Raw genomic sequence first — 61,997 nt, 5'->3', positions numbered from 1 at the left:
AAAACCAAACAACACATAGATACCAATCAAAAAATATAAAAGCCTGGGGAGGTGTCTCAGTTCCCCCATGCCTGGCGATATAGATGGGTCTTGAGTAATTTACGAAAGACAAGGAGGGTGGGAGCAGTACTGATCTCCGGGGGGAGTTGATTCCAGAGGGCCGGGGCCACAACAGAGAAGGCTCTTCCCCTGGGGCCCGCCAAACGACATTGTAGTATCTGATGCTATGCATGCCACACCTCATGCAGGTGTTAAGTAAATCATGTGTGATTATTGAGTGTAACTCCACATGAACATGATTTAGGACTTCTTACGAGCTTCCCCATTTATTTTCCTTTTTAGAAGCATGTGACTGGGACATTAAAATTGTCAAAAGTATGCACTGACAGCCAAGTACACACAGAACAATCATGAGATTGGAGGATTGCAAGTGCCACAACTTTGAGAACTGGTTGTAAGTCTCATTCAGAGCTTTTGTAACTTCAAATGGTTGCTGAACCAGTGAGTGATGACTATTTGTATGACTTTTGCAACACTAATATGCTGCAATGATACAGAGGCAGATTCATGTCTTGTTCTTATTTTTCATGCCTTTGAAAAGAATAATAACTTTGAAGTAGCAAGTTAATTTCTAGAGTGCTATTTCCAAACAAATATTTTGGACCTGTTCCAGCATTGGAAAATTAATGGTAACATTAACCTTCTTCAATTAGCATAATTGACAGAAAAGAATGCTATGTTACAAGTTATATGACAATCACCTTGTCAGCTGTCAGTTTTTATGGATAATGGTTTAAGAAAAATATTCTCTTACAATTGCTAATTGTATCTTTAAAACAGATGAGTAATGTTGCATATAACTGTAATTGTTGTACTGTGTACTAAAACTGTCATATACTGTATTTGGATTTTAAAAAAATCTTTATGACTTTTATATTGTTTAATATGCTGAGGCTGTGAGTTAATTTTATCATGGATGTTTTACTGTGTTGTAAGTGCTAAGGAGGAAGAGGAAAAAGAAATAATAATAATAATAATAATAATAATAATAATAATAATAATAATAATGAAAAGACCTGGCCATGGCTTACAAGTGGAACACTCAAAAAGGAGACAGAAGGACTAATACTGGCGGCACAAGAACAGGCCATTAGAACAAATGCTGTCAAAGCTAGAATTGAAAAATCAACAGACGATCCAAAGTGCAGACTCTGTAAAGAAACTGATGAAACAATTGATCACATACTCAGCTGCTGCAAAAAGATCGCACAGACTGACTACAAGCATAGACATGATGCTGTGGCACAGATGATCCACTGGAACTTGTGCCGGAACTACCATTTCCCAGTGGCAAAGAACTGGTGGGATCATAAGCCCGAAAAAGTGGTCGAAAATGAGCAAGCAAAACTACTGTGGGACTTCCGACTTCGGACTGACGGAATTCTGAAGCATAACACACCAGACATCCTGATTGTGGAGAAAAAGAAAGTATGGATCATCGACATTGCAATCCCAGGGGACAGCAGAATCGAGGAGAAGCAGCTAGAGAAATTAATGAAATACGAAGATCTAAAAATCGAGCTGCAACGACTCTGGCATAAGCCAGTGAAAGTGGTCCCAGTGGTACTTGGCATGCCAAAGAATCTCAGCGGACATTTGAAAACCATCGGAATTGACAAAATCTCCATCTGTCAATTGCAAAAGGCCGCTTTACTGGAATCAGCATACATAATTCGCCGCTACATCACGCAGTCCTAGGTGCTTGGGAAGCACCCGACTGGTGATGAAATATGAAATCCAGCATAGTTATCTCGTTTGCTGTGTTGTATTGACATAATAATAATAATAATAATAATAATAATAATAATAATAATAATAATAATAATAATAATCTGACTGGTCTATACTCATTTGTTGCCAACAACAAACTGCAAAGAGGTGAAATTGAAGAGGCAAAACTTACACTATAATGAAAGATCAAGTAAAAGGGGCAGCACCAGGCAATTATAGGCCAATTACCTACTACCCAGAACTTTCAAACTGATAACGGGTATAGCAGCTGGTTCAGTCCAACAGCATTTAGTTGAAAACAAGCCCTTTCCAGCAGAAAGGAGACTGACTATAAAGCAGAAGAGCAAAAGATCAACCCCTAACTGGCAAGTTGATTCTGGAAAACTGCAAGAAAAGGAAGACCAACTTGAATGTAGTGTAAACTGATTACAAACCGGTCACATCCAGTTTGAACATCTCGCTGACTGTGCAATTTATTATTATCTCTTGTATTCATTAAACATGAAACTCAATCAAGTGAACATTTTAAAAAGTGTCACAAATACCATTGACTGGTGGTAATGGTTGAAATTCGTACTGCCCCCATACTTCCATGTGTGAAAGCAAAAAAGCAGTGAAAATTGGCCAAATCTCGCTCGTATCAGGACACAAGCTTATGTGAGATTTGGGCAATTTTTGCCTATTTTTTTCTTCCGTGCATGCATGGAAGCAAAAAAAAAAAAAAGACGAAAATTGGCAGTATCTCACCGATTGCATTCGTGCATGGCTGCCGACCTACCGGAGCCGTGCACCTGTGCACAGCCGACATACCAGAACCATGCAAATAGGCGCACCAGGTGCTGCCCACCACTTTGACAAACTCAATAAATCTTCTGCCGCACGAATCCCAGTGACTGGTGAGGTCTCACGGAGTTGGTCTCCTTAGGGTCCCGTTGGCCAAACAGTGCCGGCTGGCGGGACCTAGGGGAAGAGCGTTCTCTGTGGGGGGGGGGCGGTCCTCTGGAATCAGCTCCCCTCAAGGATATGTACTACCCCCACTCTCCTCGTCTTCCGAAAGAATTTAAAAACTCATCTTTGCCACCAGGTCTGGGGCCAATGAAATGTTTAGTGCGATTGTTGAATGAATTGTAATGATAGTTTTTAATTAGAATTTTAAAGATTGTTTTCAATGTACTATTAACTGGATTGTTATTATTGGTTCTCTGTTTTTTGTACATGCTGTGAGCCGCCCCAAGTCCTCATAGACGGGTGGCATACAAATCCAATTAAATCTTAAATTCCTATGTAGAACTATATCAACAGTTCCTTAGACAGTTTAAGCTTACTGAGTTGGTGCAGAAAGAACATTCATTGTGCTTTTTGGATGATGCTTTTGAGGTTAGGGGTCCATTTTAGATCTTGCAATATGGTCGAACCTAGAAATGTGAAGGTTTCCACTATTGATACTGTGTTGTTTAGTATTGTAAGAGGTGGCCGTATAGGCAGGTTTCTCCTAAAGTCTACCACAATTTTTATGGTTTTAGTGTATTCAGTTCCAGATTGTTCCAGTCGCACCACAAAATTAGTTGTTCAACCTCATGTTTGTATGCAGATTCATCATTGTATTGAATGAGGTGGATCGCTGTTATGTCATCTGTGTACTTTATTAGTTTAACGGGTGGATTGTTAGAGATGCAGTCATTGGTATATAGAGAGAAGTGGAGAGAGCACACAGCCTAATTGTACAGGTATTTGATGTGATTCTGCTTAGCTTCACCTTCTAAACTTATTAAAGCTGTAGGTTTTTAAAATTGTATTAGATTTGTTTTGTACGCTTTGTTTTTATATTTATTCTGTGAGCCGGCCCGAGTTTTTGGAGACAGGCGACATACAAATATTATTATTATTATTATTATTATTATTATTATTATTATTATTATTACTACTACTACTACTACTACTATTATTATTATTATTATTATTAAATATAATTAGACTATCAAAATATGTTGTTAAAAAGCACTGGCCAGAAACAGGTGTTTATATTTTTACACAGTGTATATCATGTATATCCTGTATGGTATTTTCATTAAAAAATATGGCACTGTAATATTAAAGGTTTAGATCAGCGGTTCCCAACCTTTTTTTGGCCATGCCCCACCTAAGCATCTCTAAAACCCTGATGCCCCCCCCTCCGTGACATATAATCCTTACTATTCAAAAAGTGAACATTTACTCATGCAGAGGAAGCCTAAAAGGCCATTAACTTGGTTTAAACAAGGTTCCAATTGCTCCCCTCAAAAATCAAATTGCCCCCCTGTGGGGCATTGGGAATTAGGGGTTTAGATGGTTTATTTTAAACTTTAATTCTATGGTTCTAGATATTTTTTAAAGTAGAAAAACATTTCATAAGGAGAGTCTGTATGCCATAAATAAGACGTATAGGTCTGATGATTTCCAATAACCAATCATACATTGCCTCTTGGTGGCCAGTATAAATGAAAACACCATACAGGATATACAGGATATACACTGTGTAAAAATATAAACACCAACAGGCTATCGTCCAGCAGTCTTATTTGAAGTAATTAATGTTCTGTTCAACACTAAGATTCAACACTAAGATTTCTTGCCAAGCCATTCTGCTTAATTTGAACTGCATTTTGCAAAAATCATTCAGATTCAACAGAATCTTGATTCCTCATGAGCAGGCAATTCAGTGGTTACTGAGTTCTCTTGTTACATTCCTGGTACTCCATCTGGCTTTGAACTCTGAGGAAGCATGACGCATGGAGACATGATCCAAACATTTAAATAGGTTAAAGGATTAAATAAAGTTCAGGAGGGAAGTGTTTTTAAGTGAACACAAGAACAAGGGGGTTATCTGAGGTTAGTTGGGGGGAGATCAGAAGCAACCCTTTGTTAACTAATAAACTAATAAACTTTATTTTTTTTTAAAAAAGGAAGCAACAGGAGAAAATGGTATTTGACTGAAAGAGTAGTAGATGCTTGGGACAAACTTCCAGCAGACGTGGTTGGTAAATCCACAGTAACTGAATTTAAACATGCCTGGGATAAACATATATCCATCCTAAGATAAAATACAAGAATTAGTATAAGGGCAGATTAGATGAACCATGAGGTTTTTTTCTGCTGTCAATCTTCTATGTTACTATAAAGGAGACAGGGTGCTCTCTAGATTATCAACTGCCAGTAACAGGCTTGTTCCATGCCTATCCTGGCTCAGACTGGTAATGTGGATCTGGGACAATGTCAACATCTCTTTAGGTGAGAGATTTTTTCCTGCAATAATATATCACCTCCTGGTGAATGCCCATTCCCCGACACATGGGTTGCATGTAATTATCATCTGATCTCCAACATTTCCATTTTGGGAAAAGTTATTGAGAATATATGCTGCAACGTCGTGCCTGCCGGCGACTACTTCAGCTTCAACCACAACAACACAAGAGCACACAACAGATTTAAACTTAATATTAACCGCTCCAAACTTGACTGTAAAAAATATGACTTCAGTAACCGAATTGTCGAAGCATGGAACTCATTACCGGACTCCATAGTGTCATCCCCAAACCCCCAATACTTTATCTATGGTTGACCTATCCAGATTCCTAAGAGGTCAGTAAGGGGCGAGTACAAGTGCACTAGAGTGCCTTCCGCCCTTGTCCTATTGCTCTCCTATATCTCCTATACCTTTCTTCTATTCCTATATCTCTTCTTCTATTATTTCATTGATATGTTCTATTACTATATCTTCTTTACTATTATTTCTTAAATATATTTTACTATGAGTATCTCCTCTATAACATTCATCATGTATTTTACTATGTGTATATAGATATATACCCACTAAAACCCTCATTGTGTATTGGACAAAATAAATAAATAAAATAAATAATAAAAGGCAGTCATGGGTCATCTGTAGAGCACCCTAGATGAAGTAGATCAGGGGTGTCAAACTGGATTTCTTCAAGGGCTGGATCAGCATTGTAGTCCTCCGCAATCCCCCCCCCAAGTCATGTTTTGGCCAGCAGCATGCTGCAAGAGGCTGTCCAGGCCAAAAATGGGGCATTGGCGGCTTATGTGCAACCTCCCTGGCCTGTTTTGGCCAGCAGAGGCACTGTGTACCAGATTTAAGAACCTTGCGAGTGGGGATCCGATCCACCGGCCTTGAGTTTGACACCCCTGAAGGAGATTATCTGAACCCTTTTCGGTCAGAGTTCATGCCTTGATAGGGGATGGAGATGACATCAACCATAACATAACATATTAACAGAGTATTAACAGAAGGAACCTTGCAGTCATCTAGTCCAAAACCCTGCCCAAGCGGGAGACCCTACACCTGCCTCTACCTAGGATAGAACTCACAACCGCCTGATTGTGAGGCAAGAGCTCCACCTCTAGGCCGCAGCAGCTGGGTAACATTCTCAGTGATTATTTCTATCAAGATCTGGAGGAGGAGAATGCACTTTTCTTGATCTTTTTAGTTATTTTGGAGGCCTTTAATAGAAAGTGAAAGATTTGTATGATCTGAAGAGAAACGACTGTATAATGTGCATTGTGCCCTTTAAGAAATGTATTCAATGTTGAAATTCTGCTCAAAGAGTGAAGCATCCCCTCTTGCATTAAAGTCTACATAAGCTCAAATCAGAAGTATAAACTTGCTCAAAAGAGTTTATAAGACTCTGTATTTCAGACTAAATAAATTAACCCAATTCTCAGCGAGCAGCTGAAATTTATAATTTCCTGAATATCGGTTTTCATAACAGGAGGAGAGGAATAAGCACCAGGAAAAATCTGAAGCAGTTTAAGATTGAAGTCTTGGTCCATGAACAAAGCAGTAGGGCTGTTCATGTCACTTATTCATTCACATTAAGTAATTATTATGACTGCCTGGTCATTTTACAAAATGAGTTAGCACTGAAGTGGGAAGGAGAGAACACAGAAAGTGAGGATGATTCAACATCTCCTGTCGTATTAAAACCTTGTATTAAAAATCAGGATAAGAAAGTCCTTCTCTATCGACTGCCTGATTAGAGGCTAAGCAATGTATGGTAACAGCAGATACTGTTTATTTAATTTATAAGGAATTGAATGTAACTAATAATAAACTAGACTCTATGTCTACTACAGCCATGCAAAAGTAACCGCACAATGACTAAGAAACATCAAGCATGGTCCCACAAACAATTCAAGAGACCTTGAATTATACTTTCTCCACCATCCCAAATGACTTCTTCGTTTGTAATAATAGGCTAAATGCTGATAAATGGGATACTGATAGAAAAATAATCCTTTCCCTCAGCTTGTTTTATATTTCTCTCTCAGGTGAACTTGAAAACCATGGATTGAGTGCAGTTTTTCTTACGTGTTATTTATTTATAGCCGATCTTTATTATTTTTACAAATAACTCAAGGCAGCAAATGTATCTAACACAACTTCCTCCTCCTTTTCCCCCCCACAACCACCAGAGATAGTTACTGGCCCAAGGTCAATAAGCTGGCTTTCACTTAATGCAAGCACAATTCTATGCTACTTAAAATGAGAAATTATTTAGTTTTATTTCATTTTTTCCCCCCAATCAAATTCTCAGACATACTAATAACACCTCAGCTGAGTTTTTACAAATCCGGGCAGGTGGCCAATTGTGATCTTGCAAAGCAAAACTTGGATAAGAGTTGACCTTTCTGCCTGGGAATGATGTCCTTGGAGCGGTTTTTGTGAATGACTTAACCCTTCACTGTCTTCAGTTTTAATGGAAGAAATGGTATTGTGGATTCTTCCGCCTTTCTGTCTGAGAATAATAAGAATGATCTTTGTGCTGACAGACTGAAGAGATATTTAGCTCAGATTAGAAAGCTGTTTCTTTCTTTTTTGTTGTTGTTGTTGTATTTTTGTTGTATTTAGTGGGAAGAAGCCTCTGTGAGGCCTCTCTAGGAATCTCCTGGGAGGAAACACGGCCAGAAAAGGCCGGGAGAAGCCTCCATGGGGCCTCTCTAGGAATCTCCTGGGAGGAAACAGAGTCTCCACCCTCCCTGTGGTTTCCCCAATCACACACATTATTTGCTTTTACATTGATACCTATGGGAAAAATTGCTTATGTTTATTTTTCTTAAATCCTGAACAGCTCAAACTATTAATTGTTGGGACTGTTTTGAAATTTGGCTTAGTGACCCAATAGTGCAGCATCCCAATTTACCTTTGCTATGATTTGTTATTTTAATGCCACAATAGGACCAACTTTATTACAACTATTTGATGCTCCATGTTCTTCATATTATGGAGAGATCTCACATAAGTAAAAAAATAATAATACTGGCATTATCATTGTGGGTTGGAGACTATATTTATTGACATTAACATTTGATTTAAACATTGTGGGGGCAATATGCCGGCTCTGTTAAAAAGTGCTATTGCTAACATGTTGTAAGCCGCTTTGAGTCTAAGGAGAAGGGCAGCATAAAAATTGAATAACTAAATATTAAAATATTAAATAGCTATACTTCTGGTGAGTCTCTAGGGGAGTGCACTTTCTAGGGATCCTGAGGAGTTTTACCCTGGATTATATGTTAATATAAACGTAAGAAGATTTACAAAGAAAATGACCATCTCCAAATACTGGATCTTGTTACTCTGCTTGATATCAAGCAACAAGGCTCCAAGCCCTTTTCTACCAATGCAGTTGTTATCAGGTTAAAATGGACGAACAAGCTATCCACTGTTGTATCCCAGTTCTAAATTGTTGTGTATTGACAGTTGACATGGTTTCACCCAAGTCCAGCGTTTGAGCAGGAAGAATGCTCAAAGGCTATTCGTTAAAGCGTCTAACATCTCCCTATCAAAGGGCTGGTTATCAGACAGGGTTGTTGAGAGTTGTTGAGAGTTGCCTAATAAACAGTATTCAAGAAATCAGTTTCCAGAATTATTATTCCCATGACTTAACAGTGTGTGTGTGTGGGGGGGGGGGGTGCTTGGGATTTGTTATGTGTGTTGGGCCTGGTCTTTGGGTGCTATGTACATTTCATTGTATGGCCATACTGTGTATATATTTAATGACAAAGTTGTTGTTGTTGTTGCTGCTGCTGTTGTTATTATTAGACTGTTGCAATTAGTATTTACTATATTAATATTAGTATTAGTATTTATAGACTTGGGTAATTAATATTATATCCAGATTATATCCAGCCTACAGTTATACCCTCTATGCATTGACCAATTAGGACAAGGATCCCCAACCCTCCCATGCCAGAAACCAGGCCACGTAAACTAGCAAAACCCCATTCATGGGATGCAGACAGCACATGAAACCACGTCTCCTCCAGTCTGTGAAAAAACCTCTCTCAATGGAACCAGTCCCTGATGCCCAAAAGGTTGGGAGCCACTGAATTAGGATATCTAAACCATAGTTCAATAAAGAATGTCTAGATACAGTAATACAAATCTAAAAGAGGACACTTTCCACCAATGAATTCTACTCCTATGAGAGAGTTCAGCTAATACTTCACTTAACACAAAAGAAGGTAAACGTAGTAATTCAATCTTCTACAGATATTTTCAAAGGGTGTCTTCACCTTACTCAGAATTTGTATCTTAAACATTCTAGTATTAGAGGGCATTACCGGTAATTATTATATCACAAAAATATTTTTTCCTGGTATTTTTAGTTATTTTATGGTTACATTGCCCTGTTTTTACATTTAATTTGTTTATACTGTACTGTGAAAATGTAGATAGTTATAATCATTTTTTTTCTGCCAATGCTAGTTTGCTTGCGGCAGGTTTTAATAAGCTGTAAACAATTTTTAAAAACAGCATTCAAAATTTACCCAAACTTTCAGCATCCAGTCTTAATCATCAAATAAGGCAGATTATTTGAAATTTTAGAACAGTGGGAGAAATTGGTAGTAAATGCAAAAAAGATTTATCACCAGATGGCTTATAGAAAGTTGCAAACAAACACAGCAGTTGCATACTGCTGACATATTCAATGGGTCTTACTTATTCTAAATTTTATTTAAGACTATAGCCTTAATAAGCTAATATTCTACTTCCTTAGCATGTCAAATTCAAATTCAAATCTTTATTGTCACTGCACAACGTATGTACAATGAGATTGGTTGAGCTCCCTCAGTGCATCCCTCCAACACAATACAACTCACAGTGAAGGCAGAAAATCCCTAACCCAATAAATCATATTAACAAAAACCTAGTCCTATTGCACAAGTGTGAACATGTTACATGTTGCACCAGCCCTGCAACATAAGAAATACTGTATTACTGTGTTTTGTGAGCCATCTGGCACAGCCAGAAAAGTAGAGTATGAACAAAATAAATATTAAAAAAGGTTTGCAAAGTGTTATGAAATACCAAATGTTGACAAATTATAAAAATGATACATAGCATTTAACCTGTTTAAAGTGATACTTTTTCTGTAGTTATATATGTTTTTCTTATCTCTCTATTTAATAAGGTCATTATCAAGGTGATTATTATTATTTTTATAAACAAATAACAATTCACTGTTTCAACATTTTCAGTGATGGATGAAAACAGTGATTATCACACATTTCTTCAGTACAAAAACACATACATTAACTCATATTTTTGTCATTATGCTAGAGTCTAGAGAGTTTAACTGAATTGTGAATAAAATTGTGCTCCTTTTTGAAATGTGTTAACTTCACGGGAAGAAGCAAGATAATGCTAACATCTAATTAGGTCTTTGTGGATTGTTCAATGAGATAAAACACTGTCATGAGCTCATGCCTCTTTTTCATTCCTTTCGTGGATTCCTTGGTGCTCTCTGAGCTTGGTTGTTTCATCAATGCTCTCATGATGTTACTTAGTTTGATAATAAAATGATTGAAATAAAATAACCAAGCTCAGAGAGCACGAAGGACCCTATAGTTAATCCTGAGCTACTAATACACTCTGTTGTGGTTGGCTTTGGCCCAGCTCCTGCCCCAGGGAATGGGGAGGTGGATGCAGGGGAAAATTCAACATGTCACAGGCCTGTGTTATTGCCGACAGAATCAGTTCAGAGTTTAGTTTCCTCGGACGAAGAAGAAGGTGGGAGTGACTCGGCAGAGGAGGGCTTGGCACACAGCCCAGGCAGTCAATCTCCCTTATCTTTCGTTGATTCAGATGATGACATTTTGGACCCATGCAAGCGCAGAATTATGCGTAGAAGAGACCAAGTAAGAACATATTACAGGAAATAAGGGAGGCCACCTGTGTTTGGGTGGGGCTCCAGTAATTAGGGCTGCTGCTATAAATAGCAGCCTGTGGGTTTGGCCATTGTGGAAGAATATCTGATCGGAGTTCATCAGGAATCTTGTGTTGCTAAACTTTGTTGCTTTTTCACGCCTTTGAAACCAAAGCAGAGCAACGTGTGTGTGTGTGTATGTCTCACTTTGTTGGAAGAAGAAGGGGTGTGAAGTGTCTTCACAGCTTCTAGCTAAGTACTTAATGACTGCTTAAGGGAAAAGGTTGTTTTGGGAAGAGTGCTCTTTGCAATACAAAAAGAGTGCTTTATTTTGAATTTTGTGATAAAGAACATTGTTTTGAATTTTCAAACGTGTGTCTGAAATTTGTACCCTTGAATTTTCGGGAGGCTCCTATCAGAGAGACCGGCAGAACACACTCTAAATTTTTTCTTGCTGGATTTCTCCAACCTGCCATTGGAGGAGAATTCTAGACAACTTACCACCCAAATACAGCTGACAGTGAGATGTAAATATCACATCACAAAAGAAATACACACTATATGAAGAGCGCACATTATTCACCTATGTATCTTTTCCAATCCCTGAACAGGGTTTGAGTATTGCTTTCTGATTTCTCTGTTTCCATCACAGGCTTAATCCATTTAACTATATATGTAGTAAATATGTATTGTATATTCTGTCAACAGATAATCATATTGATAGTCAAAACAGTGATGAGCTCCTACAGGTATGGTCAAGTACGCAGAACTTGAACTTTGAATTTTTTTATTTTTTTCCCTTCTGGGCTCTGGGTATGTTTTTCTTATCACAATAAATTAGGTTGAATGTGTATAATTTTAGAAGAGCTGTGTGTGTATGTGTGTATATACACATACAGTATATATAGGAGATAATGTATATTTTTGTGTACCTGTGTATAATATGTATGTACACATATGGCATATATACATAGAATTAAATAACATATTTTGTATCTTCAGTAATAGTAGATAGACAGGGAAATTGTATCTCTTTGAGGCAAGGCGAGGCCAGGCACCCTAACCCTAATGCAAACCCTTGACATGAATGACATCAAGTTGGCCACCTTTAAAAGTCAGTTACATTACCTTTAAGCCACCCCCATGAGCATCAAGCCACTCCCATCTGGTCATATGACCAGAAAGCCACACCCACAAAATAAGCCACGCCCATAGTGTGGTAGTAAAATTTTTTGCAGCCCTTCACTGGTCAAAACCCACCATTTTGGCAATACAGATTGACACCCGTAGAGCCCCATGGTTCAACGAGGAGCTCCGGGAGTTGAAACGCCAAAAGAGACGTCTAGAGAAGCGATGGAGGAAGAGTAGGTCTGAATCTGATCGAACACTTGTAAGAGCTTTTATTAAGACTTACAAAGTGGCGCTCAAGGCTGCAAGATGCGCGTACCATGCCGCCTTGATTGCATCAGCGGAATCCCGCCCGGCCGCTCTGTTTAGGGTGACCCGCTCCCTTCTTAACCAGGGGGGAGTTGGGGAGCCCTTGCAGAGTAGTGCCGAGGAGTTTAACACGTTTTTCGCTGATAAAGTCGCTCAGATCCGGGCCGACCTCGACTCCAATTGTAAAACAGAGTCGACTGACAACGAGTCAGTCGAGGTGACTGGGGCACGTACTTGTCCACCTGTCTGGGAAGAGTTTGATCTGGTGACACCTGATGAAGTGGACAAGGCCATTGGAGCTGTGAGTTCCGCCACCTGTTTACTGGATCCGTGTCCCTCCTGGTTGGTCTCGGCCAGCAGGGAGGTGACACGGAGCTGGGCCCAGGAGATTACCAACGCTTCCTTGGGGAGGGGAGTTTTTCCATCACTCTATAAAGAAGCGCTTGTGCGCCCCCTCCTCAAGAAGCCTTCCCTGGACCCAGCAGTACTCAACAACTACCGTCCAGTCTCCAACCTTCCCTTCATGGGGAAGGTTGTCGAGAAGGTGGTGGCACTCCAGCTCCAGCGGTCCTTGGAAGAAGCCGATTATCTAGGTCCCCAGCAGTCGGGCTTCAGGCCCGGTTACAGCACGGAAACCGCTTTGGTCGTGTTGATGGATGATCTCTGGCGGGCCCGGGACAGGGGTTTATCCTCTGTCCTGGTACTCCTCGATCTCTCAGCGGCTTTCGATACCATCGACCATGGTATCCTTCTGCACCGGTTGGAGGGGTTGGGGGTGGGAGGCACTGTGCTTCAGTGGTTCTCCTCCTACCTCTCTGGCCGGTCGCAGTCGGTGTTAGTGGGGGGTCAGAGGTCGACTCCGAGGTCTCTCCCTTGTGGGGTGCCTCAGGGGTCGGTCCTCTCCCCCTTGCTATTTAACATCTACATGAAACCGCTGGGTGAGATCATCCAAGGACATGGGGTGAGGTATCATCAATATGCCGATGATACCCAGCTTTACATCTCCACCCCATGCCCAGTCAACGAAGCGGTGGAAGTGATGTGCCGGTGCCTGGAGGCTGTTGGGGCCTGGATGGGTGTCAACAGACTCAAGCTCAACCCGGATAAGACGGAGTGGCTGTGGGTTTTGCCTCCCAAGGACAATCCCATCTGTCCGTCCATTACCCTGGGGGGGGGGAATCATTGACCCCCTCAGAGAGGGTCCGCAACTTGGGCGTCCTCCTCGATCCACAGCTCACATTAGAGAACCACCTTTCAGCTGTGGCGAGGGGGGCGTTTGCCCAGGTTCGCCTGGTGCACCAGTTGCGGCCCTATCTGGACCGGGACTCATTGCTCACAGTCACTCATGCCCTCATCACCTCGAGGTTCGACTACTGTAATGCTCTCTACATGGGGCTACCTTTGAAAAGTGTTCGGAAACTTCAGATCGTGCAGAATGCAGCTGCGAGAGCAGTCATGGGCTTACCCAGGTATGCCCATGTTTCACCATCACTCCGCAGTCTGCATTGGCTGCCGATCAGTTTCCGGTCACAATTCAAAGTGTTGGTTATGACCTTTAAAGCCCTTCATGGCACTGGACCAGAATATCTCCGAGACCGCCTTCTGCCGCACGAATCCCAGCGACCGATTCGGTCCCACAGAGTGGGCCTCCTCCGGGTCCCGTCAACTAAACAATGCCGGTTGGCGGGCCCCAGGGGGAGAGCCTTCTCTGTGGCGGCACCGGCCCTCTGGAACCAACTCCCCCCGGAGATCAGAACTGCCCCTACTCTTCCTGCCTTCCGTAAACTCCTCAAAACCCACCTTTGCCGTCAGGCATGGGGAAACTAAACATCTCCCCTGGGCACGTTGAAGTTATATATGGTATGCCTGTATGTGTGTATGTTAGTATAGGGGATTTTCTTAAACTCATAATATTTTAATTAATTGGATTGTATTGGATTGTTTTTCACTTGTTGTGAGCCGCCCCGAGTCTTCGGAGAGGGGCGGCATACAAATCCAAATAATAAATAAATAAATAAAATACCTCCCTCAACTTCCCCCTCAAAATGCTTAGAACTTGTTGTGATTGGCTCTGGCCCAGCTCCTGTCCCAAGGAATGTAGAGGTGGATGCAGGGGAAACATCAACATGTCATAGGCCTATTTTATTGCCGACAGAGTCAGGTAATGCAGTTTCCTCGGATGAAGAAGAAGGTGGGGGTGACTTGGAAGAGGGGGGCTTGGCACACAGCCCAGGAAGCCAATCTCCATTATCTTTGGTCGATTCAGATGAGGAGGTGTTAGACCCATGCATGCGGAGAATTATGCATTGAAGAGACCAATTGAAGAAATATTACAGGAGATAAGAGAGGCCACCTGTGTTTGGGTGGGGGCTCCAGTAATTAGAGCTGCTGATATAAATAGCAGCGTGCTGACTTGGCCGTTGTGGAAGATTATCTGATCGTTGTTTCTTCAGGACCGTGCCTTGCTGTTTCCAGACTTTGTTTGTTGATTTTTCACGACTTTGAAACCAAAGCAGAGCAAAGTGTGAGGGTCTCACTTGGTGGAAGAAGGAGGGCTGTGACGGTTCTTCACAACTGCTAGCTAAGTACTTAAGGACTGATTAAGGGGATTGTACAGACTACCAGGTTGTTTTGGGAAGAGTGCTCTTTGCAATACAAAAAGGGTGCTTTGTTTCTTTTGCATTTTTGTGATAAAGAACATTGTTTTTGGACTTTCAAGTGTGTGTGTGTCTGAAATTTGTACCCTTGAATTTTCGGGAGACTCATACTATAGAGCCCGGCAGAACAGAACTTCATGAGCTCCTACAGCTCTATTGACAAAGTTCATGATATCAATTGCCTCTTCCAAACAAGCAGGAAGAAAATTTAGCTACAACAGCCAATTATGTTGGAAACTGTATCCAATGCTATCAAATCTTGGAATTAAGTTTGTTTGTTTGTTTGTTTGTTTATAAGCCACCCAACTCCCAGAGGACTCTGGGTGGCTCACAGCCAAATATAGATAAAAAGATATAACAGAAACTTCCTAAAAATAGTAACAAGCAACTAAAAACTGCTATCAAACAATTTAAAACAGTTAAAAACAATCATGCACACCCCAGGCCTGCTGCAAGAGCCAGGTCTTTAAGGCCTTTTGGAAGGCAGCCACAGAGAAGGCCCTCCCCTGTGGGCACGCTAGCTGACTTTGTTTAGCTGACGGGACCCAGAGAAGACCGATCTTGTGGGTCTTTATCAGTCACTGGGAGGTATGTGGTGGGAGGTGGTCTCGCAAACAGTCTGGCCCTAAGCCATGTAGAACTTTATTGTAATAACCAACACCTTGAATTGTGCCCGGAGACCAAGCAGGGCAAAGAGAGACTGTCCAGGATCACTCATAAACTTCCAATTTCAAACCTGGCACCTTAATTATTATACAAAAAGGACTCTCTAATTAATATAATTTGACTTTGTGTATTTATGTGGCTGTCTAAGTCCTTAAGATTAACATCTCATTTACCCATCTAATGATGGTTCACATCTAAAGCTCTTTCCTGCGCAACTTTCCAAATGCATAGAATCATACTACACTTCCATTCCTATCTTACCAATATGCAATTATGTGCCCATACCAGCTACTAAAACTATCACTACTGGACTTTCTACAGAGAAGCCAGGAAAGGGCTTGTATCATCTTAATATATAATCATATGTATATTTTTACTGGAATAAATCTTACAGCAGGTTGTCTCGAAGTTGTTTACTCAATGAAGTATTAAATTCTCAGTCTACAGTAGTCTATTGAATAAGACACTCAACTCTCAACTGATGTCTGTTCCAAATGCTGATCTTTTGTCCCCTAATCTTCAGATCAGGCCAGTAGGTGATTATCAGAACTGAACTCCAATACATCTGGAGAATGTCAACTTTTTTTTTCATCCCCTGGATTCATATTTTTTTATTTTTTTATTTATTCATTCATTCATTCATTCATTCAAGTACATATACATAGGTATGACATTGTTTATATACATAAGATGGGTACTGGTAAGAGGGAACATTACGACAGGGATGGTAGGCACGCTGGTGCACTTATGCATGCCCTTTACTGACATCTTAGGAATCGGGTGAGGTCAACAGTGGACAGTGTTGACCACTGTTAAGGACCACTGCTCTACAGTGTTTGGAAGGATACAGGTAGTCCTCAACCTGAGATCACAATTGAATCTGAAATTTATGTTGGTGAGAAATTTGTTGTGCGAGTTTTGCCCCATTTTACAACTTTTCTCGCCACATTGGTTAAGTGAATCACTGTGGCTGTTAAATTTAGTAACAACGGTTAAGTGAATCTTAACCCCATTGACCTTGCTTGTCAGATGGTCACCCAAGGTCGTCTCTTAACCCGGGACAATGCAACTGTCAGAACTGTGAGTCAATTGTCAAACAAAAGAATGTTCTTTCTGCGGCAACTCAGGAAGCTCAAACTGCCCAAGGAGCTGCTGATACAGTTCTACAGAGGAATCATTGAGTCTGTCATCTGCGCCTCTATAACTGTTTGGTTTGGTGCTGCAACACAACAAGACCGACACTTTGGAGGATAATCAGAACTGCAGAAATAAACAATTGTTACCAACCTGCCTTCCGTTGAGGACCTGTATACTGCAAGAGTCAAAAAGAGGGCTGTGAAAATATTTACAGACACCTCACACCCCTGGACACAAACTGTTTCAACTCCTACCCTCAAAATGATGCTATAGAGCACTGCACACTGGAACACCTAGACACAAGAACAGTTTTTTCCCCGAATGCCATTACTCTGCTAAAAATCCCCTCAACACTGTCAAACCTTTTACTAAGTCTGCACTAGTATTAACCTTCTCATTGTTCCCATCACCCATCTGTTTTGTGAGGCGTCCCGAGTCTTCGGAGAGGGGCGGCATACAAATCTAATAAATTATTATTATTATTATTATTATTATTATTATTATTATTATTATTATTATTATTATCTCTTCCACAAATGACTGTATGACTGTAATTTTTTGCCCCTACCCTTACAGTTTATATTGACTGATTCCTAATATGATTCGATTGCTTATTTGTACTGGGACTATCATTAAGTGTTGTACCTTATGATTCTTGACCAACTTATCTTTTCTTTTATGTACACTGATAGCATGTGCCTCAGAGACAAATTCCAATCACAGTTGGCCAATAAAACTCTATTCTAATTCTAATCTATTCTATTCTTCACTGGTCATAAGTCACTTTTTTCAGTCCCGTTATAACTTCCAATGGTCACTATTATAATTCAAGGACTACCTGGAGTCTGCGTAATTTGTCAAGACTTCTTCTGAGGAGGCCATGGAAGAGAATCTGTGTAACTCAGGACTGAGCTGGTGCTTTCTTGCACCTGGCTGTTTATTTACAGACGTTTCGTTTATCCGGTTAGTATCGACGGTATTACCTAGTTGGGTAACGAAACAGCTGCCAGCATCACTCCAGGGAGCACCAAAGAATACACATTTCTAGAGCGCTTCTGGACACCGGTGAATGTTACGCGCGGACAGGACCAGCAGATGAAGTCAGAACATTCGAAATGACAGCATCAATACGAAACCTTTAGGAAAAAGCGAACCACGTCACCCGTCAAAATTAAACAGAGAGCTACACTTTTATTTTCCTGCCTCATCCGGCGCCGCCGCCGTTTCCTGCCCCCTGTTCCGCGCCATTTTCCCTCTAGAGGGCGCTCGCGCAGTCGCCCCGCCTTCAGTCCGGGAGAACCGCCAAGGACTCCCCGGAAGCCCCGCCCTTTGGTTCCCAGCTCCTCCCCTCTTCACTCCGCAAGCAGTGGGAGGAGCGACGACGACGCCCCCTCGCGGCCTTGGCCGCTTCTCTTAATACTGTACGCGCAAAGCCTCGGCTTGGATTTTTTTTGTCGCCCGGGCGGGCGGAGGCGGAGTCTGTTGGGTTGACTTTGTCAGGGGCATGTTCTCCGCTGCCCTCCTGAAGTTCGTGAGGCCGAAGCCGCTGCGTTGTTGCAGCCCGCTTTGGGGGGTCAGGTGAGAGTGGCTGCTGGGGAGGGGGCGCAGGAAGGGCTTCCTAAAAGGGGGAAGCGGGAGGGGAGAGAGGTCTCGTACGGAGAAGTTGGACCCTTTCAGAAGAAGCCGTGCCGGGATATTTCTGTTTTCTTCCCTGGAAGAGAGAAACGAGAGAGAGCGGTTTTGCAGCACCTGCCAGCTTAAACGCCATTGCTTCTTTCCCTGCGAACGATTCTGGTGCCTTGTATGCCAACCGATCTCCCCCCCCCCCCCCCCCCCCCCCCCCCCCCCCCCCCCGAATCGGAGCTTTCCAAATATATCGGATTACAATGCCCATCGCCCCCAGCACTTTTAAAATGTTGGGTTTCAACGGTACCTGAAAATAAAGGTTTCCCTTTGCAAAGATACCGGGCGTTAAAGTAGGCGCTCTCATTTTTTATTGTAATACTGTATATATACTGTTTAAAAAAATAAAATAAAGGGAACACTTAAACAATACAATATAACTCCAAGTAAATCAAACTACTGTGAAATCAAACTGTCCACTTAGGAAACAACACTGATTGACAGTCAATTTCACATGCTGTTGTGCAAATGGAACACTGTAGTTGTGCAAATGAAATATTCAATGAGAATGTACAGTGTATTTCATTCATTCAGAGAGCAGTATATTTATATTTACTTACTTACTTACTTACTTACTTACTTACTTACTTACTTACTTACTTACTTACTTACTTACTTACTTACTTACTGGATTTATATGCAATGTTTTCCATATATTTTCCACCATAACGTGGAATAAAAGGGAAAAGAAGTGTTTTCTGGATGCTAGAATTCTTTTATTGGCCAAGTGTGATTGGACATGAGGAATTTGTCTTGGGTGCCTATGCTCTCAGTGTACATAAAAGAAAAGATACCTTTGTCCAGAATCATGAGGTACAACGCTAAATGATTGTCATAGGGGTCAAATCAAGCAATCAGGAATCAATGAATGCAAGGATGCAAGCAACAAGTTACAATCATACAGTCATAAGTGAGAGGAAATGAGTGATAGAAATGATGAGAAAAAACTAGCAACAATAGTAGAACTATTTTATTTTATTGCTGGATGCTATAAGGGTGTTTTATAAAGATCTGGCTTAAAGGTAATTTAATAGGATCAAGTAAGGGTGTTTCTTAAGTTTGTATTGTGAAATAATGACAAGCAGAAACGGTGCTGTTGCATCGCTTCTGCACATGCCAAAGGTGTAATGTGAAATTATTTGAGATGTTATCACTGTTTTAAAAAGTACTTGCCTACTGGAAAAAGTTTCCTAACCATAGGTACTAAATCTGTATTTTACGATCAGGAATTGTAGAATCCAGATCCTCTTGGACACTACTCAATTGTTAGTATTTTATCACACTAAAACTTTGTATGATATTGAATTTGTTGTTTATGATGGGTTTCAAAACTATGCTAAAAGCTATGGCTTATATATTTGTGTATGTGTTTGTGTATTAGAATAGCCCCCACCCTCCTTGCCTTTCGTAAGATCCTCAAAACCCACCTCTGCCGTCAGTCATGGGGGAATTAAGATAATCTTTCCCCCTAGGCTTCTACAATTTATGCATGGTATGTTTGTTTGTATGATTGGTTTTATAACAAGGTTTTTTAGCTGTTGTTAGCCGCCCCGAGTCCATGGAGAGGGGCGGCATACAAATCCAATAAATAAATAAAAATAAAATAAATAAATAAATAATTGGACCGTGGACTGGCTATGCGGCGGATAATTGTACGTGCTTGAAATCTCATAAACTTGGAGTACTGTATACTGTACTGGCATTGATAGTGTTGTCCATTCAATCATTTAAATACATCAAAGATGCATATTCTGCATAGAATCTATATTGCAATCAGTTCCTATGCAGCCATGTAATACTGAACTAAGTTCTTGTGCAAGTTATGCATTAGATGTAAATTAGATCTTGGGCAATGAGATATAGGTACGTATATGTTTATACATAATATTATATTCACTGTGATGAAGGCATAAATATATATAGTATAATGTGTTATTTTCATATTGTTCACCATGAACAGTCAGCCAAGTCAGCTGTAACCAGAATTTCATGATGGATATGAATCTGAGGGCTATAAATTGGGTATCTGTTTCATTTAGCGTATGAAAAAAAACATTGCATCCCGAAAGTTCAGTTGAATTGGCTACAAAGTTGACAAAACAAAAAACATTTGCCCTTTCATTGTTTTGTTGAAACAAAACCTAAGCATTTCTAGTGTTGTAACAATTAGGGGAATTCAGAATGAGCCTCTTTGGCTGCAAAATTGGCTGCCTTCTTAAAGTCGTTCAGATTTTTTTGCAATTCAGAATTGCTACTCCTGAGTCCTGGCTTTCACTGAACAACATTTTTCTCAGCCTAAATTCTCCCCCTACCACAACTTTGGCACAGGGTCAAAGATGTGCAGCTTATACAAAATTTTGCAAATGTGGCACAAGCTAACAAAAACAGGTAAATAAAAGTAATTTAATATAGGAGAAATGTATCACATTCAGGTGATCTTTGGCAAAACTAAGATGGAAGTTAATGTCCTGATTTTTAGTTATGTTGACTATGATAACCTTCTGAATACAAAGATTTGGAGTGGGTAACCATGCATCATTGGTTTACCCTGTTCCTAAGAAACTGATAACAGTCTGAGATGGTGGGTGAAGAGAAAATAAGTCCAGTTTTATTTATTTTATTTTATTTATTTACTTATTTACTTATTTATTTGATTGATTGATTGATTGATTGATTGATTGATTTATATGCCCCCCCTCTCTGCAGACTCGGGGCGACTAACAACAGTAATAAAACAGCATATAATAATAATCCAATACTGTACTAAAAACAGTTAAAAACCCATTATTATAAAAACCAAACATACATACACATATACCATGCATAAAATTGTAGAGGCCTAGGGGAAAGAGTATCTCAATTCCCCCATGTCTGGCGGCAGAGGTGGGTTTTAAGCAGCTTACGAAAGGCAAGGAGGGTGGGGGCAATTCTAATCTCTGGGGGGAGTTGGTTCTATTGCTAATGATGGTTCACATCTAAAGCTCTTTCCTGCGCAACTTTCCAAATGCATAGAATCATACTAGACTCCCATTCCTATCTTACCAATATGCAATTATGTGCCCATACTAGCTACTAAAATCACCACTACTACCCATCTCTCCTCTAACTCAATTGGACTTTCTACAGAGAAACCAGGAAAGGGCTTGTATCATCTTAATATATAATCATATGTATATTTTTACTGGAATAAATCTTACAGCAGGTTATCTTGAAGTTGTCTACTCAATGAAGTATTAAATTCTCAGTCTACAATAATCTATTGAATAAGACATGCTATTTTATAACTACAACAGGTTCAATCCTTTCTACGCGTACTTTTCAATGTCTACATGGAGTTGCTAGGTAAATACGATATCAATGTTTAGATAAAATTTTTCACCTCTGGTTTAAGATATCCTGCAAATGAGATACCTGACTTGGTGCCTAGAGGCTTTAAGTATTCCTCAAAGTTGCAATTTATTATCAGAGCCATGTTTGCACATCTGGGAGAAACCCAAATCTGAAATCCCGTGGTTTCTCCATCTAGTTGTAAGTTCAAACCATTGTTCTCACACACCCAAGTCCATCATGTTGACCAATCTTCAACTGCCAACCTGACAAAATCCACCCATCTCCTTGAATGCAGGTGCAGGAGTGCAAAGACAAAGGATGACCTTGACTATCTAGAAATAATTTGCTATGGCTACATACAGGGAGCTCTCATGCATTTCCCCCTCCCAAATTTCCACAGTAAAGAATACATATTAAAATAATATAAAGTGTAGAAGTCAAAGATCCCAACTAAAATGGCTGCTGCCTGACAACAGCTGCTGTAGCCTAGAGGTAGAGCTCCTGCCTCACAATCAGGAGGTTGTGAGTTTGATCCTAGGTAGAGTCAGGTGTAAGGGTCTCCTGCTTGGACAGGGGTTGGACTAGATGACTTACAAGGTTTTTTTCCAACTCTGTTAATCTGTTAAAGAGAATGCCTGTGGATAGATACCTTTTGACCAGAGATATAGCTTCTTTAGTTCTGAATAGGGTCAAGTTCCCCTGGGCTGAAGAGGCTCATAATTTGGCAGTTCTTTGGAACTCATAGCTCCTCCTTTAATAGCAAGCGATCACAGCCTGGGTATCTTTTGCATAATTTACTTGCATATACCAATTGCAACATTTCCTGGGCCAGGTGGTTTTATGGATAATCACTCCGGCTTTCTACAATTCTCAACTTGTCTACTGCAAGACATTCTGCATTGGGTGGCAGAAAGGGAAATTTTGTGGAGGATTTCATCCAAAGGAGTTCTTAATAGTGTTTGTATATGTGTATATACACTGCTCAACAAAATAAAGGGAACACTTAAACAACACAATATAACTCCAAGTAACTCAAACGTCTGTGAAATCAAACTGTCCACTTAGGAAGATACACTAATTGACAATCAATTTCACATGCTATTGTGCACATTCAACTTTGTACAGAACAAAGTATTCAATGAAAATATTTCATTCATTCAGATCTAGGATGTGTTATTTGAGTCTTCCCTTTATGTGTCTGTGTGTGAGAGAGGGATATATACAGGTGAAACTCGAAAAATTACAATATCTTGCAAACGTTCATTTATCTCAGTAATGTTGCTTAAAAGGTGAAACTTAATATATGTGAGATATTCATAATATGCAAAGCAAGATAGCTCAAGACATGATTTGTACAATCCTCTTTTTATTGATCGCATGTAATATTTTAATTTTCTGAGATGCAGGATTTGGGGTTTTCATGAGCTGTGCTCCATAATCATCAACATTATGACAAATCACGGCTTGAACTATCTTGCCTTGCATATTATGAATATCTTTCACATATTAGGTTTCACCTTTTAAGTCACATTACTGAAATAAATGAATGTTTTTGCACAGTATTCTAATTTTTTGAGTTTCACCTGTAGAAAGGGTGAGAAATTTTGTTTGAAGGAACGTTTAAAATTTATTTAAAACTACTAAAAAACTTCTAAGCTTTCGTCAGTCCTCTACTAACCTATCCCAATGGGAATTTTACACTCTGACAAAGTTAGTAGAGGACTGATGAAAGCTTAGCAGTTTTTTAGTAGTTTTAAATAAATTTTAAATGTTCCAGAGATCATGATGGCTACTGCCTCTTCATTTATACCTGGAACTTGCATTTTTAGGACAATTCTGTAGATAGATAGATAGATAGATAGATAGATAGATAGATAGATAGATAGATAGATAGATAGATAGATAGATAGATAGATGATAGATAGATAGATAGATGATAGATAGATAGATAGATAGATAGATAGATAGATAGATAGATAGATAGATGATAAAGAGAGAGAGAGAGAGGTATGTGAATAACCAATTATGGTAGGTATGCATTGATACTTGATAGGCATATTTATGTAACATCAAGTAAGTTAAGAAATTGTTTTCCCTTTTGCCTTCTAAAGCCAGCCAAGTTGTGTCCTCTTTGTGGTTGATTGTTAAACCTTTGCAACGTCCAGGTTCCTTTTTGGCAGCATCGGAATTAAGTTCACAGCATAATGTTTAACAGAAGAATGAAGAAAAATCATCTTATTCAAAGGTTAATTATGCCACAAGCAGCACTAGCTCTTCTTTGTAGTAAATTGATCTTTGGGACTATGAATGATATTGAGGACATGACAAGTTCATCTTGAGGTTTTTATTTTATTTTGTCTTATTTTTCTCCTTTTTCTTTTCACAGCAAAGTGCACGGGGTTCATTTTCCTGTTTTGCAATTACACACAACTAATTCTAACATGCAATTCAGCCAGGAAGACTTTGAGAAGGCCAAAGAGCAAGTCAATCTTTTACAGGATGAGCCAAGCGATAACATCAAGTTGAAGCTTTATGCATTGTATAAACAGGTATTCCAACCATTTACCTTCTTAAATATGTAATTTTTTTAAAAAAATTCTTTGAAATCTCTCTCTCACACAGCCTGTGTGAGAGCAGTATGCTCTGTCCCATAATTGGGTAGAGCAGGTTATCCTGATAGACCGGTCTCACCAGAAAAACACACACACACCCCCAAACACATATCTGTTTTTATACTTTTCATAATTGCTCCTGAAATAAAGCCGAAAGTTTCATATAAGTTTTGGAATAGACATAATTTGAATAAAAATAAACAATTAATCTATACTTGCCAGTACAGTAGCAATTTTAGTTTTATTTGATCATTATCTAATTAATTTAAATGTGATTTGATTTAACACAGGCTACTGTGGGCTCGTGTAATATTCCCAAACCAAGTATGTTGGATTTTGTCAACAAAGCCAAATGGGATGCTTGGAACTCACTTGGTAGTATGACACAGGTAAGCCTACTCTCAAAAACTTTGGTTTATCATTTTGGGTGTGAAGAGTCTTTTAAAACAAAATATCGACTATATCCATCTTAATATAATAATGTAATATACATAATTTGAGATAATATGGAATCTGGCATAATTGCTAATAGTATAAATACAGATGATGTAGCTACATAAGTTACTTAATTGTGCAAATGATGAATTATTACCGGTATGTATGTGGCTTCAGGATTTTAGTGTCAGGGCTTCAGAAAATACCCCCAACAAAATAAAACACCAAGGCCAGAATTCTAAAGTTCCAATTTATTAGACATTTCATGTTGGCACATCTGGGGAAACCCAAATCTGAAAGCTTCCAGGGTTTCCCCATCCAGTTGAAAGTTCACAACCCTACCCCACACCCACAAGCTCATCACATGGTCCAATCAAATCTTCACACTCAACTGGATGCACACAGGTGCAGGCATTTGTCCCTGAGTAAAGAATTTTGTTATGAATTTTCTTTTTCTGCTGTCAATCTTCTATGTTTCTATATTTCTAAGAGGTAAATAAGAAAAATAGTTTTTGCTTTCTCCCATGCCCCAGGAGCATTTTGCAGCCTCCCGAACCCTCTGTGCATTTTTGCAAACATATATCTGTTTTTCACCCATTTTTATTAAAATGGGGCATGCAGAGAGTTTGGGAAGCCTGCAGAGTGCTCCTGGGGGCTGGAAGAAGGGAAAAAATGCCCCCATTTTGCAAAAAATCACCCATTTTTCACCTGTTTTGGGGGGAAATGGTGTGCACAGAGGGTTTGTGAAGCCTGCAGAGTGCTTCTGGGGGAAGTTAAAAATGCCCCCGTTTTTGCAAAAAGCCAATTGCCTTCCCTTTTTGCTTTCTCCCATGCCCAGGAGCATTCTGCAGCCTCCCAAACACTCTGCACAGCCCATTTTTGGGGGGAAAAGGCCCATTTTTCTGAAAAATGGGGCACCAGGACTGGGCTTCAGGTGGCCAAAAATGGCTGTATTAAATGTATAAGACACGGCATCATTTCCACCCACTTTTGGGGGGTGAAGGGTGCATCTTATACTCTAAAAAATATGGTATATAGAGAAGGAAAAACATTGAAATGTGCCACTGAAATGAATATGATGTTAAAATGCTTAATTTTGCTATACCATGTTGAATGCCCGTTTTGATTGTTTCATTATGATCTGCAGTGCAAATTGAATTTTTAATAAGAAAATTGCATATATTTTAAAATACAGTAATACCTCATCTTACTACCTTAATTGGTTCCAGAAGGAGGTTCGTAAGGCGAAAAGTTCGTAAGACGAAACAATGTTTCCCATAGGAAACAATGTAAAAGCGATTAATGCATACCACGTTTCGGCCGACCAGGAAGGACGTCTTTGTGACGTCAAAGCTCCACCCATGGAATTCCCTATTGGGATTCCCCACCTCCGTTTCAGCCTCCAGATCGGCCGAAAACGCCGGCGCCGATCGTAAAAACGGCGCTCCACCGGGCGCCGCTGCCTGGCTGTAACCTTCTAAAACAGCCGGACGTTTCTCGGCGGCCTCTGGAACCCGAACCCAAACCTTTGCCGAACTTCTGGGTTTGGCGTTCAGGAGAACGCCGAGAAGCCCTCTGGCTGTTTCAGAAGGTGATAGGTGGGCGGCGGCGCTTCTCGGTGTTCTCCTGAACCCGAAATGTTTGGCACGGGTTCAGGTTCGGGAGAACGCCGAGAAGTCCCCTGGCTGTTTTAAAAGGTGACCGCTGGGCTGCGGCGCCCAGCGGAGCGCCATTTTGCGATCGGCGGTGGCGTTTTTGGCCGATCTGGAGGCTGAAACGGAGGTGGGGAATCAAGTAAACATATCAAATAGATTTGCCCTATTGTCATTTAAAATGTTGAAGATAAAATACAATATTTCTAATTTTGTGCCCTTTACTTTGTTCTTATTTATTCATTTATTTATTCAACTTCTATAACCACCTGGCTCAACCAAGTGACTCTGATGACTTATAATTCAAACATTATAAAACAGCTTAAAACAATTTAAATTAAAGAACATGAAAAGAATAAAAGCGTCTACAAAATAAATAAGGGTAAACAACAGTTGTGACGATTAACCAACGGATAGCAAAGCCAAGTTATAGATTTACATTTTCTATTTTGATATCATTTATATATTCTATATATTCTATTTCAATACTGACCTCTCATTATAGGACAATGCCAGACAGCTACATTGAACTAGTATCGAGTTTGCTTCCTGCAGAAACGTCTCCAGTTAATGAAATTCCTTCTGGTGGCATATCCACCTATGAGACACTTGAGGTTACTACTAAAGACAACATCACAAAGATCATGTTCAACCGGCCAAAAAGGAAAAATGCCATCAGTATCAAGGTAAAGCCTGTAGATTTTGTAGTTTGGGAACAAATAAAAGCAGACAAGGAAAGCAATTTTTCAAAAGATTTTTTCAAAAGGAAAGATTGCCCATAGCATACTATTAGGGTTCTTTCCATTTTTTCTTTTTCTTATCTGTTCTCCATCATGGGAGGAGCCAGCAGTCAGAGTGGGTTGTCCTCAGCCTGTCAACTTCCAGGACCGAGTCTGTTTTGCCGGGATCCGACCTGCTAGGATCTAGTTTTGACTCAGTCCTCTTCCTTGCCATTTTTCAAACACAGGTGAATCACGTGCACATGGACTTTGCTGGGATCCACAAAATTTCACCAGGAATGCTACACATATTCATTATGATAACTACTTATCTCTCTTTTTACATTTAAACAATTACTTGAATTTTAAAAATGGAAAACTGCCAACCACAAAGAGGTTTGGAGATCCCAAAAAGTCCATAAGCTTTTTTTTTAGAAAACAAAAAACAATGAACAGATCCAGTCCATTACTTTGTTTGGAAATATATCTATCTGTTAGTAACAAGAAAAAAGATTTGCATTTACGCTAGGCATTGTATTTCAGGTTGAAGAAGCTAATTGGAGTAGCAAGCAATATTTATTTATTTATTTGAATCTATCATTTGAATTTATATGCTGCTCTTCTCCGCACTTAGGGCGGCTATTCTGGTGAATTGGTTATTTGAAATCATTGATTGATATAATCAATATTATATAATATAACCTATATTATTATCAAGTATTCTCTCAGCAGCCATTTAGCACCACCATTCAAATGTTCTTAGAACTCCAGATGCTCAAAATAATTGGGCTTGTTTGTTTTTCTTTTACTTTTGTTGCTCATTCCTGGAAGCTAACAATATTTATATACTACCAAACCTCTTGTATCTGTACTCTTTAACTGGGTGAAACCGTGCATCATAAGGTAATTTTTTTTTCCAACCAAGGTACCACAAATGGGATAATTTACAGAAAGCCGTGATCCGTCAGTCTCGAGGGAATAAAATTTAGGGACATTTGGGGAAGATGTGAGTGCTTCACTTCTGTGGTCATTACATACCAGAAGTTTGCATCATGTTATAGTCTAAAGACTATATTGCAAAGATCCTAATGTTTTATCTTTCCATTTCTGCCATTTACTAAAAAGGTTACATATTCTGAAACACAAAGAAACCACAATTTTATATTCTGTATGTTTCATTATTCTCAATTTTATTTGTTGGAAACATTCTGTGTCTACAGTAGTTCTTAAAAAAAGATTGTCATTTTGGATGATATTGATAATTTAAGGATTCAGTAATTCTACTAATGTTTTTCTCCAACTTTCTGAATTATAGAATGGGAATTAATTTTCATTTGTAATTCTCTTGTGCAGATGTACAATGAAATTATGAAAGCACTTGAAGAAGCTGCAAATGATGATTCTGCTATAGCAGTTTTTACAGGTATTAACATTTAACATGAAAGTGAAAATCTATGCTAATGTTAAATATTAATAAAACAGCAACACTAGATTGTGTCATCATGTGTGCTTAGTGAATTTACAGTTGACAGTAAACAAGTGAAGGTGTTGGATAGTTGGCTAAAAACTGATTTCAGATGGGCAGCGTGCTGAAAAGTCAAGGACAATACTAGGAAAAGGGGCTCTAAAAACAGACAAAATCCTGAGTAGAGATACAACAGTAAAAGCAAGTCAGCAGGAAGAGCTAAAGCAGTTTGAGAACATACGAAATCTGACTACCATTAAAAGCATTAGAATTCAGAAACTCATATGTTTTGAGCATGTGATACAAGTGGATGATAGACAACAAATCTGACTCTGTTTGACAAGGCTGAAGAAAGCGGAAATGATGGGTGGATGAATGGCAGGGATATTACTGGGATGTCCTTGAAGGAGACAGTTGCTTTGTCTTAAAATCAACTAAAAAGCCTAGCTTGTTCAATCAAGTTTGAGTTAGCATCAGGAAGAATATAGTTTCTGGATGTGGTAGTTGCATTCACATGCACACGCAGTAACAGCATTTAGGATTCTTCAAGAATGCTAGTTTTTCATATTCCTGCCAAAATTATTACTGTTTGTATGTCTCAAGTTGTGATCATACTTCCTGGAGGCATCTGTAATATGGCAAATGATTTAGCTTTACTAGATAAGTGGTCAAAGCAATGGAAACAGCAGTTTAATGTTTCTAAATGTAAAATAATGTACTTGGGGAAAAGGAATCCTCAATCTGAGTATTGTATTGGCAGTTCTGTGTTAGCAAAAATTTCAGAAGGGAAGGATTTAGGGGTAGTAATTTCTGACAGTCTCAAAATGGGTGAACAGTGCAGTCAGGCGGTAGGGAAAGCAAGTAGAATGCTTGGCTGCATAGCTAGAGGTATAACAAGCAGGAAGAGGGAGATTGTGATCCCACTATATAGAGCGCTAGTGAGACCACATTTGGAATACTGTGTTCAGTTCTGGAGACCTCACCTACAAAAAGATATTGATAAAATTGAACGGGTCCAAAGATGGGCTACAAAAATGGTGGAAGGTCTTAAGCATAAAACCTATTAGGAAAGACTTAATGAACTCAATCTGTATAGTCTGGAGGACAGAAGGGAAAGGGGGAACATGATCGAAACATTTAAATATGTTAAAGGTTAAATAAGGTTCCTTTTTAATAGGAAAGTGAACACAAGAACAAGGGGGCACAATCTGAGGTTAGTTGGGGGAAAGATCAGAAGCAACGTGAGAAAATATTATTTTACCGAAAGAGTAGTAGATACTTGGAACAAACTTCCAACAGACGTGTTTGGTAAATCCACAGTAACTGAATTTAAACACGCCTGGGATAAACATATATCCATCCTAAGATAAAATACAGGAAATAGTACAGTATAAGGGCAGACTAGATGGACCATGAGGTCGTTTTCTGCCGTCAATCTTCTATGTTTCTATATGATTTTGTTTAACAATCATGAGTGATTTGCTTAATGACCACAGAGGAACTGAGGTGAGTTTGGTGTGTTCCCAACGGAGTTGCTGATTGAAATTGTAGTCATTAAGTGAGGACTACTTGTATTTATTCAATTTTTTAAAATTGCTCCTATATAGGTAATGGGAACTATTACTCTAGTGGAAATGACTTGAACAACTTTACGCAAATTTCACCTGGTGGAATGGAAGAGTCTGCAAAGAATAGTGCAGAGTTGCTCAAGTATGACTTGTTCTCATTTTTTGTTAAAATGTATAATGAATGTGCACAATGGATGATAAGCAGAAAAAGATTACAGAAGTACTTAAAGTTGATATAGAAAAATAACTGCACCGAGTGCAGCATGGGAATCAGAACTGGAAAGAATTTCCTCTTTTCTTTAGTTTTCGCCAGAAGCCTCTACTTCAAGAAAAATCCCCCCCTATTGTTTTCCACCCCCCAATTACAGCCCTATTGTCAGTTACATCCTGCTCCCTTTCTCACCATCTTTTAGTCATAATTTTTATTGTATTATGGTGTGTGTGTGCGTGTGATGTGTGTGTGTTTATTGCTTTTGTAAGCTGCCTGTGGTGAGATGGATGGTAAACAAATTTAATAAATAACAATTAAGAAATATTTCTGCCCAAGAATATTCTAAGATTTAGAAGAAAGAGATCTTGCCCCAAATTTTTTGTTAAATACCTATCAAAATGAAATACAAAGAATTAATTAAAGAATAGAATAGAATAGAATAAAATTCAATTCTTTATTGGCCAAGTGTGGTTGGACACACAGAGAATTTGTCTTTGGTGCATATGCTCTCGGTGTACATAAAAGAAAAGATACATTTGTCAAGAATCATTTATTTATTTATTTATTTATTTTATTTTTTTTATTAGATTTGTATGCCGCCCCTCTCCGAGGCGGCTAACAACGGGGCGGCTAACAACGGGGCGGCTAACAACAATATAAAAAGACAATGTAAACAAATCTAATATTAAAAGACAATCTAAAAAACCCCAATTTAAAGAACCACTCATACATACAAGCATACCATGTATAAATTCTATAAGCCTAGGGGGAAGGGAAATTTCAATTCCCCCATGCCTGACGACAGAGGTGGGTTTTAAGGAGCTTGCGAAAGGCAAGGAGGGTGGGAGCAACCCTGATATCTGGGGGGAACTGGTTCCAGAGGGTTGGGGCCGCCACAGAGAAGGCTCTTCTCCTGGGTCCCGCCAAACGACATTGCTTAGTCGACGGGAACCGGAGAAGGCCCACTCTGTGGGACCTAACCGGTCGCTGGGATTCCTGCGGCAGAAGGCGATCCAAGAGATATTCTGGTCCGATGCCATGAAGGGCTTTATAGGTCATAACCAACACTTTGAATTGTGATCGGAAATTGATCGGCAACCAATGCAGACTGCGGAGTGTTGGTGTAACATGGGCATGCCTAGGGAAGCCCATGATTGCTCTCGCAGCTGCATTCTGCACGATCTGAAGTTTCCGAACACTTTTCAAAGGTAGCCCCATGTAGAGAGCATTACAGTAGTCGAACCTCGAGGTGATGAGGGCATGAGTGACTGTGAGCAGTGAGTCCCGGTCCAGTATCTGTTTTTCACCCATTTTTATTAAAACGGGGCATGCAGAGAGTTTCGGAAGCCTGCAGAGTGCTCCTGGGGTCAGGATAGAATATTTCCCCTGAAGGACAAATGGGAAAAAATCTTAAGGCAGGCCGAAACCAGTCCCAGTCTCTGCTCCAAGTGGAAACTGAGGAGGCCAGCTTTTAGAAATGCAAATTTGGTAGTCCAGTCAGAAAGACTGGGTCAGACAGATAAGCAATACAATTAGGCAAGTGGAAATGTTGACAAGATTAGCTGGGACAAACACCTAGGATTTGCATTTCCTCTTTTGCCTATAGAGGGAGCCATAGGAATCTGACAATAGCTGTTGGAATATTCTATTCTATTCTATAACATTCTTGCACATGAACAGGAATCTCAAATACAAATCTGAAAGAAAGTATAAAAATCCACCCACTCTCAACTCTGTTTTGTCAGCTGTCCCAGAACTGCAGGCTGTGTGTGTGGTGGTTCTGTTCATCAATAAACTTAGTTTCCAATCAGCCTCCATTTTATTCCCGGCTTAGAACTGGTGGGTTTTTATTCAAACAAAGCACCCACAACATCTGAAGGCAAGTTGTTCCAGTGCTTTATTGCCCTCACTGCTAGGAAGTTTCTCTTTAATTCCAGGTTGCTCCTCTCCTTGATTAGTTTCCAACCATTGCTTCTTCTCTTGCCTTCTGGTGCGTTTGAAAAGAAGTTGACCCCATCTTCTTCGTGGTAGCCTTTCACGTACTGGATCATGCCACTCCTAGTCCTTTTCTCCAAACTAACCAAACCTGAATCCTGCAAACTTATTTATTTATTTATTTATTTATTATTTAGATTTGTATGCCGCCCCTCTCCGCAGACTTCGGGGCGGCTCACAGCAAGATACAGCAAATCATGACAAATCCAAATAAATTTAAAAGATTTAAAAAGATTTAAAAAGAACCCCATTTACTAACAAACACACACACAAACATACCATGCATAAATTGTACATGCCCGGGGGAGGTGTTTCAGTTCCCCCATGCCTGATGGCAAAGGTGGGTTTTAAGGAGTTTACGGAAGGCAGGGAGAGTAGGGGCAGTTCTAATCTCTGGGGGGAGTTGGTTCCAGAGAGTCGGGGCCGCCACAGAGAAGGCTCATCCCCTGGGGTCCGCCAACCGACATTGTTTAGTTGACGGGACCCGGAGAAGGCCCACTCTGTGGGACCTAATCGGTCGCTGGGATTCGTGCGGCAGAAGGCGATCTCGGAGATATTCTGGTCCAGTGCCATGAAGGGCTTTAAAGGTCATAACCAACACTTTGAATTGTGACCGGAAATTGATCGGCAGTCAATGCAGGCTGCGGAGTGATGGTGAAACATGGGCATACCTAGGTAAGCCCATGACTGCTCTCGCAGCTGCATTGTCCACGATCTGAAGTTTCCGAACACTTTTCAAAGGTAGCCCCATGTAGAGAGCATTACAGTAGTCGAACCTCGAGGTGATGAGGGCATGAGTGACTGTGAGCAGGGCCGCCGATAGACGGGTACTACAGGGAGCCCCGTACCGGGCCCGGTGATTAGAGGGGCCCCGCATTAACGCCGTCAATCAGAGCTTCCCTTCAGTAAAAGAAAAATAACCCGGATGAATGGACGTGAGGGAAACTCGAGGCGCCTTCCCAAAGCAAAAGAAGGGAGGTTTGTTGTTGCGTGGGGCTGGTCTTCAGAACCCGGTTGTAACTTATACCAGCGTTTCCCAACCGGTGCGCTCCTGCTCGATGCCGCGGTTTTCGGCGCTCTCCTGCTGGGCCCCAAAGAAGGAAGGCAGGAAGAAGGAGAGCTTCATTCTTCGCGCCTTTTTCCCGCCTTCCTTCTTTGGGGCCCAGTAGGAGAGCGCCGAAAACCGCGGCATCGAGCAGAAGCCGGGGGACAGCTGCGAGCGGGAGCCCCACGACGGAAGTACCGGCAGCGCCCCGCCCAGCTGGAGCTTCACTGCCGTCGGCGGCAAGTGTCCTTTGTGGCCCGGTGGGAGGGGGGGGCTGCAGCGGCCGCAGGCAGTCGCGGGGAGATGGCGGCGGCGAGAGAGAGCTCCAGGCGGCGGCGAGAGGGAGCGCTCTTGCTCTCTCTCAGCTGACTGCAAGCGGAAGCCCTGACGTGGCTGTTGGCCGTGCTACTGGACGTCGTACATGCTGGCGCTGCGGGCCTGGCATATATGGTGTCCAGCAGCACGTCCAGCTGCCGCCGTCAGGGCTCCCGCTTGCAGTCAGCTGAGAGAGAGAGAGAAAGAAAGAGAGACATATAAGAGAGGCAGAGAGAGAGAGAGAGAAAGAGAGACATAGCAAGAGAGGCAGAGAAAGAGAGACAGAGCAAGAAAGAAAGACAGCAAGAGAGGCAGAGAAAGAGAGAGAGAAAGAGAGAGAAAGAGAGACATAGCAAGAGAGGCAGAGAGAGAGAAAAAGAAAGAGAGACATAACAAGAGAAAAAGAGAGACTTAGCAAGAAAGGCAGAGAGAGAGAGACAGAGCAAGAAAGAAAGAAAGAGAGGTAGAGAAAGAGAGATAGAGAGAGAGAGAAAAAGAAAGAGAGACAGCAAGAGAAAAAGAGAGACTTAGCAAGAGAGGCAGAGAGAGAGAAAGAAAGAGAGACAGAGAGAGAAAGAAAGAGACATATAGCAAGACAGTGAAAGAGAGAGAGAAAAAAGCAAGAAAGAGATAGCAAGGGAGACAGAGAGAGAGAGCAAGGGAGAGAGAAAGACAAAGGAAGGGAAGGAGGGAGAGAGAAAGGGAGCAAAAAAGAGAGAAAGAAAGAAAGAGGGATGGAGAGAGAGAAAGAAGGGAAGGAAGGAAGGAAAAGAGAGAAAGAGGGAGAAATAGAGCGAAAGGGAGGAAGAGAGAGGGTTTTTTTGTCCAAACTTTTCTTTAGCCCCCCCCACCCACCCCTTTCAATGTTCCCCAGGATTTTGAAAATATGAATAATTTGCCGCGGCTCAAAAAAGGTTGGGAAACACTGACTTATACAACGATAGAATCCCTGTATTATCAGAGGGTCTCCAACCTTGGCGACTTTAAGACTTGCGGACTTCAACTCCCAGAGTTCCCCAGGCAGCTTCGCTGGCTGAGGAACTCTAGGAGTTGAAGTCCGTAAGTCTTAAAGTCGCCAAGATTGGAGACCTCCTGCTCTATCTACACTGCTCAAAAAAATAAAGGAAACACTTAAACAACACAATATAACTCCAAGTAAATCAAACTTCTGTGAAATCAAACTGTCCACTTAGGAAGCAACGCTGATTGACAACTTGGAGTTTATATTGTGTTGTTTAAGTGTTCCCTTCCCTTTTTTTTGAGCAGTGTACTTTGAAATTAACTTGGATACCACGGGCTCGTTCAGACCTGCGTTCACCGATGGGCGTAAAAACTAGATCGAAAAGGATATTGAGATGTGAAGCAATATGAAATTGTATTTGGGTTTTTTTTAACAGCTCCTATTTTAATACCACTGATAACTACACAACCCCCTGGATAATTAGAATAGAATAACAGTGGGAAGGCACCTTGGAGGTCTTCTAGTCTAACCCCCTGCTTAGACAGGAATCCTACACTACTTCAGACAGATGATTTTTTTTTAAAAAAGTAGTTATTATGTAAACATTAAAAAAAAAAGATAGTACATAATCTATCATTTTACAATATACTTATTTGTTTGTTTAAATTTTGTATTTGCATTTTATAAGACAAGCAACAAAACAACACAACATAACAAACACCACCCCCGTCCCTTTTGAACTGTTATCCTCACAGTTCCTTCTTTATATAGTTATACGGTCTGTAACATCAGCGGTTATTATATGATTATTCTATAGTTCCAGTAAAACTAAGGTCAAGTTGTTGCTATCATAATCTTATGAATAAAGTTAATTCTGGGAACATCGGGTTTTATTTACAGCTATTTTCAGATGATTATCTAACATCTTCTTAAAAACTTTTAAAAAGTAGTTTTAAAATGGCGGGGGGGGGGGCAGACACTTAGGCTGTATGGGGCCCCAAAATTCCTGATGGCGGCCCTGACTGTGAGCAATGAGTCCCGGTCCAGATAGGGCTGCAACTGGTGCACCAGGCGAACCTGGACAAACGCCCCCCTCGCCACAGCTGAAAGATGTTTCTCTAATGTGAGCTGTGGATCGAGGAGGACGCCCAAGTTGCGGACCCTCTCTGAGGGGGTCAATAATCCCCCCCCCCGGGTTATGGACGAACAGATGGAATTGTCCTTGGGAGGCAGAACCCACAGCCACTCCGTCTTATCCGGGTTGAGTTTGAGTCTGTTGACAGCCATCCAGACCCCAACAGCCTCCAGGCACCGGCACATCGCTTCCACTGCTTCATTGATTGGGTATGGGGTGGAGATGTACAGCTGGGTATCATCAGCATACTGATGATACTTCACCCCATGCCCTTGGATGATCTCACCCAGCGGTTTCATGTAGATATTAAATAGCAGGGGGGGGGGGGGAGGACCAACCCCTGAGGCACCCCACAAGGGAGTAACCTCGAGGTCGACCTCTGACCCCCCACTAACACCGACTGTGACCGACTGGATAGGTAGGAGGAGAACCACTGAAGAACAGTGCCTCCCACTCCCAACCCCTCCAGCCGGTGCAGAAGGATACCATGGTCGATGTTATCGAAAGCCGCTGAGAGGTACAACACTTAATCATGAGGTACAACACTTAATGATTATCATAGGGTACAAATAAGCAATCAGGAAATAATATTAATATAAATCATAAGGATACAAGCAACAAGTTACAGTCATACATTCATAATTGGGAAGAGATGGGTGGTAGGTATGATGAGAAGACTAGTAGTAATAGTAATGCAGCCTTAGTGAATAGTTTAACAGTGGTGAGAGAATTGCTTGTTTAGCAGAGTGATGGTGATGGGAAAAAACTGTTATTGTGTCTAGTTGTCTTGGTGTGCAGTGCTCTATAGCATCATTTTGAGGGTAGGATTTTAAAGAAGGCAGTTTCTACTATTCAAAATATTACACCTTTTTATTTGCATAGTACAGAAAGATCTGTCGAATTCTTTGTGCATCTCGAATTAGAAATAAATTTTAACACCCCCCCCCAATTTTTTTTAAACAAAATCTTCTAATGCATTTTTCACCCATTCAGCAGCAAAATGGTATTGTAGGAAAACCAAAGGCACTTTATGCCTCACAGAATGATTTCAAACTAAATATTTTATATTTAAAACTCCAGAAAGGTGAAATTCAGCTACTGGAATATCTAATAAATTGTTAGGATTTTTTTCCTCTACAGAAAAAAAGTTCAAGTGTTGTGACATTCCCAAATAGTATCTTGTTTGTAAATTGATTCCTGTTCCTTTCTATTCGCAGAAAGTTTGTTCAACATTATATTGATTTTCCAAAGCCATTAATTGCTGTGGTAAATGGGCCCGCTGTTGGAATCCCTGTAACTCTGCTTGGGCTGTTTGACATTGTATATGCTACTGACCAGGTAAGTTTTCTCTCTTTGATACCTGTCACTACTATTAGATCATTCTGGACATAGACTTTGGTTGGAATACTGTTTATTTGTTCATGATATAGGATTCCTTTTTTCCTACTTTGAGAATCAAGGTATGGGAGAGAGTGAGATGCTATGTATGAGAACTGGAATTTTCTTCATAAAATTGAATATTTTTTACTGAAAGTTCTTGTCTTGGAATGCAGGAATACAGGCATGTAGGCATGGAATTAAAAAAGGAAAAACCTCTCTAGAAGCACCTGCAAGCTGGCACATTCATTTATCTGCAAAAATACAAATAAATTGTATATATTTAAGTGCAAAAATAAAGTCCTAAAGAAAACCTTAATAGCTCTTAGCTTGTAAAATACAAGATAACCTAACAACAGCAACAACAACATGTCCCAGCAACCAATTAGGTCGCACAGAGTCGGCCTCCTCTGGATCCTGTCGGCCAAATAATGCCGGCTGGTGGGACCATGGGGGAGCACCTCCCCTGTTGCCGCCTCTGTCCTCTGAAACTAACTCCCCCCAGAGATTCATACTGCCCCCACTCTACTCACCTTTCGAAAAGCGCTTAAAACACACCTATGTCGGCAGGCCTGGAGTCATTAAGCAATGGTCCTCTGCCACGGTCACTAGTACATACGAGTGTTGATTGTGTGTTGTTTTATTAGAATAAACATTTAGCGTTGCTTTTATGTATTGGGGTATTTTTTAATTTTGTCTTATCTTTTTATTGTAAGCCACCCTGAATTCGCGAGAAGGGTGCCCTATAAATTTAATAAATAAATAATTAAATAAAATAAACAACAACAGAGTTGGAAGGGACCTTGGAGGTCTTCTAGTCCAACCTCCTGCTTGGACAGGAAACCCTATGGTTATCCAATATCTTTTTAAAAACTTCTAGCATTGGAGCAGTCACAACTTCTGGAGACAAGCTGTTCCACTGATTAATTGTTCTAACTGTCAATAAATGTTTCTTTAGTTCTACGTTGCTTCTCTCCTTGATTAGTTTCCACCCATTGCCTCTTGTTCTACCCTCAGGTGCTTTGGAGAATAGGTTGACTCCTTCTTCTTTGTGGCAGCCCCTGAGATATTGGAACACTGCTATCATGTCTCCCCTGGTCCTTCTTTTAATTAAGCTAGACATACCTCTTCCACTTTCCTCCACTGTAAATGTTTGCCTTAGGATGTGAATCACTTTCCTTCACTAACCTGGTTACTCTGGTTCCCCAAAGAACATAAATACAAAGGGATAAGAGTGTGTCTCTTTTACTCAAACTCATAACTCCTGCATCTGAACTGCCTAAGTCTTGCACTGCATTCCTACTTATCCAAGGGTGCCTTTAGTTCTTCTTCATCCTTTAAAGAGGTTGCCTGGTCCTTCCTGCTGATCAGCTGTGGATTGTCTAAACTTCCTGCTCAGTCAGTTGTCACTGTCAACATTGTTTTTTGGTGTTCTTACTCCTTGTCTTGCGTACCTCGTCTCTTACATTGCCAGCTTGCAGAGGGGTTAGGGTTTTTTTTCCCCCTCCCTGCCTACATGTCAATTTCCTTGCCTCCAGCACCAGCTCTCTCAGAAATAAGATCCTTTAATATGGATTAATTAAATTTTCATACAAAGAAAATTCCAGTTCTGATACAGCTTGCCCTGTAATACAAGGGAGCTCATCAAATAATAACAGAGACGTAATGACCATAACACTATTCCTTTTTCATTTAAGCAGTCTTATAAAACATCAATATTGTGGGTAATTCTGGTTTAAAGAATACACTATAATTACATCTGAGTAGGGTATTTACTCCAAGGGATACTTTAAACCAGATTTAGGGTATTTTCTTTGAAAAACTGCCAGTTTCCATCTGGGATAGCATGGCTCAGAGGAGATTTGACATAGAATATTCCACCCATGAATAACTGAATCTTACACTTCTCAGCCTCAGAGTCCTGCCACTTGTACAAAAAACACACATGATAGCAGGGTTCCAATACCTGAGGGCAGTGGTCCCAAAACTACGGGGAAAGAGGGAAGGAGAAGTGGAGAGGAATGAAGGAGGGAAGGAAGGAAAGAAGGAGAAATGGAGGGAACAAGGAAGAAAGGAAGGAAGAATGAAATGGAGGGACAGAGGACTGTTTGGGGGGGGGGGGTAATTTTTTTTAATTTTTCTCTCAACATACATTCAAACAGCAGTGTACCATCTAATTTTCCATGAATAAAATGTGGTATTTTGTTAGTAACTAATATCAATCATCAAAAAAGTTGCAAAAGGTTTTTTTTCTAATTTCCAGTTACATTCATTTTCTTTTAATTAAATTCCCTCCTTTATGTTCCTTCAAAAAGTGCAACACCAATTATATTTCTAACTTATTAACCATTATGCCAAAGTGCTTCCTTCTTTCTTTATACATTTTTCATAACCCAAGAAAACCTTGTATAGCCAATCAGATGTTAACAAAAGAAAATTAAAAACAAAACATAAACATATATGAATTTCAGCTCTTCTCCCCCCTCTAAATAGTACGTTCCCATTTTGTTTTTTACTTTAAAACAAGGTATGTGCAGTGTGCATAGGGATTTGTTCATAGTTTTTTTTTTATAGTCCGGCCCTCCAACAGTCCGAGGGACAGTGAACTGGCCCCCTGTGTAAAATGTTTGGGGACCACTGCCTGAGCGGCTACCACAGAGAGGAAGGGGTCAGGCTGTTTTCCAAGGCACCAGAAGAAGTGCTGGATCAGAGAAGTTCATACTTAAAGCTATCGGTATGACGAGAGTTTTTAATCATACCATTTGAAAAATGACATGGCTATATTCTAAGGAAAATAAAATCTCTATGTTAACAGTATTTCTTTTCCCCACAGGCTACCTTTCATACTCCTTTTAGCAACCTGGGTCAAAGTCCAGAAGGATGTTCCTCATACACATTTCCCAAAATTATGGGGTTAACTAAGGTAGCATGTGAACATTTTATGGTTGATTTAGAAAAATATGGTTGATGGTTGATTTAGGGGGAAAAAATGCTCTTAGATTTTGTTCAAGAAGGAATATATGTTAGAAATGAAGAACAGTTTATATAATGATGAGCCTTATGGAGTAATGGTCAGGTCTGCATTGAAATAACATTTTAATATTCAGAGCACTATTTATTTATTTATTTATTTATTTGATTTGATTTGATTTGATTTAATTTGATTTGATTTGATTTGATTTGATTTGATTTGTATGCCGCCCCTCTCTGTAGACTCGGGGCAGCTCACAGCAATAATAAACAATATATAACAAATCTAATAATTTAAAAAAACGCTAAAAACCCCATTATTAAAAGCAAACATACATACAAGCATGCCCTACATAACTGTATAGGCCAGGGGGAGATGTTTCCGTTCCCCCATGCCTGACGGCAAAGGTGGGTTTTAAGGAGTTTACGAAAGGCGAGGAGGGTGGGGGCAGTTCTAATCTCTGGGGGGAGCTGGTCCCAGAGGGTCGGGGCCACCACAGAAAAGGCTCTTCCCCTGGGTCTCGCCAAACGGCATTGTTTCGTTGACGGGACCCGGAGAAGGCCAACTCTGTGGGACCTAATCGGTCGCTGGGATTCGTGCGGCAGAAGGCGGTCCCGGAGATATTCTGGCCCGATGCCATGAAGGGCTTTATAGGTCATAACCAACACTTTGAATTGTGACCGGAAACTGATTGGCAACCAATGCAGACTGCTAATGCTGTAATAATATCATAGGGTTCCTTGTATCAAAACTGCTTCTTGATCAGTCCTGTTCAAATGGCCTTTTCCTATAAATGTCATGGCTAGATGCCAATGACTAAATCTTAAGATAGTTTATGAATGATACACTGAAGTGTTCTTCTGTTCCTTATAGTATATATAACAAATGCACTACAATTAGTGGAAAGTCAGAATGAGAAGTTTTTTCTTTTCTCCTTTAATCAGGCCACTGAAATGCTGCTTTTCAACAAGAAGCTAACTGCTGCAGAAGCCTGTTCGCAGGGTCTTGTCACTGAGGTTTTTCCTGACAGTACATTCCAAAAAGAGGTGTGGGCGAGGCTGAAGGCTTATGCCAATCTTCCTAAAAAGGTTAGTGTTAGCAAAATTGCTTATCTAATAAACTGAAATAAAGTTTAAAGCATAAGTTAAAAGTATGTTTTGCAAAAAAACAGCAGAATGTATTCTAAAATAGTAGTAAATAATAATAGGGCAAGAACATAAATACCTACGCAGCCCAAGTGAGTAACATTTTAACAGAAGAGAACCTCTCCAAGAGAGGACAAGAGGCTAATCACAATCCCAACCCAAAATTAATTTATTTATTTATTTATTTATTTATTTATTCATTCATTCATTCATTCATTCATTCATTCATTCATTCATTCATTCATTTGATTTTTATGCCGCCCATCTCCTTAGACTCAGGGCGGCTTACAACATGTTAGAAATAGCACTTTTTAACAGAGCTAGACTATTGCCCCCACAATCCGGGTCCTCATTTTATCCACCTTGGAAGGATGGAAGTCTGAGTCAACCTTGAGCCAGTGATGAGGTTTGAACCGCTGACCTTCAGATCTACAGTCAGCTTCAGTGTTCTGCAGTACAGCACTCTACCTGCTGCGCCACCCCGGCTCATTTGTTTTTGTTTTAATTTTTAAATGCACTCTAGAAAATAAAGAGTAGCCGAGAGTATGAGCTTGCACAAAATTTACCTGCGTGCCAAAGCTAAAAAGCAACCAAACAAAATTGTATTAGTTTCTACTTCTATTTAGCCTCATCAATAGGAGCCCCTGGTGGCATAGTGGTTTGAATGCAATATTGCAAGCAAATTCTACCCACAACCTGGAGTTCGATCCTGACAGAGTTCAACATTGACTCAGCCTTCCATTCTACCGAGATTGGTAAAATGAGAATCCAGATTGTTGGGGGGCAAAATCTTTAGGTTGTAAACGGCACAGAGAATGCTGTAAATCACTATCAGGCGGTACATGAATCTAACTTCTATTTTACTATATGAATATTGGCCACAGCACTTCACACACCTACAAAGCTTTGCATTACTTGCTTTCAAAATAAGGCACAACTCAAAATATATACAAAGCTTACTCTTAATTGCAACCTAGCTATCTACACAGCTCTAACTTCTCAGAGCAAATAGTTTATAAAATATCAACATCTATAACCTTAACCAGGCACGCCTGGATGGAGCTGCAAGCAAGTTTTGTTATGCTGAATGTCTATTTTTCTCTTAATATTCCAATCCCATATTATTCCATCCAAAGTAAACCAGAAGTAACAGGAACTGCGGAGAGGGGCGGCATACAAATCTGATTAATTAATTAATTAATTAATAATAAAACAAGACAGGTCCCTGTTACAATATTGGCTGAACTGGAAAGAGCAAAAGTCTCCATCACAAAAGGGCAAATTACAAGTAGTCCTCAACTTACAACCAGTCACTTTAAAATGTTCAGAGTTACAACAAACCTCTCCAGAGCTATCTATGACCTGTTTTCGTAACTGTGCTGGAAACAAATCCCCCATGGTCATGATTGCATTTTAGGCACTTTACAATTGTGGAGAGACAACAGCAAACTAGGAAAGAAAAGAAATATAATTTTAAAAAGTTACGCATCTATTTTTTTCAAATCCTACTTGTGGATAAATACCTGAATCCCTATCCCTTTCCCAGTCAGAAATTATTTTACTTAAGTTACATTGTCTTCTCTCTGTTGTTGAACTCTATTAGATAAATAATAGCAACAGCTTGAAACTATCCATTGAACAAGCCTCTATCTCTGTTAACATTGCTTTCAGACATAAGCATGGCCTTACCATCTTACCCTGGAAACACCCAAACCAAGAAGTATATCCATTCTACAGTTCTATACATCCAGTGGTGGGCTGCTAGCCGGAATGCCTAATTTGGCTCACCTCTGCGGTACCTCCAGAGCCATTAGGCATTCCAGCTAGCAGCCCACCACTGTATACATCCCTATCTGGTTTTAAATTTCTTACAACCAATTACAGCTTATTTTGGAGTACATATTTATGGAGAAAGATTGCATGTACGTGGAGATGAAGAGAATTGCAATTATAAACGTTGAATTCAAATAATAGTTATATCTGCCTGACTGTTTTATGTTAAAGAATAAATATTGCAAAAAAGGTTTTTACGGCAGTTTTTGACATTAAACAAGTGCAGTAAACTAATTCAAATTGATAGGTTTTTGCGGATAGTTTTAACATATACTGAGAGAAATGACTATTAGAGGCAGAAAGATGTGGAATGACCAATTTTATTTGTCCTAATCACCTTCTTTCTGCTTTTTACTTGTGATGTAGAAAGACAGCTGTTGATCATCTATAAACAGAAAGACAATTTCCCATTGTAATTTCTTCAATAACAAAAAAAAATGTTATGTAATCCACTTAATTTATGAAACAGTGCCCAGGTTATTTTTGTTGTTGTTGTATAGCACATGTAAATGAGTAAATTTGTGATCCAGCCCTATACTTGCCCAAGAAATCAATATAGCATAGAAATTTGGGAGATAAGTACCTAATTATTCCCTTGGTATTGTTTTTGGTTTGGAAGTCAGATAAAGGGAAAATATTGAGCAGAGAGAAGGAAGGCAGAGGGAGGTCCTGAATTTGTGCTCTAGTTCTCTACATAAATTCTCTCCTTGATCCTTGGTTAGCAATATCAGCCAGATGTGGTCCATATTAACCAGATGTTGTTTTGTTTTTAACCTCTCCAGACTTTGGCGGTCTCCAAGCAGCTAATACGAAACATGGAAAAAGAGAAGCTACACAAAGTTAATTCTCAGGAATGTGAATGTCTCATGGAAAGATGGCTATCTGAAGAGTGCATGAATGCCGTAATGAGCTTTTTGCAGAAGAAATCAAAGCTCTAGTCTCTAGCCAATCATGCAAAATAAGTTGCTGTAAGTTGTTTCTGTTCCCTTACTAAAAAAAACTGTCATTAAATGAATACCTTGGATACATATCCAGACGGTTCCTTCATTCTGGCTAGAGCTTAGCTTTCTTTGTCTTTTAGAATTTTGTACTTTGACATGCATTTATGATGCCAAAAGCACTGGAGTTGCCTGTGTGGGCCATTAGGCGGGAAAGCACTCACAGCTTTGCACGCAGAGCGAATTTCTTTGAATGTGACAATGAGTGACTGTCTTCCACAAGGGGTGAGGGATTCAATGTCACCAAAATTTACAAGTTCTTGAATAGTTGATTGCTGGTCATATTGAAATGACATGCTGTTCGGTATCCATCTATTTGGGAGAAAGGGAAAAATAAACACACAAAATAATGGCACTCCCTGTATTATCAAATATCTGTGCTCAAATGCATACAATAAGGATTAATACTTTACCACTTCATTATTCTCTGGTGTATTTTGCAGAGTTTTTAATGACCATAAATATGCCATTGAATACAATTTTTAAAAAACTATCGCTGACACAAAACTTCATTCAGATTTTATTGCAGAGTCAGGAAAATGTCTCCCCTAAAATGTTCAGGGAACCCTGAAGTGTTTTTTCCATGGTGAAAAAACAGTAAAAGCTGAAGATGACATGAAAAGGAGTGAATAAGGTTGTCATTGGCTGAGAACAAGTATAGGTGTATGATTAAGACTGAGATCATCACAGTAAAGAGAAAAAAAAGGAAGGAAGGAGGGACTCTTTCTCTATGCAGTATTTTCCTGATGAAAAATCTCACTTATCCTTATTGTTTGCCTTACTCACATTAATGCCTTAACTCAAGTTTCTGGAAGATAATACTGCTTGGAACAAGAGGCAGCTCAACCTTACAGGCCATATTACTGCTCTCAGACCCATCATGTTAATACCGTGTTTCCCCCAAAATAAGACACTGTCTTACATTAAATTTTGCTCCAAAAGTTGTGCTATATCTTATTTTCGGGGGGTGCCTTATATTTCTCAAATAAGACAAATTCACAGGCAGAAAAGCTGACACCCCCAAAGAAAGTGTACCGTATGGTACACTGATTACGGTACGGTACCTGTCAGTATGGCACCCACACACACAAACAACGGCACTTATATGGTACAACAGTATACTCCCGCTATTACAGCTTCCGGCCACCAGAGGAACTACAGTTTACGCACTGTAGTGGAGACTGTAATGGCGGTGAGACAGCAGCAGACTGTGTCTGCTGTACTGGATGGTACAAAGCGATGGAAGGGGCCAGCAGGGGACGCCACATTATTACGGTACTGCTATGAACAGCTTTGAATGGTACCGTATGTTTTTCCACCGTACCGTATGTAAACTTGACTACTCCTTATTTTCGGGGGGTGCCTTATATTAGCAAATTCTGCAAAACCTCTGACATGCCTTACTTTCGGGGTATGTCTTATTTTCGGGGAAACAGGGTAGTAATAAGTATTAAAGGGGCAACTAGCCGACATGCTTCCTTCTGGAGTGCACAGTCTCTCCCCCCTCCCTCCCAAAACCTACAAAGATTGTTGTGAACCGCAGGAAATGACTTGGAGAACTGAGACTTTGAAATTCCAAGACAGACTGATTCTGCGAGAAGGAGGAAGAGTGTTGGACGACTTCCTTTTTTAAATAGCTAGCATAATTGCAAAGTTCTGACATTCAATTCTGTTTTACTAACTACTTTAGGGGAAAAATATATATGTAATGAATATAGATATTTAATAAGAGTCTTTTATTAAAATGGCCTGTTACAATAAACAATGGTATTTGACTGTTCTTGTTTTTGACCTGTTTGTATATATCTTAGTACAGTGTTCCCTCGATTTTCGCGGGTTGGAACTTCGCGAAAAGTCTATACCACGGTTTTTCAAAAATATTAATTAAAAATTATTTACAGGTTTTTTTCCCTATACCACGGTTTTTCCTGCCCGATGACATCATATGTCATCACCAAACTTTCGTCTGCCTTTAATTAATTTAGGGGTTTAAAGTATTAAGGGAAGGCTTGTGATACTGTTCATAGCCAAAAATAGTTTATTTACTTCCGCATCTCTACTTTGCGGAAATTCGACTTTTGTGGGCGGTCTCGGAACGCATCCCCCGCGAAAATTGAGGGAACACTGTAATCTTTTTTTCCAAAATATTCATCCATTCCACATTCCTACTATTGATTTTATCACACCAATTCCCCAACCTATTCATCCTGCAAAGAAATGAAATTATTTATTTATTTATTTATTTTGTCCAATATATAATACACATTGAAGAGAAAGATATGTAATAATATAAGTAAAGAAAAGATATAAAAGTATAGGTGAACATATTAGAAAGGAAGAAAAAATAAATGAGATAAGGAGAGACAATTGGACAGGGGACGGAAGGCACACTGGTGCACTTATGCACGCTCCTTACTGACCTCTAAGGAACCTGGAGAGGTCAATCGTGGATAGTCTAAGGGAAAAATGTTGGGGGTTAGGGGTTGACACTACTGAGTCAGGTAATGAGTTTTTTTTAAATTATTATTATTATTATTATTATTATTATTATTATTATTATTATTATTATTATTATTATTATTACTACCCGTTAACCATTTGTTCATCTTTCTTGGATTAGGCCTTGGTGTTAATATAGGCATATCTTCTCAGAATATCATCAGTCACTATACTACTACTATAATAACTGTGAACTTGGGAAGAATTTGAAACATCTCATTTGATCCATATGGTTTTAAAATGGTTAGGGTTGTAATTGTCTTATCTATGTTCAACTGGTAATTCACAGATTCCCATGTTTTTATGTACCCTGAATAGCAGACATTTGAAAGCAAGCTATTTTGAGGACATTAAATTCTACATTGAGCTAATATAGTGATCCAATCTCTTGATCTCCAGAATAAGTCAAAATATTGCTTAGCACACAATTTTTAAATTACTACAAAACTCAAGTTTCTAGGAATACCAACATGGCTAAATATGGATAAGGATCCCTGTATTCTCCTTCCACAATTGCCTACCAACCTACCAAACACCTGAAAACTTGTACAGTTGTATTTCCTTGTTAGATGTAATGTTCTTTCGCTCAGAAACAATTGCTAATCTTATAATGCCAAATATCAGAATTGGAGGGGGGGGGGGGGGGCAACAATATTCTCCATCCAAGATGATGAGAAGTAACTAATAATTACAAGTAGTTCCTTGACTTAGTGTCCATTCATTTAGTAACTTGAAATAACGATGGCGCTTTAAAAAATGACGACTGATTGATACACAGTTGTTGCAGCATCCTGGGGTAATGTGATCACCATTTGCAACCTTCTCAGCAGGTTCCGGCCAAGCAACGTCAAGGAGGAAGCCAGATTCGCTTAATGAATACAGCAAAAATATATAAAATTGGACTTAACTTGTTTAATGACTACATTGCTTAGCGATGAAAGTTCCAGTCCCAAAATCATGGCTGTAAGTCGAGGACTACCTATCATTTTCCATGCTGAAAGTAGCTGAATTGCAAAGTGTTAAATAAGCAGACTTTACTCCCAGGATCTTGCTGCAGGAAGATTAGGTTCTGATGGCCTTCCTTACCATGTCTTGGCTCTTCCACGGATCTCCGATAGAAAATCAATTATGCAGTAAAAAGGTTGATAGGATATTGGATTATGTTCAAAATTTTCATTACACCATCAGCCTGTGGAATATTCATCAAAGACTCAAAGGAATCCAAACAATATCAGTGTTTCTATCCTTCACATTACAGGCTCTCTGCCCATTTTTTTTTCATTTTGTCATCAATAACATCAGACACAACTGGTGGTGTTAGAATGCTGTAAATCACTGTCAGGCGGTATTTAAGTCTAAGTGCTATTGCTATATGACTATTGGCCACAGCATTGCACGCACCTACAAAGCTTTGCATTACTTGCTTGCAAAATAAGGCACAACTCAAAATATATACAAAGCTTACTCTTAATTGCAGCCTACCTATCTACACAGCCCTAGCTTCTCAGAGCAAATAGTTTATAAAATATCAACAACTGTAACCTTAAACCAGGCACACCTGGATGGAACTTCAAGCAAATTTTGTTATGCTGAACGTCTATTTTTCTCTTAATATTCCAATCCCATTTTATTCCATCCAAAATAAACCAGAAGCAACAGGAACAAGACAGGCCCCTGTTACAATACTGTAAAAGGGTTGATGGGATATTGGATTATGTTCAAAACTTAAGCACTCTGCCCATTTCTTTTTCATTTTGTCATCAATAACATCAGACACAGTCTTGGGTATATAAGCAGAAGCTTTGACCTTATGAATCAGCAGACAGCCCATGCTAGAATTAATAGTGCCTTTTTATTTGTCCAGCCAATTATAGCAACAGTCACAGTCATGACCAAAACCTTAAATTGCTTGGTTCTTTCCACACTATTTCATAGGTTTTTTAAAAATAAAGTTTAATTCTATGCCTTAGAACTACTGCCTCTGAATCCAACATCTGAGACATTACAGCTAAGAGCAACAGCTTTACAACTCAAGTTGGGTTTTTTTCCCTTTTGCTTCTAATTAGGGTTTTCATTTGGTTTTAATGAGTTACTCTGTTTTTGCAGTTGCCCCTTATTTTGTTTATTAGTTGTGTTATTGAATTATTTTAAATTATGAGTTGCCCGAAGCCCAAATATTAATGGGCATTTATAGAAATTGGATGAATGAATGAATTGAATCACAATTTTAACTGGGAAACTTGACATTTAGATCCAGTCAAATTTAAAAATGTTAGGAATTTGGCATTCCAATAAGTCAACCATCAACAGACACATAAAGCTGAATATCATGTATTCACCACTTAAAAGTTAAAGCAAAAAATAAAACAAAAAAAATTAATTTTCCTTAACAACCAGTACCCAATTAAACAAAAAATAACCCAGAAAATAATTAAAGTAGAAACAATGTTCTAATCAAGGACATTTCAAGGAAGAATCTACACCCCAACCTTGGCTGGCAGGGCAAGCCACTGCATGTAAACAATCAGCAAACTTTACTTGTCTATGAACTGATGGTTTTATTTAACTGCCAATGAAAGCTGCATGAAAACAGTCAATCTCAGAGAAACACCACAAACATAACAGTTCAACACTGAGCTATACATCACTATCCTCTACTTTTGTCGTACTATATTTTGTAGAGATTAATAAATTCTGTTTTTCTAATAGTGTTAAAAAAGAAATTGTCTATGTAGTAAAATAATAGAGATTTGGGTGCAACAGTTGACAATATAAATTTAGAGAAAAAGAACAATAGAGACTGGATGCAGTGTAGGATATGCAATGATTAAAAATAATTGTTTATTTTGTATCTCACCTTGCAATGATAGTTGCTAGTGGCACATCTTGTCTATAGGTTCCCAAAGGTTTAGGCTGATTGGCAATTCGGTTAGAAACCCTTCTTTTTCTTAGAGGCATATGACTTGGCGGAGGTGGGCAATATGCCTCTTTAGGTATCAAATTCATTGAGAAATTGTCAAAGTAGGAAACCTTATAACCTGAAAAAAAAGTGAAATTTAAAAGGTATTGGTGGTTTGGCACAGTTCCCCCTGCTTTTATTTATTTGTTTGTCAAACGTGTACAAGATAGTAGGTATTGGTATATACATAAACATAAGCAAAGTACAGGTAAATTAGGACAGTAGGACAGGGATGGTAGGCACCGCTTATGCATACCCCTTACAGATCTCTTAGGAATGTGGTGAGATCAACTGTAGACAGTCTAGGTTTTGTTGGTCATGTCACCATTTGGCAGGTTAAGGTAACATGGGGCTGCCCTTGGAGGCAATCTGAAAGCTACCACTGGCACAATCCAGGAGGTTTAGCTGGCTAAAGTGCTGATAGACCAACCCCACCGTCACAGAATAACATCTACTGTGAAATTGTTATATTGCTTACCAGTCAGCTTCCAAGTTCAATTCAAAATACTAGTCATCTCTTTTAAGTCTTACAGAGCACAACTCTAGTTACATCAGGCTCAGAATTTAAACACCCAATTTATTCTTTACAGAATGGCCTCTTGATAATCCCTCTACTTCAGAGATACATCAGGTGTGAACAAAAGGGCAAGTCCTCCCAACAATAGTCCCTTATTTATGGAATTATCATCCTCTAGAACAGAGGTTTTCAAACTTGGCAACTTTAAGACTCCAACTATGCTGGCTAGTGAATTCTAGGAGTTGTGGAAATCCACAAGTCTTAAAGTTGCCGAGTTTGGGAACCCCTGCTCCAGAAGTATAGCACCTTCATTTCTAGTCTTTTAAAAATAAGGTTTTTTTTAAAATCGTGCCATTGTGCCTTTGCTTCAGATTGAAAATGGCTGTCTTGATTATTTAAAAGAAATAATATTTTTATTGTATTGCATTGTATTGTATTTTATCTGATATGGTATTGATTGCTCAGAGTAGGTGGCAGAAAGGAAGGGAGAAAGGAATGCACTCTTATATTTAATTGTATGATAGCTTTTTATTATACTAAGTAATATTATTATACAACTAAGGATGAACTGGAAACAGACCCATATTTTAACCTGTACTTAACAAACTTACGTTTATAATTTATAAATAACATTCAAAACCAGGAAAGGATTGTTGTAATGTGGAATTTTGATTCTTCAGTAAATAAATAATGTCTTTTTCTGTTGGTTTTCCTATTTCTTTTTTCAATTTAATTTCAAATATTTTCTTTCTTATTCTGCTATTAAATCTTTTTTTTTTAATCTTATTAATTTTTTTTTCTAAAGCACTGAATTGGATGTTCCAGTTGGGTACCATTAAAAGTTCTATTTGCAAGATAAGATTAATTTTATTGAAATATAATCCTTTCTTCATCCCACTTCAGAAAATAATAATAATAATAATAATAATAATAATAATAATAATAATAATTTATTAGATTTGCATGCCGCCCCTCTCCACAGACTCGGATTATTTTTCTTCTGCCCATTAGTTATTTAAAAGTACGTACAACTTTTCAGACTGTAGTTATTAAGAAATTAGGAGTCAAATAAACTCAATGCAGTCACTATCTCAGAATCTAGGTAAGCCAAATAAAAACTACAATGTGATTTTCAAATACAGTAGTATTGTTTGCTTTAAGCCAATTATATGAACCACATACTAACAACTGCATTTGCCTTGATGCAATAGTACCACTATTCATGTTCCATTATCTCACACCTCTATGAATGCCCAATTAGGCTACTACAATATACTTTACATGGTGCTGCCTTTGAAGACAATCCAGAAGCTCAGCTACCAGTCCTATCATAACCAACATTAACAAAAGGCAAAAGTTACCTTAAGATCGACAGTTCACAACCAGCCAAGTGAGGTCCAAGTTTCTTAGAGCAGAATTTTGAATTGCTTCTGAAACTTCAACACACAAGGAATACACATATTTCTGGAGATGCCAGTGTAGAATTGTGCCTCTATTAAAATTGTTGCATTGGCACATAAGTAGCCTTCTGAACTCAATTGAAAATACTGCTGTATCTCTAAGGTCCCATGTCTGTGATGGTGAAGCTATGGGAACCTATGTGCCAGGAGTAGCACAGAGAGCCATCTCTCCAGGCATGCAAGCCATCATTCATTGCTCTTTTTGGGTTCCAGCATGGCAGCCAATTGGTCTTCATGCATTCAGGAGTGCCAGAAACCAGAAAAGCAGTAACCAAGTGTGGATGTAGGTGCCAGGTGGATGCTCTTCCGGTTTCTGGCATGCATGCCTGTACAATGGCCAGGTGATGTGCTGGAAACCGGAAGATCACCTTCCTAGCACGCGCATGCGCACGGGCCAAGAGGTCTTCTCATGCACGCCAGAAACAGAAGATCAGGTGGCTACTGTGCATGCATGTGCCAGAAACCGGATCAGCAGCCAGCCACCACACGCATGCTCACTGGGTGGCTGTTCTTGTGGCTTCTGGCAATGTGTATGCGCACACACACTCCCATTTCGTCAGTATTGAAAAGGTTTGCCAACACTATGCTAAATGGTTCAGTATTGGGAGGATATATTAGCCAACACTTACACCAGAGCTAAAACCACTAATCTGGTCCAGTCTTACGGAGAAATCCTTTTGAAACTCTCCCCAATGCTTCACATTCAAGGCACATGGGAATATGTGGGACAGTGCCCCATGGTAGTTTCCATTCCTTGAAATTACACTTCCATCCTCCTCGTCCAACATAAGCTACCATTTTGCAGATATTTTGGAAACAAAGCAGTTTTAAGAAGAATTTGGATCCATTTGACTGGTTGTGGCATGCTTGCCTTCGCTTTGATTTTGTATTTTTTGTGATGTTTTCTGTTTTTATTCACTGCTGTTGTACCATACAAGAGTCCTCCAGGTTTGGAGTAGGTTTTAGATTCCATTAAGTTAAAAAAAAAACAAAAAAAACTTTGTACCTGCTAGATTTTCTACCTCACCCATTCCCCATCCCAAGAAGCAAGTAAGCTCACAGATGGTCAATTTCATTAAAATTGAGAATTTGAAATCTGTAAAATATATTATTTACTTATTTATTTATTCGATTTTTATGCCGTCCTTCTCCTTAGACTCAGGGCGGCTTACAACATGTTAGCAACAGAGCCAGCCTATTGCCCTCACAATCCGGGTCATTTTACCCACCTCGGAAGGATGGAAAGCTGAGTCAACCTTGAGCCGGTGATGAGATTTGAACCTCTGACCTACAGATCTATAGTCAGCTTCAGTGGCCTGCAGTACAGCACTCTACCTGCTGCACCACCCCGGCTCATTAGCAACCATATTTTTATGAAGAAATATTCTCTAAAATTGATAATTTGTGATAACATACCTTTTTTTTGATCTTCATATGCACATTGAACCAATATATCTTTCAGTGGATCGGGTAAATTGTTGTTCAGCATAGAGAGCTTTAGGAATACTTCATTTATCTCATCCAACTTATCACAGCGTTTCAGTTTCTGAGACTTAACTAGCGATGGTAAGTTCAGACTAGATTTTGTCACAGGCCTGAACCTTGAAACCAAGCTTCCTTTCTTTGCCGTTTGCTGACTTGTAGCTGGTCGTGGGACGTGAAGACATGATCTTTTCCCAAAAAACATTCTGAAAAGTACTGATTTTTTTAAATAGATTTTTTAAGGAAAGGAGTTGTTATCAATACAGAACACAATGGCCTTCTGACTTTCTCTATCTATCAAACTCTTTATATTGGTGGTGAAAAGCCATTTTTCTCTGCCCCTACCACCATGTAATCCAAGTGTCATAACAGCAATGTGATGTCACAGGCAATAATGAGACAGAATCTATACTACCAAAATATACAGTATTTAATGGCATTGCTGACTTGACATGATTAACTGGATTTCCAAGAATTAGCATGAAGTTTCACTGAGTCGGATCAATTGAATATGCCAATTAATTCGGAGAGGAAAAGCTTTACTCCCAGACCCCTCTCCTGTTTGAAGTTAAATTAACTTCCTCTAATAAGTCATATCATGCAAATAAAGACCTTTCCTTTCCTAAATCAGAGAGAAATTCTACAATGTCCCCATTAAAAATAGGGCCTCGTTTGGAATTCTGTAGCTATCTGTTTTCAGCTGACACATGCATACATACTGTACATAGCCACACTAGAAGATTAAATAAGGGCTATTGAAAAGTGGATATGGTCCTTTGAACCTATCCACAGTGATGCAAACCGTGATCATATCACTGATTCCCCCCCCCCTTAAAGAAACAAAAATAAAAACATGGGGTAATAGGGAGGTGAAGTGAAAGCCTAGAAACTAAGTTATTAAAGCCTTACAATTCAATTCAATTTAATTTATTAGATTTGTATGCCGCCCCTCTCCAAAGACTCGGGGCAGCTCACAAGACAGGTAAATGACAACATCCTTGGACATGTGTTACTTATCTAATGTTATCTAATGTTTTATTTGTACAAATTACCACTCTATAATTGTTTGACAAAATAAATAAATAAATAAATAAATATAATATAATATAAATCATTCTCTGCTCTTCCCCAAAATCATGGCTCAGATTTAAGAAGGCTTAGTTCGGTAGATGTATAATTTTTGGAAGAAGCTTTTATGCAGTTTCACGACATTGTAATGTTTTTCTAGCTTGTTTTCCAGAAAATCAATTTGTACCAGTTCTTTCAAAATAATTTAGTACTCTTCCCTTTGCAAAAAGACTTCTAATCATTGAGTTCAAATGCACAATTTCTCAACCATGGCAATAAGTATCCAGGATGCTCACAAAAGATGTGAAAAGGTGATTTGTCTCCCCAAATCTAAGGCGTGATGGAGAGCAGGATTGGTCCAAGTATTGTAGCAAGTTTCCAGTTTTGTATGCCGAGGCAGGTTTGCGATGTGAACATTTGGTTAAAAATAAAGGAGAGTGGTCTTCTTCCTCACTTCAATTGCTGGCAAATGCTCGCCCTCACCCTGGCTGCCTCCACTAGGTGCTTATTTTGGCAAAAATGAGGAGCATGTAAAAGTTGTTGAAATAAAAATAAATATGGCCATGATCAACATCGAGTTCTTAGATGGGAGTACAGTGATCCCTCGAGTTTCGCGATCTCGATCTTTGCGAAACGCTATATCGCGATTTTTCCACCGATGACGTCACTCTCTTCCTTTCTCATCTTTCTTTCTCTCTCTCTTTCTCTCTTGCTTCTTCCTCTCTCACACTCTCTTCCTCCCTCTCTCATCTCTTTCTTTCCTTCTCTTTCTCTATCTCTCCCCCTCTTGCTGGCGGGCGGCGGGCGGGCGAGCGGGGGCATCAGCGAGGAGCCGGGGTTTCCCCTTTGCGTGGGCGGCCGGGAAGACCCAGGGAAGGTTCCTTCGGCCGCCCAGCAGCTGATCTGCTCGGTAGCGCAGCAGCAGCGAGGAGCCGAATCGGGGTTTCCCCGCATGCAAAGGGGAAACCCCGATTCGGCTCCTCGCTGCTGCTGCGCTACCGAGCAGATCAGCTGCTGGGCGGCCGAAGGAACCTTCCCTGGGTCTTCCCGGCCACCCACGCAAAGGGGAAACCCCGGCTCCTCGCTGATGCCCGCCGCTCGCCCGCCCGCCAGCAAGAGGGGGAAGACCCAGGGAAGGTTCCTTCGGCCGCCCAGCAGCTGATCTGCTCGGTAGCGCAGCAGCAGCGAGGAGCCGAATCGGGTTTCCCCTTTGCGTGGGCGGCGGAGAATGCAAACTCCACCATCTACGCATGCGCAGCCATAGAAAAAAAGGGCGCGCATGCGCAGATGGTGTTTTTACTTCCGCAACCCTACATCGCGAAAAATCGATTATCGCGAGGGGTCTTGGAACGGAACCCTCGCGATAATAGAGGGATCACTGTACATGCAAAAGGTTTGTTTTCTTGTTTCTATAAGGGGAAGCAGGGGTGAAATCCAGCAGGTTCTGACACGTTCTGGAGAACCAGTAGTGGAAATTTTGAGTAATTTGGAAAACCAACAAATACCACCTCTGGCTGGTCCAGAGTAGGGTGGAAATGGAGATTTTGCAATATCCTTCCCCAGGAGTGGGGAGGAAATGGGGATTTTTGCAGTATCCTTCTCCTGCTATGCCCATCAAGCCACAACACACCCACCAAGTAACACCCACAGAATCGATAGTAAAAAAAAATTGGATTTCACTACTGAGGGGAAAGATTTTATTTCTTGTTGGCTGAAAGAAACACTCTTATTTAAAGAGTTACTTGAGTTTCTTGTTAGTGAAATAGTCACAGCCTTCTCTCAAAAATAGCATGTATTATTTTCCTCATAATGCAATAAATGGTGTTTTACAGCACTAAATATTACTATCTAAATATTACCATGCAGTTAAAATTGCACATAATCAATAAACATACAATAATGGCATAGTTTTCAAGTTATAAAAACTGCTAATTTGACTTTATTTTGCTTTACTCAGACTGCATCCACATTTTGTAGTTTTAGTCATAATATCTTGGTGATTGATGACTGTATTGATACTGTAAATTGGCATTATTTTGCCAATGCAAGCTCCCCAAAGTTGCTCAACAGTGGAACGAGTAGTAAATACATTTAATACAAAAACAAATAAATAAAAAAAGTAAATAAATAAGAACTCTGTTGAGTTTTCCCAGAGGAGCCTCTCCTGATTTTGATTTTTGTCTAAGTTTGTTTTTAATTCGCCACAGACTAGAAGGTGGACTAATTAGTTGTAATGATGACACCCAAGTGAAGGCATAATGACTCCCACTTAGTTCTTCCCCATATGATAAGAAAAGAACTGACAGCAGTTGTTTTTCCAATTCTCTTTGAAGGTCCAATTCTAACACATCAAATTTGTTTAAAATAAAAGGAGCATTTATTTTACTTACAAAGCCTTTTTGTGCAAAGTGTTCTTTCATTGGTTGTTTAGCTGACTTGGGTAAAGGGAGTCTAAGATGGTGACATTTTAAAAAAGTTTTCCCCATATTCAACTCCACAAAAAGTCCTTTATCTTTGTCTTTGCCTTTACATTTGTCTCATCCATAACAATATATACTGCTCCAAAAATTAAAGGGAACACTTAAACACAATATAACTCCAAATAAATCAAACTTCTGTGAAATCAAACTGTCCACTTAGGAAGCAACACTGATTGGCAATCAATTTCACATTATCAGGACATTCCACTTTGTAGAGAACAAAGTATTCAATCAGAATATTTCATTCATTCAGATCTAGGATGTGTTTTTTGAGTGTTCCCTTTATTTTTTTGAGCAGTGTATGCTGAATTAAGAGGGGGAAAAACATAAAAATTGCTAAAAACTATACAATTAAATGGGCAAGAGTCATCAAGAAAATGTGTCCCTACATAGAAGAGGCAGGTGAAACAGCCACTTGCAACCATCTTAAATATGAAGCGGTTGCCAAGCAGCAGAATTATGATCACGTGACTGGGGTGCTGCTGCTGCTGCTGCTGCAACATTTGGAATTTTAAGGAACGATCATAAATATCACTCATTCTGTGCTACTACTACCTGTTCTTGCATGAATTCAGCAACAGATCTACATTGTTTTCAAAGGAAGGCAATCATAATAATTTGTACACCTGGAAAAAATGATTGGGCAGGGTTGCTTTTAATTAATTTCAAGTAGACAGAAAAACAGGAAGTGAAAATAGATCTGGCTTCCAATTAAATAGAAATTAGATTATCACTCCTCACTGATATCCCTGAGATAGAAAAATTAAGATTACAAACAGGCTACTGATACATATTGTGTTACTGAACTACTATTAGAATATAGAGTAAATACATAAATCGAAAAGTAAGCTTAATTTTAAATAAAAAAATTAAACTATTAAAAGAAAATTTCTCTTTCACACTGATTCACAGCTCTGTCTATGTTACAGCTTATCAATTGCAGCAGCAAAGACATCGTTTTGGATTTTCATTGTTTGGTTCAGCCTTCACATCAAGCTTTTATAAATTTCTGTCCAAGATTTTCCACTTGCCCTATATAAGAAGGGAAAGATATTATTAACTGCATTTGATATCACTTAGTAAATTGTTTCTAAACATCTCTCTAAATATCTTTTTTGTATTATCACAATTATTTTGCATTACAACAATCTATGCAGCAGAGCACAAAACATCTACCAACAGAATCAAGCATACAATACTTAAAACGTGTTTCCAACTATGACCCTACAATAAAATTTCAAAAAGTCAGCTATGCTAAATTGCAGAGTCATAAAATATTCTTTATTTATATTTTATTTCTAGGCCGCTCTTTTCCAGAGACTCAGGGCAGCTTACAACATAAAGATAAATATATAAGATAAAACAGTAGAAATCGAAGATTAAAACTAAGCCCATTTAAAGCAAATCCATTAAACATGCTAAAATCTAATTTAACAAACCTAAAAACCCATGTCCTTAAAATCATTCAATCACATTCATCCCTGTCTCTATCATATCAAACTCTTCATTTTTGGTTTAAAAAACAAGGGATTGGAAGGAAAGGGGGAGGTTGAATAGAATAAGAATAGAATTCTTTATTGGCAAGTGTGATTGGACACATAAGAAATTTCTCCTTAGTGCATATGCTCTCAGTGTACATAAAATAAAAGATATATAAGTCAAGAATCATGAAGTACTTAATGATTGTCACAGGGGTCAAATAAGCAATGAGGAAACAATATTAATAAAAATCTTAAGGATACGAGCAACAAGTTACAGTCATAAGTGGGAGGAAATGGGTGATAGGAATGATGAGAAAAAAACTAGTAGTAACAGTAGTGCAGGCTTAGTTTGACAGTGTTGAGGAGATTGTTTAGCAGAGTGATGGCGTTCGGGGGTGGGGGCTGTTCTTGTGCCTAGTTGTCTTGGTGTGCGGTGCTCTATAGCGACGTTTTGAATAGGATGAGCTAATCTGTTGTAGGAAAAAGCAAGGAAACAGCCTCTTTCCCTCCTCCCCCCAAAGATTATCGCACAGATTTTAACTAGAGTACAGACTCTCCCGCCAAATGCAAACATGCCCCACCGAGCAGAAGCCGCCTAGAAAGACCTCGCAATGGATTCTCTCTCTTCACCGCACAATCCTCACACGGCGTCAGGGACCACCATTACACTTGCCTTCATTATGACCCAGCTAACCAGGCGAAGGGAGCATTTCACCCCACCAGAGCAGGGCTGCCTCGGCCCGAGAGACTACCTTTTCCCGTTGCTCTTTCCTCCCGAGAGGGCCAAGTGGATCAGGAAGGGAGCGAGCGACCAGAAAGGACCCGACGGGGCGCGGGGCGAAGCGACGCCAGAGGGGGGGGAAAGAGCCGCCTCACCCTTGAGAAACCCCCACAGGGTCCTTTGGCGGGGACTGGGCTATTTTCATGGCGAATAGCGGCCCGCCACGCACCCTGAAGGCCGAGGCGGAGGCGCAAGGCGCTAAACCCAAATTCCGCTCCGTCGCGTCCTGCCCCAGCATGTACACGTCGGCTTGGCGCTCGGCTTCTCCCAAGAAAGAAACGCTGCGAAGTTTCACAAACTTCCCAGGGTAGGAAACGCAGGTGACACACGCACACCCCCGCCAAAAAAAGCGCCCTTCGAGTGATCCACGCTCCCCAAAGAGAGGTGCTCCTGCCTGCCTCATGGCCAGGTCGGGCCGCCCTTGGCTTGGCGCTTGCCTCTCTCTAGATTATTTATTTTTTACATTTTTAAATTTAAAGCTTTTCTATACATCACATGATATTATTAGTTAGTATTATATTAGTAACATAGTAGTATTGTATGTTACTACTATATTTAATATAGCATTATATTACTACAATATTTAAACTCAAGCTTAAACCTGAGTTGTTGTGTTTTTGTTATTTAGGGTTTTTTTTTCTCCTGTCGAATCTGTGTTTGAGCATGAAACTTGATTAAATAGGTAATTTTTTAACAAAATAACAGGTTACCAAAAATGGGGGGGGGGGCGCGTTCCTTATCTTGCTAACCTAATTCCTTTAAAAAAAAATATTTTTTATTAATTTCAAATGAAAAAACAAAACATTACAAACATAAAAAGACCAAACGAAACACATAACATAAAAAGGAGCTACAATTGCTCCGCTCGGAATAGAAGTCTTCTTAATACAAAAAGGAAAAACTATTATAGGTTAGATCAATTCAGAGAAATAAACACATCTATTACCAAACTCTATCTATGAACATTTCAATTTGATACATTTAACTATTATTTTAACATCATTAAGCATTTTTTTATTCAACCAGATATAGACCCTCTGCCAAATTTTATAAAATTCTGATTCTTGATTATTCAACCGCCTTGTCATCATGTCTAACTCTGCACATTCTAACCTAATTCCTAACCTAATAATAGGTATATTTAAGCATTTCTAGGTAAAAAATAAGTTGAACTGTGTAGTGATTTCTTCATTTAATAATAATAATAATAATAATAATAATAATAATAATAATAATAACAACAACAACAACAACAACAACGACAACAACGACAACAACAAAATTGGAAGGGACCTTGGAGGTCTTCTAGTCCAACCCCCTGCTTAGGCAGGAAACCCTACATTACTTTAGGCAGATGGTTATCCAACATCCTAAAAACTACCAGAGTTGGAGCATTCACAACCTCTGGAGGCAAACTGTTCCACTGATTAATTGTTCTGTCAGGAAATTTCTCCTTAGTTCTAAGTGGCTCCTCTCCTTGTTTAGTTTCCACCCATTGATTCTTGTTCTACCCTCAGGTGCTTTGGAAAATAGGTTGACTCCTTTGTGGCAACCCGTGAGATATTGGAACACGGCTATTATGTCTCCCCTGGTCTTTCTTTTCATTAAACTAGCCATGCCCAGTTACTGCAACCATTCTTCATATGTTTTAGCCTCCAGTCCCCTAATAATTTTTGTTGCTCTTCTCTGCACTCTTTCTAGAGTCTCAACATCTTTTTTGCATGGTGGCGACCAAAACTGAATGTAGTATTCCAAGTGTGGCCTTACCAAGGCCTTACAAAGTGGTATTAACACTTCACATGATCTTAATTCTATCCATCTATTAATGCAGCCTAGAACTGTGTTGGCTTTTTTGGCAGCTGCTGCACACTGCTGTCTCATATTTCAATGGTTGTCCACTAGGACTCCAAGATTCCTCTCATAGTTACTACAGTTGGACAATGTACCACATATACTGTATCTGCATTTTGTTTTTCTTGCCTAAGTGTAGAAATTTATTTTTTTCACCACTGAATTTCATTTTGTTAGATAGGACCAAAATTTGTGTATTTTTTGTCTTTTGTGTGTAGAATCCAGGTTTATTTGAGCATGAAATATTGGGGTTTTTTTAGGAAGCCCTGCTGACAAGTCTGACTTGGAAGAGGGCAACATATGTGGGAATTGGCGATGGTCTGGCTTGAAGGGAGAGTTCAGCCACTGCCTTGATGTGACAATCATTCCACCTGATAGGTAACCTAGTGCTTTCTGCATATATGGAAGTATGGCTAGTCTCATTTTCAATAAGCATGCAAATATTAAAGGATTATAATCCCAAACATCTGGAGCTGCTGATTTATTATCCTGGTATTTATCATGCCATATTGTCCTTTATTTTCTAACTCTGCCTCTTCCATACTCCATTAGAGTATGACTACTCTAATTTTCTGAATTAATTCATTCCTAAATACTGTATAGTAATCTTTTGTTCATCCTTTCAAACAGCCAAGAAAGTCAAGTAACATTTGTGCTTTTATCACATCTCATTTACCGGTACCTCTTTTGTCTACTATACACATAATAGCTTGTCTTTTATTCCCAATTCATTTCTAAGCAAATAAATTATCTATTTTCAGCAGTTTCGGGAGAAAGCAACAGCCTATCTTCGCAGAAGTCATTTTGTTGCAGGGCTACAATTTTCCAATTCTTTAATACGCTTTCAATGAAGTGTTCATTGAATTCTTACCATAATGTTCAGTGTTACTGTTTGTATTATATGGAAAACAATTACAAATTGTTTTGGATAGCATGTATGCTCCCATTACTTGAGAATCATTTTTAAGATTGTGATTTGTTTGCTTCATTTAAGTTTCTTACAGCCCAAGTCCTCATCCATCACACCACCTAAATATATTACTGCCTTTAAGAACAAACACTTAGAGCTATGCCT

The 61,997-nt window shown here is 39.6% G+C and overlaps 2 protein-coding genes across 2 annotated transcripts; one reads left to right on the top strand and one right to left on the bottom strand.

The window, feature by feature from the left end:
- The first annotated feature begins 18,327 nt into the window (after positions 1 to 18,327).
- On the top strand, positions 18,328 to 44,967 carry ECI2 (enoyl-CoA delta isomerase 2). Its single transcript, XM_070747181.1, is given in 11 exon segments — positions 18,328 to 18,472; positions 24,294 to 24,456; positions 24,810 to 24,908; positions 27,112 to 27,125; positions 27,127 to 27,292; positions 28,679 to 28,748; positions 30,398 to 30,500; positions 37,238 to 37,358; positions 40,231 to 40,320; positions 41,313 to 41,456; positions 44,129 to 44,967. Coding segments are annotated over 11 exon segments (1,200 nt in total). The 5' UTR covers positions 18,328 to 18,398; the 3' UTR covers positions 44,285 to 44,967.
- On the bottom strand, positions 44,360 to 53,466 carry LOC139164732 (testis expressed protein 56-like). Its single transcript, XM_070747182.1, has 3 exons — positions 53,196 to 53,466; positions 49,701 to 49,881; positions 44,360 to 44,656 (listed from the first exon to the last, which is right to left on the bottom strand). The coding sequence occupies exons 1-3, from the start codon at positions 53,464 to 53,466 to the stop codon at positions 44,407 to 44,409; spliced, it is 702 nt and encodes a 233-aa protein (XP_070603283.1). The 3' UTR covers positions 44,360 to 44,406.
- Positions 53,467 to 61,997: the final 8,531 nt, after the last annotated feature.

Source organism: Erythrolamprus reginae, chromosome 3, assembly GCF_031021105.1.
Source record: "Erythrolamprus reginae isolate rEryReg1 chromosome 3, rEryReg1.hap1, whole genome shotgun sequence".
NCBI classification, from domain to species: domain Eukaryota; kingdom Metazoa; phylum Chordata; class Lepidosauria; order Squamata; family Dipsadidae; genus Erythrolamprus; species Erythrolamprus reginae.
The sequence above is the reverse complement of the archived record's forward strand: the minus strand, read 5'-3'. Positions and strand labels throughout refer to the sequence as shown.

Coding starts and splice junctions, on each gene's coding strand:
- LOC139164732 (XM_070747182.1), bottom strand. CDS start 53,466: ATGTTTTTTGGGAAAAGATCATGTCTTCACGTCCCACGACCAGCTACA. Junction 49,882..53,195: donor ATATGAAGATCAAAAAAAAG/GTATGTTATCAC, acceptor CTTTTTTTTCAG/GTTATAAGGTTTCCTACTTT. Junction 44,657..49,700: donor CTAGCAACTATCATTGCAAG/GTGAGATACAAA, acceptor TCTCCCAAATAG/ATGGATACCGAACAGCATGT.